This window comes from Meles meles, chromosome 3, assembly GCF_922984935.1.
Source record: "Meles meles chromosome 3, mMelMel3.1 paternal haplotype, whole genome shotgun sequence".
NCBI classification, from domain to species: Eukaryota; Metazoa; Chordata; class Mammalia; order Carnivora; family Mustelidae; genus Meles; species Meles meles.
Genome location: NC_060068.1, coordinates 85,891,325 through 85,963,413, shown reverse-complemented (window position 1 = coordinate 85,963,413; position 72,089 = coordinate 85,891,325). Strand labels below are relative to the sequence as shown.

General features: G+C 41.2%; 1 long non-coding RNA gene across 1 annotated transcript; it reads right to left on the bottom strand.

The window, feature by feature from the left end:
* Positions 1-38,149: 38,149 nt before the first annotated feature.
* On the bottom strand, positions 38,150-44,493 carry LOC123938846. Its single transcript, XR_006817783.1, has 3 exons — positions 44,395-44,493; positions 40,114-40,209; positions 38,150-38,600 (listed from the first exon to the last, which is right to left on the bottom strand). It is a non-coding gene; the product is annotated as an uncharacterized LOC123938846 (long non-coding RNA).
* Between the last annotated feature and the right edge of the window lie 27,596 nt (positions 44,494-72,089).

Below are 72,089 nucleotides of genomic sequence, written 5' to 3'. Positions count from 1 at the left end.
TTCCTTTCAAAATATGACTACTCATTGACAATACACCTTGTCACCCAAGAGCTCTATTGGAGATGTACAATGAGATATATGTTGTTTTTATGCCTGCTAATGCACTATCTATTCTGCAGCCCATGGATCAAGAAGTCACTTTTACTTTCAAGTCTTATTATTTAAGAAATACATTTTGTAAGGTTATAGCTGCTATGGACAGTGATTCCTGAGATGGATCTGGGAAGTCGGCTGAAAACCTTCTGGAAAGGATTCATCATTCTAAATGCCATCATGAACATTCATGATTCGTGGGAAGAGGTCAAAATATCAACATTAACAAGAGTTTGAAAGAAGTTGATTCCAGCCCTCACAGATGACTTGGAGGAATTCAAGACTTCAGTGGAGTAACTGCTGATGTGGTAGAAACAGCAAGAGAACTAGAATTAGAAGTGAGCTTGAAGATGGGACTGAATTGCTGCAATCTCATGGTAAAATTTGAATAGATGAGGAATTGTTTCATATAGACGAGCAAAGAAAGTAGTTTCATGAGATGGAAACTACTCCAGATAAAGATGCTGTGAAGACTGTTGAAACGACAACAAAGATTTAGAATATCATATAAATTTAATTGATCAAGCCTCAAGTTTAAGAGGATTGACTCCAATTTTTTTTTTTTAAAGACCTCACCCATTCACTTGACAGGCAGAGATCACAAGCAGGCAGAGAGGCAGACAGAGAGAGAGGAGGAAGCAGGCTCCCTGCTGAGCAGAGAGCCCAATGCGGGGCTCAATCCCAGGACCATGGGATCATGATCTGAGTCGAAGGCAGAGGCTTTAACCCAGGCTTTAATCTACTGAGCCACCCAGGCACCCCGGACTGACTCCAATTTTGACAGAAGTTCTACTGTGGGTAAAGTGTTACCAAACAGCATCTCACGCTACAGATTAATTGTTCGTGAAAGGAAGAGACCATCCAAGCACAAACTTCATTGTTGTCTCATTTTATGAAATTGCCATAGCCTTCAGTGTCCACAGCCCTGATCAGTCAGAAGCTAGCAACTTCGAGGCAAGACCTTCTACCAGCAAAAAGATTATGACTTACGGGGTACCTGAGTGGCTCAGTCAGTGAAGTGTCGCCTTCAGCTCAGGTCATGATCTCGGGGTTCTGGAATGGAGCCCCACATCTGGCTCTCTGCTCAGCAGGGAGCCTGCTTCTCCCTCTCCCTCTGTTGCTCCCCCTGTTTATGCTCTCTCTCTCAAATAAATAAATAAAATCTTTTTTTAAAAAAAGATTATGACTCACTGAAAGCTCAGTGAACTTTTTTATTTAAAATCAAGGTAGTGGTTGCCGGGGGAGGGGTGTAGGGAGAGGGTGGTGGGGTTATGGACATTGGGGAGAGTATGTGCTATGGTGAGTTCTGTGAAGTGTGTAAGCCTGATGATTCACAGACCTGTACCCCTGGGGCTAATAATACATTATATGTTAATTTAAAAAATGTTAAAGGGCATCTGCGTGGCTCAGTAGGTTAAAGCCTCTGCCTTCAGCTCAGGTCATGATCCCAGGGTCCTGGGATCGAGCCCCACATCAGACACTCTGCTCAGCAGGGAGCCTGCTTCCCCCTCTCTCTGTCTCTGCCTGCCTCTCTGCCTACTTGTGATCTCTGTCTGTCAAATAAATAAATAAAATCTTTTTAAAAAAATGTTTAAAAAATAATTCAAAAAATGTAAAAACAATCAAGATAGTTAACATATAGTATATTATGAGTTTCAGGGTAGAACTTAGTGATTCATCGGTTGCATGTAACACCAAGTATTCATTAAATCAAAGGCCTTCCTTAGTGCCCATAACCTAGTTTTTCCATACCCCCACCCACCTCACCTCCAGCAATCCCCAGTTTGTTCCCTATAGTTAAAAATCTCTTATGGTTTTCCTCTCTCTCTGTTTTTATCCTATTCTATTTCCCTTATGTTCATCTGTTTTATTTCTTAAATTCCACATATGAATGAAATCATATGGTATTTGTCTTTCTCTGACTGACTTATTTCACTTAGGATAATACGCTCTAGTTCCATCCACATCATTGCAAATGGCAAGATTCCATTCTTTTTGATGGCTGAGTAATATTCCAGCATATTCCAAATATGCTGTTCCATTATACATATATGTATATATACATATATGTGTATATATAGACACATAAATATGTGTGTCTATATATGTATATATATAAAGTATAAATATACCACATCAGAGGGTGGGTTTTTATTTTTTTAAGATTCTATTTATTTATACGAGACAGAGAGCATGAGCTGGGGAAGGGGCAGGAGACGGAGAAGCAGAATCCATTGCAGGGCTCAAACCCAGGACCCTGAGATTATAACTTGAGCCAAAGTCAGATGTACTTAACCAACTGAGCAATCCCAGCACCCCAAAGGATGGTTTTTAAATTAAGGTATGTACATTGTGTTTTTAGACATAATGCTCTTGCACAGTTTATAGACTATAATATAGTATAAACACAACTTTCACATGTACTTGGAAACAAAAATTCCTTTGACTCAGTTTATTGCCACATTTGCTTTATGGCAGTGGTCTGGAACACAACCTACAATATATCCGCGGTATGCTCGTATGTTCTCTAGTCAACTCCAACACACAACTAAAAGAAAAGAATGCAACCAAAAATAGTAATAATAATAATAATGACAACAGACAAGAAATTAAGGTAAACATAGTCTTTCTTACTCTTAACTCAAGAAAGCTAATGTTATTGACTCTACCCACCAGAAGAACATTAAGCACTTTATCCGTCCCACAAAACTCTCATTTTTTTCTGCTTTCTTTTCAAAACTAACTTTTAAATTCCAATTTTCTTGAAAGTATATCGAGACGTGACATTCTAAGCAATCACTGAGAAGTGTAAAGGAGAGTATAATAGCTGCAATTAACTCTGTTTATATACTAGACAGACTTACATTTCACTATAAATATTTCACATGAAAATCTTTGAAAGAGGGCCAATTATGCTGAGAGGTTTATCTGTATGGCATTTGTCAAAAGAAAAAAATATGCTGCAATTCCTCTTTGAAAAATTATTTCCTGGCATAATGCAAGATGGTACACTTTACCAAAGGGAAAAACGAGGAGGAGTCTCGAGCTAGCATGATAACGTGCATCTACTTTTAGCTGGAGGCCTCTGCCCCTCCCCAACCCCATCCTGTCATAAAAACACAGAGCACATGCAAAACGGTGCTAGTATGTATCATCTTAATTCCAACCCTAGCACTGGTCACTGAGGAAACAGAGAAAACTTCCCTATCATAAGTGCTCTGCCACTGAAGAAATCCATTGTTTCTAACCTTACAGCTCAAAATGAAATGACCGTTTGAAACCAAAGACTTTTTGTCCTCATAATTCTTTTTTTTTTTAAAGATTTTATTTATTTATTTGACAGAGAGAGAGATCACAAGTAGGCAGAGAGGCAGGCAGAGAGAGAGGAGGAAGCAGGCTCCCTGCGGAGCAGAGAGCCCAATGCGGGGCTCGATCCCAGGACCCTGAGATCATGACCTGAGCCAAAGGCAGTGGCTTAATCCACTGAGCCACCCAGGCGCCCTGTCCTCATAATTCTTACTTAGAATGTGTTAACATTTGTTTCGTGCTTCCTCCCCAACTGGTCACATACTGTTTATCTTAGTTTTTAGGGTGAGGAAAACAGGACTTTTTTTTTTTTTTTTTTTTTTTTTGACAGAGAGAAATCACAACTAGGCAGAGAGGCAGGCAGAGAGAGAGGAGGAAGCAGGTTCCCCGCTGAGCAGAGAGCCCGATGTGGGGCTCGATCCCAGAACCCTGAGATCATGACCTGAGCCAAAGGCAGTGGCTTAATCCACTGAGCCACCCAGGCGCCCTGTCCTCATAATTCTTACTTAGAATGTGTTAACATTTGTTTCGTGCTTCCTCCCCAACTGGTCACATACTGTTTATCTTAGTTTTTAGGGTGAGGAAAACAGGACTTTTTTTTTTTTTTTTTTTTTTTTTTTTGACAGAGAGAAATCACAACTAGGCAGAGAGGCAGGCAGAGAGAGAGGAGGAAGCAGGTTCCCCGCTGAGCAGAGAGCCCGATGTGGGGCTCGATCCCAGAACCCTGAGATCATGACCTGAGCCGAAGGCAGAGGCTTTAACCCACTGAGCCACCCAGGCGCCCCGGAAAACAGGACTTTTTGATGATCCTGTTTGCTTTCCTGTCCTTTTTGCCCCCCAAGACTCTTGATTACAAATGTGACCTTCAAACAGAAGAGTTCACATACATTTTGCAATATTAGCTACAACTTTTTTAGGGCCCTACCATCCCTCTAATCTGCTCTGGAAAATCGGTCCCTCGGATCAAAGTATTTCTGAGAAAGACATCCATACATATAGCCAGACAGTCCTTGGCAATAGGATTATGCATTGGCGGGGCCCCACCAGCTGTTCTGAGAGGTTATAGCTTCTTTCTGGTGGGTCAGGGACCGAGCCACCTCAGCTGGTAAGTAATAACACCTTGAATAGGAGTCAAAGAAAATCTTGATCAAATTCGGCTTTGAAATCCTTCAAGAATAAAACATACCTACTAGGGGCACCTGGGTGGCTCAGTGGGTTAAAGCCTCTGCCTTCGGCTCGGGTCGTGGTCCCAGGGTCCTGGGGTCGAGCCCCGCATCGGGCTCTCTGCTCAGCGGGGAACCTGCTTCCTCCTCTCTCTCTCTGCCTGCCTCTCTGCCCACTTGTGGTCTCTGTCTGTCGAATAAATAAATAAAATCTTTAAAAAAAAAATACCTACCAAATAACTGAATTCATTTTCTCCAGGGTTAACTTGAGTAGAGTTTCCTTAATAGCTGACCAACCCAATTCCTCTACTTAAGAAACGAGTGGCAGTTTTCCCATCAAACCTTCACAGCAAAACTTTGGGCAAGACTTGAAATCTCAGTCGATTTCCCTGCAGTATTCCCCTGTTAACTCCTTCCCCCTTTCTGAAACTCTCTCCTCCCATGTCTGCTACAAAATTTTCTCTTGATCTTCCTCATATCTGTTTCTCAGCCTTATAACCTTCCCCTTTCTCCACAAACCCCTAAAACACTGACATTCGCCAGATCTTTCCTCTGTCTATACCCTCACTTAGGTGATCACGTTCATTTCTGCCTCTGTATCAATGCTCATTATTGTAAATGTACAAGACTGAACTCAACTTCTCCTTTAAATCTGGTACTCGGCCTACATCTCCTAGTTCAGCAAGGACTCCCCCAACCATCCAGTCACCCTAACCAAAAACCTGGCCATTATTCCTGACTTCTAGTTTCCCTCTAATCCCCATATTCAATAACTCAGCCAATAATTCCAGCCTATTTTCCCTTTTAATACATCCTGAATCTTGCGCACTCATTCTCTCTCCACTAACACAACTTCAGTTCAACCCCTCATACTTCTCCCATTTCTCCACCATGAAAACATAGATTGGCTGCTAACCTGTCTCTTTGTTTCCTCTTTAGTCTCCAAAATGATGCCAGAACCTCTTTTGGAAATGACTACACACACATACACACAAACACTTGCTTTCATTTATAAGCTTTCATAGCTCTCTGTGCACAGGATTATGGTAACACTATCATACTATAATGTGTTGAGAGTTCTTTTCCCAACTATCAGCCAGTTGAAGGCAGCTTCTAAGTCTTAGTGAGCTTTGCTGATATCATGACTAATATAGTAGGTGCTCAATTAATGGTTGTTGAAAGAATGAACTGGAAAACCCTACTGATACTACATAAAGAGAATTTGAGAAATGAAAGGGTTAAGTTTGGAAGGGACATGGAAACAAGGTTGCCTCTCTGGGAATTCCTGATGGAAAGAAAAACAGAGAATATAACTGACACAAGGCTTCTTAACCTTTGCAGGACTATGCATCCTTTTGAAAATCTGATGAAAATTGAGGCGCCTGGGTGGCTCAGTGGGTTAAAGCCTCTGTCTTCGGCTCAGGTCATCATCCCAGGGTCGTGGGATCGAGCCCCGCATCGGGCTCTCTGCTCAGTGGGGAGCCTGCTTTCTCCTCTCTCTCCGCCTGCCTCTCTGCCTACTTGTGATCTCTGTCTGTCAAATAAACAAATAAAATCTTAAAAAAAAAATCTGATGAAAATTAAGGGCTCACTATACAGAAAAAACAGTATGCCTGTACATATACACAAAATTCTGTACGTAACTTCAGAGATTCTCCCTACAGATGTCCTATGGATCCAGAAATCCAAGGTGTCATAGGAGAACATGTGGGATAGTTCAGATGGGGACAAACAGAATGAGAATTTGTTGCAAGAAGTAAGAAAATTTTCCCTACCCCCACATTGCATAAAACTATATATCAGATTCATTAAAGGGCCAAGTAATTCTTTAACTATAAGGTATTAGGGAAAATATTTTTATAATCTCAAATCAGGTACAAAACTATTAAGCCACAAAGGAAAGGAGTGACAGATTTGACTACATAAACTTCTAAACAAATAAGGCTCCATGGTGGAGAAAAAAGACAAATGTCAAATTATATAAAGTATATGAAATATACAAAACAAGTATATATAAGTACATCCAGAAAATACATAAGGAGTGATTCCATGGCAATAAAATAACAAATACCACAATAGAAAAAATGAACAATGGACAAAAATAGATATTCTGCAGAAGAACAAATGCAAATCACCAACCAGTTCAGGAAAAAATGCTCAAATTTTATCAGTCAACAGAATACAAATTAAAACAACTAAATCGTTCTTCTTCATCCACCATTTTGGCAAAAATTTAACAAGACCGATAATATCCAGAGCTGTAGAGGATATGGGAAAAAATGGGTACTCTCATGTGCAAAGATGGTGGTAATGAAAACCGGTATTCTTTTGGGAAGACAGTTTGGCAACAACATCTGTCAATATTAGTAAATACCCATACAGTTTCAACCAGAAATTCCACCAGTAAAAACTCTATTCTATGTTTGCACTTGTGCACCAAGAAGCATAAATAAGGATTTTTCCTGCAGTGTTGTTTATAGTAGAGAGAGCTAAATGTCCACCTAGAGGAGAGCAAACTACAATTTAAAAGAACGCAGCTCTAATAAAACATTATGTGTTTATAAAAAAATTTTTAAATTAAATTCCCAGGAATGCAGCTGACCTATTTATGCTCTCTAAGACGTTGATAAATGACAAGAAAATGTGTATGTGCACAATGCTTTCCCATCTGCATTTTTAAAAACCTGCACACTTGAATCTACATATAGTTGGGTGTGAAAGGTCAGTTATTACGTCTGGGGAAGGGAGTGAAATTCATGAGAGAGGAGAAAACAGTACGCTTACTCTGTATTCTGTATTGTCAGATTGTTTGACCATCTTGCAACCAGGACAAATGGGAACGGGGCAAATCTTTTTTTTTTTTTTAAAGATTTTATTTATTTATTTGACAGACAGAGATCACAAGTAGACAGAGAGGCAGGCAGAGAGAGAGAGAGAGAGGGAAGCAGGCTCGCTGCTGAGCAGAGTGTCTGATGCGGGACTCGATCCCAGGACCCTGAGATCATGACCTGAGCCGAAGGCAGCGGCTTAACCCACTGAGCCACCCAGGCGCCCGGGGGCAAATCTTTTAGAGAAACATTCTGTCACACTGCCCAAGTCCTTCATTCTTTCTGGCCTCTGGAACATATCACAATTGTACCTCCTTTCTGACATTTCATTCAATCCACAAATTGTAGGCTCTCTCCTAGTACATAGCAGAACCTGGTTCCTGTGGGTGGCTGTCACCAGCCTTCCCTCATGAGGGCGGGAGGCCACATTACTCACCAACTGCAGAGTCATGACAACATCATATAGAAACTGGAGATGTTGGCCTTGTGTTCTGTTTATGCCATTTATTCTGTTCTCTTTGAGAATTTTGCAGACGAAACCATGATTCTGTATAAATGGGTAGTGTTCAATGACAGCTCTATATTTGGTTGTAAGTTAAATGACATTGCTTTCAGAATTTAGCATGTGGGCTGTGAAATATGTAAGTTTATGAAAATGTTCTCATAACTGACTGGGAAATAGAAAAGATAAACCAATTGCTTCTGGTAGAGATCACTGCAGTAATCCGCTATTAATCCCTCTTCATCCCAGGAATTAAGTATTCATTTCCTCTCTGGATTTCCTCAAAATAATCATGTTCTAATCCATAAGAGTTCTTTCCCTCTCACCTCCAATTGCCAGGTTGAGTTTGTGACTCGTGAGATAGGTTTTACTTGCACCCCCACACTGGTCCACCCCACCCACTAGTCTGTTAAAATGGTGGTTTCTTAATGAATTTAATGAATATATACGGGTAAGTATTCCAAAGCTACTTTTCTTTTCTTTTTCTTTTTTTAAAGATTTATTTATTTGACAGATAGAGATCACAAGTAGGCAGAGAGAGAGAGAGGAGGAAGCAGGCTCCCAGCCAAGCAGAGAGCCCAATGCTGGGCTCGATCCCAGGACCCTGGGATCATGACCTGAGCCGAAGGCAGAGGCTTTAACCCGCTGAGCCACCCAGGCACCCCTCTTTTCTTTTTCTTTTTTTTTAAGATTTTTATTTATTTATCTGTCAGAGAGAGAGAGGGAGAGAGAGCGAGTGAGCACAGGCAGACAGAGCGGCAGGCAGAGACAGAGAGAAAAGCAAGCTCCCCGCCAATCAAGGAGCCCAATGTGGGACTCAATCCCAGGCTGCTGGGATCATGACCTGAGCCCAAGGCAGCCGCTTAACCAACTGAGCCACCCAGGCATCCCCAAAGCTACTTTTCAATCAGATTTCCTCAAATACTGTATTTTTCCAGTAAGGAAATCTGATTTAAATCTTTCTCATTTTCGAAAACTAGATATATTTCACGTAAACAATAAGTATTATGATTATATATGTGGGCGTTATGTCTCAGCATTAAAGGGGAATGTCAGTATTAGCATTTCCATTTAGGAGGAGAGGACAAAGACATGGAAAGGCTTAAGTTCCTGGAATTCACAGCAAAATCTAATCTTATGTACAAAATTAATACCCACCAATGTTTCTAGCATATTCCCATAGCCATCACCCCTGACAGTCCACAGTCTCAAGGCAGTCCCTGCGCTCATGCTCAACTGCTCATTGAAATAGCCTCCACGTTCTGGTAAAATACAGCTGACAGGCCTGGGAAGGCCTTTTGCCTTTGATTCCTCTCCTGGACCTGAGCCTTTTCAGGGTGGGATGCTGGAGGCAGTGCATTAACATAAAGGCAAACAGAAAACATTCCTTTCTCCATATTTAATGCCAACTGGATGATTCGCTTTCCTACTCTACCCCACAAACATAGCTAAAATGTGCCCTGCCAAGAGGCACCTGTGAGGAAGATACACTCTCTGCATCATCTCATTCTCATGTTCGTCCATGGTGCTCAGAATACAGAGCGATTTCTGTGAACTGGGATCCATTCTGCCAAAGGCAGCTTCATGCGTGCCTCATTTAAATGGGCCGCTCTGTGCCGTATATGTTATTATAAGTAATGTTCCCACACCCCACAGATTTTAATGCATCCTAGAAAGCAAATTACTGTCAATGGTAAGTTATATGACATTCCTGACCAAATTAGTTGGTTATTCATCTGAAGACCAAAAACTCAGCCTCCGTTGTACTGTGAAGGAAGGAGAAAAGCATCAAATGATTATATAGACGTTCTGTAATTAGGGGTTGGGACATGACTCCACTGGAATCTTTGCCTGAGCATGGTTAAACTTCAACAGGTCTGGAGAGGTCAATTAGTGCAGCTCCTGCCTCAGCCTGCTGCGGACTCCAGGGATCCGTAGCATAGTCCAACAGAAAGGAAAAGATATAGACCAAGAAAATGAGTGTCTTGTGGCATTATTTGACAGCTACATTTTTCCTAGGGCTACTCCACTGGAAGTAGAACAAGATGTCAAGAATAACTTAGGAGAAGTTAAAAAAAAGAAGAAGAAAAAGAAAAAAAAAAGTCCTAGGGATATGTAAGAAAGTTGGCTATGACGCAAATATATGAAGCAGGAAAAAGACAGAAGGGCAGCATTTAATGAGCTCAGATCATCCCTCACCCGGCACACACAGGCTACTCACCAGCTGATTCCAATGCAGTTGCTGGCAGATGAAGGAGAAAACAGGGTTTGGGAGCTATATTTTTTTTTTGTATCTCCTTGCTTCTAATTGTTCTTAATCCACACTCCCTAGATGGCTTAAGCATTAATAGGCTGAAGCTATGTTCTTTTTTTAAAAGATTTTATTTATTTATTTGACAGAGATCACAAGTAGGCAGAGAGGCAGGTAGAGAGAGAAGGGAAGCAGGCTCCCTGCTGATCAGAGAGCCTGATGGGGGGCTCGATCCCAGGACCCTGAGACCATGACCTGAGCCGAAGGCAGAGGTTCTAAACGACTGAGCCACCCAGGCACCCTGAAGCTATGTTCTAATAAGCACTGGGTTAGTTATCCTCTTGGGTTTGCAAAGGACAGAAATAATTTCACTTAGGCTACCTCAGGTAACGATGGTTCACCGTGAAGTTATAGGTGGCAATTAATGTATGCGGCTTCTCCTTTCTCTCCCTGTCCACACCTGCTCTCACCACTTCCTAAGCCCCCCCGACCCCAATCCACTGGCTGATCCTCTCCATATTTCTCACTTAAATTCAAATTCAAACAGAGTTTGTCTGTTTATCAACGTAATTACTCTCCCTGGTCAGACTTTTTCCAGTTAGTCCATGCTACAAGCTACCTACCAGCCTATAAGCTGGCTCCCCCTGGGGTCAGGCATCTACTCCTGGTGCAATCAGATGTCCACTGAACAAGGTACAGTTTAGGGCAACTTCTTTAGCAAGAGGTCAGGAACAAAAGTAGCTTTCCATAGAAAAAAATGGTGAGCATCTCAGGCACATGTCTATGTCAAACTGCCATCAATTACTTAAGTAGAAATAAACCGGTTCATTTGGAGGCAAGAATCTTTATAGGAGTGGAATGGTCTTCGTGAGCTTCTGTCCTGTACAATTGCACAGGATCCCTGGGCTTAGAGGGGCCCTCATTCAGCTTAATGCTCTGCTGTGGCCATCTCTACATGCTTAACAAATTCTTTTTTAAAGATTTTATTTATTTATTTGACAGACAGAGATCACAAGTAGGCAGAGAGGCAGGCAGAGAGAGAGGAGGAAGCAGGCTCCCCGATGAGCAGAAAGCCTGATGTGGGGCTCGATCCCAGGACCCTGAAATCATGACCTGAGCTAAAGGCAGAGGATTTAACCCACTGAGCCACCCATGCGCCCCATACATTCTTAATAATTTTTTAACAAGGGCCCCACGTTTTCATTTTGCCCGGGGTCTTGCAAATTATCTAGCTCTTCCTATATAGGAGTTTTTTATCACAAAAAGTGAAGGAAGTTTCAAAGAATCAAATACTTTTGGATCCATGGGGTTCTTCTGAGATCATTTACTCCAAATACTCATTCGACAGATAAGAAAACCGAGGTCAGAGAAAGGATAATTGGCCTAATCAAGATCCCACAGTGAGTACTGGCAATGTCAAACTGGAAACAGATTCTTATCACTCTCTGTCCAATCTTCTCATTTCTCCACGTGGCAGAATTCCCAGAAGAGAGGACTGCCTGACACTTAGTCTATTTTGCCAAAATATTTGGTAAACTACTTAGAATTCTCATAAAATGAGGCTGATATAAGAAACATGAAAGTTGATCTTTCCTTGTTCAGTCTTATAGTTTATTTCTTCACCTATGACCTCCTCAGAACAAATTCCACTGACAATCCCTAAGATCCAAAATGAAACCTGGGTGGACTAACAGAAGCTCTATGGAGGATCATTTGGTAATAGATCTCAAAATTACACTGTTCAAAGCCTTCAACCCAACAATTCCATTTCTACTCATAGTCTCACATATGTACAAGGGCTATTGCATGCCAACACTATGCATCACAGTGTTGTGAAAGATTAGAAACAACCTAAATATCCATCAACAGGAGAATGGTTGAAAAAAAAAAGATGATACTACATTCATGCAACAGAATGTTATGTAGCTCTTAGGAAAGAAGAACCTAATCTGTATCTACTAATATAGAACAAAATCAAAATATTGTTTCATGAAAAAGCAAGGTACAAAACAGTTTACAACATGTTTCAGTTCGTGGGGAAATTTATTGCATTATATATCCTATAATTACACATAGACACGTGTTGGAGGGATTTGTATATGCAAGGAGTTTGTCTGGAATATATACAAAAAAAGAGGGATTGCCTCTGAGCAAGGGACATAGGGGACTCGGGGATAGGAATGTAGGGGAGATTTTTATTCTATGCCCTTTGTTCCCTTAAAATTTGTACTACGTGCAAATACGATGTTTTCTAAAACTAATTAGTGAAATTAAATGTGTGTCTGAAGAGGGACCCCATGACACTGCCGGTATTGTATCACACCCACAACAATGAAAATCATACTACTGCTATCATTTTTACAATGCTTTTTCTGGGATACTGAACTTGCAGACAAAGGAAATTATACATAGTTAAATTAGTCTGAAAAACAATTCTCTCTCCTTCGCCTCCTCTGCTCTGCATAAAAAGGAAAATCTGAAACGTTTTCAAAACCTGTATAATCCATTGCTTGTTTAGTCATTGGCATGACGGCAACACAGTGGAGAAAATGAGGAATGCTCTCAAACTTTCTTTGGAAACTGGCCAATTTCATCTCGAAAGGGTCCTTCAGACATTATCTGCTTACATTTTCTCAGTGCACCCACCATCAGCGTCTGACACACTTTACCAAGAGTTTTATTTTGAACCAAAAGCACAAAGGGGGACCGAAACCTCAGTACCCCCATGGTTTAGCAAAATTACATTTTCCTCAGATTAGAGCAGAAGAGATGAGATTAGTCCTCTCGATAAACCCACTCTCCTCAGGAAAACTGGGGTCCTTAGGAAGCAAACACAACGGCATATCTTTCCCCGTCATATCCTCTTTGCTGGTCCACTTCCATACAGCCTACATTTAGACAGCCCACATGTTATGGATCAAAGATGGCCACAACGGGGGCACCTGGGTGGCTCAGTGGGTTAAAGCCTCTGCCTTCCGCTCAGGTCATGATCCCAGGGTCCTGGGTGAGCCCCACATCTCAGGAACCCCGCTCCTCAGTGAGGAGCCTGCTTCCTCCTCTCTCTCTTTCTGCCTGCCTCTCTGCCTACTTGTGATCTCTGTTTGTCAAATAAATAAATAAAATCTTTAAAAAAAGAAAGAAAGAAAGATGGCCACAAATTCTTTGACACTCCTCTCCTTGGAAAGTGATGTCTGTATCCATTCCCCTTGGTTCTGGGCTGCCTTGTGACTGCTTTGATCAATGGAGTGGCAGAATTGGTGCAATGCCATTCCAAGGGCAGTCTCTAAGAGAACTGACAGTTCTCTCTGTGTCAAACTCCAATTGCTCTCATAGAAAGAGCATGTGGAGATGCCCTAGGGCAACATGGAGATGGAAAGGGGCCTAAAGTCACTCCTATCAGGACATCCGATTGTAGGTGGAACCATCTTGGACACTTCGGCCCATGCCAACCACCAGCTAAAGAGCATCAAGTGACCCAGTCAAGGCCACATGAGCAGAAGAATCACCCAGCCAAACACAGCCAAAATTCCTGACCCACAAAATTACGGGATATAATTAAATGTTGATTTAAGAAACTAAGTTTGGAGGTAGTATCTTATGCAGAAATAGATACCCAGCCTGGGTGGCTCAGTTGTTTAAGCCTCTGCCTTCAGCTCAGGTCATGATCCCAGAGTCCTGGGATCAAGCCCCACAGGGAGCCTGCTTCTCCCTCTCCCTCTGCTGCTCTTCCTGCTCCTGTTCTCTCTCTCTCTCTCTCTCTCTCTCTCTCTCTCTCGTAAATAAATAAATAAATAATCTTTTTTTTTAAAGGAGAAGAAATAGATATCCAGGATGCCACACCATCACTATGAAACACTGACATCTCCAAAACTTTCATACTCAGAATTCAGTCTATCCTAATTTGCATTAGAATCATGATAGAAGGATCTCATGCCAGGTGGCCATAGCTCCTGGGAGAAGGGGCCAGCTCCAAGCTGAAACAACAAAAGAACCTCCTCCCCCACAACACTTTCTCCCCACAGTGCTGGAGCTGAGTCTACTGGGATGAGTTGAAGTACCATCCCCTGCCACTAAGGACTCCAGAGATCATGGGTCACAGAACTTGGGGTTTGCCAGTTCATATAGCAATCCTGTCCCTGAGCCCATCCTTTGACCAGCCCAACCACTCCAATGCTCCTCCAAACCCATGTCCACCAACCCCCGTCTACCACCTCATGGAGGACCCATGTGTTTATTCCTGGGTATGAGGAAAGAACCAGACCCTCTTACTCCAGCTCTCGACCTTTCAGGCTGGGCTGAGAGAAGGAAAGCTGAGACTTGGAAGGAGAGATTTCTGGGTCAACTTCCCTGGCCCATGATGACCAGCAGTTGCCACCCACTCCAGCCCATGTGCCTTTTCTCACCCACCCACAGGGTTACCAAGGCCTCAGAGAGGTGGCACTGTCAGAAACCATAATTAGGGATTTCATCATATACTTTAGCTCCCTGAGAACACATTCTTCCTTATAGCATGCAAATCTACTGTTCAATTTTCAAGCATCCCACTAATTTTCGAATACATTGTTGGGAACTCACTAAGTACAAAAGTAAGACATTGCCTCTTCCGAAGTGTAGACATGGCCTTGAAATTCAGAAAAGGGCATCTCCAGGGTTGGGACAAAAATGGAAGATTTAGAAATCACAAGATGAAGGAGGACAATGAGATTGGCAAACAGGGCATAGCAAGGTCCAGGTTATACAGAGGTGCACATGAGCAAAGGAGCTGTGTGAGAACAAAGGGGAGGAGCAAAGCCGGTCTCTCCCCTTCCAAGGAGTGAGGTCCCATCAGTGTTACTGAAGGCCTTTCACCATGACTAGAGAGGTTGGTTGACCATCCGATCTATTTTGATAGATTGGAGAGTCTGCATATTATCAGGGAAGAAAGGTGTTGGTTTGAGAGAATGCTTTTTCTCACACCTCAAAGGAAAAAATTTTAGGATTTTCCCAAATTATCTCAACAATTTTCCCAATCTCTCACTTCAGACAAAATATTTAAGGCAAACCTATTTCCAGAGCATTCTTGGGTCACGTCTTATAGAAGCAGAGAAGAGAAGAGGGAAGGGTAGAGCCACCCAGATTACCTGTCTGGTTGCTTAGACTGGTCCAATTTCACTAAGAATCACACAAACCTCTTCATTCCTTCTGCCGTGTTCACCTGACCCTTTTCAATTTCTTTTTCTTTTTTCCGTTACCTTAAGGGAGTAATCTAGACACCCTGGCTTTCTTTGTATGCAAAATGTAACAGTTCTTTCTTTCTTCTTTCAGATAAAGGCAGTCGTGGGGAAAGGAAAAGAAAAGCGCCTGGCTTCTTCAAATTAGCTCTGAAATAAAAGTCACCGCCAGATGTTATATAAAAGGTGACGTAATCCTAAAGTACTTCATTACATATGCAGCTCTGCTCTTCAGCCCAGGAGGAGTTTATTACATTTTGTCGATCCCATTTTCTATACCCACATCATTTTTACATAATTTTTCCTGCCTGACAGACATCTTCACATTTTCACAGCAACCCATCAAGAGAGCATTACAGCAGCACGGGGAACCAGGTTAGCAGTTTACAAATAACGGTGCTAATAAGCCAGATTTGTCCCTGAGATACAAATCAGGGGTAAGCAGTCTATCCATGCATGTGAGAAGCCCATCTATTTTAGAGTAATAGGGAAGAAAGCAGAGCTCCATTCCAGCTGACACCATGCTCTTTCAGAACCTGTACCGAATCTATTCCACAAGTAGGAAAATCTGGGAAATGCCAATCTAAACTTATTCCCACAATTCTCTTTGTTTTCCTAATAAATTCCTGGCTGGTAGTGAATCAATAGCGTGGCAAATGCATTAAGATCAAACTTCCTGCTTTTGGGGACTGGCACAAGATTTAGAAGAAAACGGGCCATTTATACCAATGCAATGTCTAAGCTCCTGAAATCCTTTCAGCACAAACACCGCGAGACACTGCCTCCCACTCCCCAGGTGTGAAGCCGCCTTCCCCCCCCCACCCCCCACCCCCCCCACCCCACCCCCACCCCCCTGCCCAGTCCCAGGCACTTACGGCCCCACTGCCCTCCGATGGTGAAAAGCAGCAGTGCAGGCTGGAAGTTTATTTCCTCCAGAAGGATTGAAACTGGCTGGAGGGAATGGCGGGGAGAGCATCTACGTTACGTTCAGTGTGAGAGAGGGCAGGTACACTCAGTAATTAGCTGCTTATCAGAAATGAACCTATCCAGGGTGCCTGCGTGGCTCAGTTGGTTGGGCGACTGCCTTCAGTTCAAGTCATGATCCTGGAGTCCTGGGATTGAGTCCCACATAAGGCTTCCCCTTCTCTGCAGGAATCCTGCTTCTCCCTCCGTTTACTGCTCTTCCTGCTTGTGTACTCTCTCTCTCTGTCACATAAATAAATAAAATCTTAAAAAAAAAAAGAAAAGAAAGAAAGAAAGAAAAAGAAATGAACCTATATGACTTAGAATTCCAGTGGGAAAAGAAAGTACCCTGTAACTACCACCCCAAGGAAACATATGTGTCATTCATCTTGAGAACATCCTTAAGTTTTAAGGAAAGACCCATGTCAAAATGAACTTTATGGTTTTCAAGTATAATAACAAACTTAGGGTAACAGAGCTGCTCCTTCTGTAAGAGCAGGATTTGAACGTGGGACAAAGGGAGATGTGAAGGCTTTATAGAACTCTGACCTTCCCCTGTACCCTTCTCCCAGACTACCAAGGAAATAAATACAGATCTGTGGATAACTAGCCCCCAAAATGAATTTATTATATTTTCTCTTTGTGTCCAAGGGCAGCACATTCCTTAGTTCTACAAGTAATTTCCTTCCTAGGTTCAAAAATGCTTTTCCTTTTTTAAGTAGTTTTTCTTTATATGAAGGTTATTCGTGCACATAGGGTAAAGAATCAAATAATTCTACAAACCTCATTATAAAAACGAGGCAGACCCAGCCATCTTCACCTTGTTTTTAGCTCTTTTTAACTGAATCACTTGCTTTGTACATCCCTGTTTCTTTTTTTTTTTTTTTTTAAGATTTTATTTATTTATTTGACACAGAGAGCGAGAGCACAAGCAGGGGAAGCAGCAGGCAGATGGAGAGGGAGAAGCAGGCTCCCTACTGAGTGTGAGCCGATGTGGGGCTCGATCCCAGGATCCTGGGATCATGACCTGAGCCAAAGGCAGATGCTTAACCCACTGAGCCACCCAGGTGCCATGATATTTCTAAATAAACTGTTTGTGTTGCTGCTTCTAGATATTTGAGTTTAGGTAGTACTGACTTTGCACTATGAAGGAAGATTTTGTGCACACAAAATCATACATATACACTTCTTACTGTATATAATTTGGGTAAGGTTAATAATCAATATTTATAATACTATGTGAGTAGTAAAGTCTTGACTTTACTACCACTACTAAGTCATGCAGTATACCACATTTACCCTTTCTTGCCTGAAAAAGCTTTTAAGTTTCCTTGGAGTTAAAAAATAAAGTCCTTTGGGGCACCTGGGTGACTCAGTTGATCAAGCATTGAACTCTTGATCTCAGCTCAGGTCTTGATCTCAGCTCAGTCTCTTGATCTATATCTCAGGTCATGAGTTCAAGCCCCACGTTGGGCTCCATGCTGGGCATGTAGCCTACTTAAAAATAAATAAATTTGTTTTTCTCATATATGAAGTTTTTTAGTTACTCATTGTATGAGTCTTGTGGGGCCACCGTAACAATGTGGTATGGCTTAAAATAACAGAATATTATTATCTCACAGTTCTGGAAGCTAGAAGTCTGAAATCAAGGTGTCCTCAAGATCATGCTCTCTCTGAAGTCTATAGGGGAGGATCTTCTTTACACCTTTCCAACTCCTGGAGAGATCTCTGCTCTGATGGCCATATAGCCCTTTTCCCTTCTGTATATCTGTGTGTTCATTTGGCATTCTCACTTGGTATGTCTCTCTCTGTATCATCTCTCCTCTCGTTATCGGGACAAAATTCTGAAATTAAGGGCCTACCCTACTCCTGGATAGCCTCCTCTGAACTTACATCTTAATTACATCTGCAAAGATCTTATTTCTTTTTTTTTTTTTTTAAGATTTTATTTATCCACGTGACAGAGATCACAAGTAGGCAGAGAGACAGGCAGAGAGAGAGGGGGATCCCCACCGAGCAGAGAGCCTGTGCGGGGCTCGATCCCAGGACCCTGAGGTTATGACCCAAGCCAAAGGCAGAGGCTTAACCCACTGAGCCACCCAGGCACCCTGCAAAGATCTTATTTCTGAATAAGGTCACATTCTTAGGTACTAAGAGTTAGGACTTGAACATATCTTTTGGTGCTCACTCTTCTACCCAGAGCATTTTATCTTCACTAATTTATCTCAAATTCTGTCCAGTTATCTAAATCTCCTCTGAGTATACTGAAACATTTTCTGTTTCCTGTCAGGTTCCAGCTGTGTTAGTTTACATTCAGATGGGCTTTTCCTTTACGATCGGCTGCAGCTATAGCCCATGTACCTTCAGGTTCAAGTGCAGACACAGTGAATGTTTGTCTCTCAATAGTCCCATTGGCTGGACAGGGTCACAGGCCAATCTCAAGCCAACAGTTCCAGGCAAGAGAATACTGTGAGCTCATCAGCTTAGACCTAGGGCATACACTCCATCCCTGGAGCTGGGAGTGGGGCAGCTTCATTTAACTACCTGATGGGCTCGTGGGGAATAGGAGAATACACAAGGGGTGAATAGATGTTGAGCCCCAAAAATAACTCAATGTCCACTATAGCTTGTTAACAACCACTTCAAGAGAGGTCATTTTCCCCCAAGGCCAGAACACAGATTTTGGCCAGCTAGAGAATTTTATGATAATCTACTCCGGGAAGGTTAAGAAAACAGAAAAGAAATTGAAGAAAAATGCATTTAGATCTACACTTTATCCTTTTTCTGGTATTATAGGGATTCACTTGGTAATATCTAAGGGAAAAATACTTGTCACTTTAATACATTTTTACGTCCTAAAATGTTTGGGGAGAACGTATTATCCCACATACAAAATGTCCCACAAATGGAAGGAAATATCCTGTGGTCAAATCCCTATGATTTCAAATAGAATGATACAGAAAATAAAAAATTCCACCCAGGCAGGCAATAACCATCCTGTTGATAAAAATGTTCTCCTGCTGAGATGCCACAGAAGTTTTCTTCAAATGAGTTTTCACACCGCACTCCAGTTGTCCAACATCATCTCTTCCCATCTACGAGGAAGAGAACAACAGCTTCATTTTTCTCCCCCCTCACAGCATCTGCCTCTGTGAAGCAGCAGAAAATATTTAACTAGGTTCCCTTTTCATTGGTTCCCCTATTAATTTTTTCTACTTTTGACTGACTTTTCTATAGTTCTGAACTACAGATCACAAACTTTAACAGTCACTTTATTCAATGAAACTGAATGTTGGAGCCTAAGAATTAACAATCTTCCAACATGAGCAGCTTGGTCAAGGCAAACAAAATCTTAAAGACATAAGACCTAAGACAACAAAATCAAAAAGAAAAATGAAGGATATAGGAGAAGATGACATGATCACTAACTTGATGTGTCAACATGACGGGGCCATGGGAAGCCCGGATATCTGCTTAAACATTTCCTGGGAATGTCTGTGAGGGTGCTTCAAAAAGAGATTAGCATTTTAATTGGTGGACTGAATAAAGCAGACTGCCCTCCCCAATATAAGTGCACCTCATCCAATTCTTTGAGGGTATAAATAGAACAAAATCGCAGGAAAGTTGACTTCTCTCTGCCTCACTGCTTGAAGTGGGACATGAATTTTCTCCTCCCTGGGCATTCCTGGTTCTCAGGCCTTCACATCCAGACTGAAATCTCCAGCTCTCAGAGCTTCAAACTACATCCTTGGCTCTCCTGTGCCCCTGGCTTGCAGATGGTGGGATCATGGGATTTAGCCTCCATGTCATGTGACCCAATACCGTACAGTAAACCTCTGTATATATGTACATATAGTATATATATATTCTATTCCCTGCAGAACCTTAATACAGATGAAGTCAGAAGGGAGTTAAAAAGAAAAAAAAAGGGGAGAGAGAGAGAAATCCAGGAAAACAGTGAGAAGACAGAGAGACTAATATAAGATGGGAAAAGCCCTAACCTTGGTATGAAGGGACATGTACCACAGACCCAGCTGCTTCCTAACTCACTGCCTACCCTGTCACCCCTCTAGGTTTACCCCTCTGGGCCTAAACCTTCCCCACTGAGAGGAGTGAACCAACACACCTCTTGAGTCTCTCCAGTTCTAGAACACTGTCATCATGATTCCTCCACTGGTACCACCCACACAGGCAACACTCACGTGATGGGTGCCTACCTGGCAGGGTCTTCACCTATGAGGGAATGCCAGTCAAGGAGTTCACTGTGGGAACTAGATTTAAATGCTGCCTTTGCCAGTATAGGCATCCTCAGAATTCTGAGATCAGAGGGAGAATCCCAGTGGGATGGGCAGCTAAGTGCTGGATATAAAGCTGCCAAACCATCAGGCCTAAGGGAGGTGCTCTTAGAAGAGCATTTCCTAAAAACTCGGCATTTTAAATGACACTTCTTGACGTGCCATTCCCAGAACTATCATCTCACCTCCTATGGGGTTTTAGTGGTTGAAAAAACAATGAGCTCTCTATTTCAGGTGATATCAGCAAAAGACATATTTCCCAAATCAATGCCCTCAACCAAATCCACCAAAGCAAATATGGATTCTTTTATGTTTTACTCACCCTTCTACTTGCTGCTGCCCTACATGAAGGCTTGAGATTTTATAGTGTGATTAATATTGAGAAATTTGGGCCAACAATGACCTTCAACCCTGGGACATTAAATCACCTAGAGAACTTTTTTTTTTTTAATATGGATGTATGGGCCTCTTTCCTAAAAATTTTCATTTAATTGGTGTGGTGAAGAGACCTAAGCTTTGGTTTCTTTTTAACCACCCCCAGGCAATTCTACTGTGAGGGCAGGATGAGAACCACTGGGCTAAGGGACCACAGTGTTTCCAGAGGGCTCAGAGCAGCCATGAACACCCCGACACACGTGCTTTACATTCCCAGTGTTTTTGGCCAAGAATTCTTTTTTTTAAATATTTTATTTATTTATTTGACAGAGAGATAGCATAAGTAGGCAGAGCTGGCAGGCAGAGGGAGAAGAAGCAGGCTCTCCAGTGAGCAGAGAGCCCAATGTGGGGCTTGATCCCAGGACCTAGGATCATGACCTGAATTGAAGGCAGAGGCTTAACCCACTGAGCCATGCAGGCGCCCCTTGGCCAAGAATTCTTAACAGAAGAGAAGTTCTGCTCACAACAGCATGAGATGCTGTGATTTTGGCCTAGCTTTTCTCTTTCCCCTATAGAGCTTGCAGCTGGTATAGACATTCCCCAAGCAAGCAAAGGTCCTACCAAGGGTAAGAAAACCACCAAATTTTCTGCCAAGCTTTTAAACGTGGGACTTACACTGCCAATTCAGAATTCACACTAATAATCTAGCATCTCCATGTAAGGGAATGGGTTTCAAGGCCAAGTCTTTGTAGTTCTGTGATATACTCATTAACAAAGCCATATCTTGGGTGGTGGAAAAGGTAGAGTCAATGTCCATATGTTCCTGAATATTTAACTTTCTCCAGCACTCTGAAAAGTCTGTCTTTCCATGGAGTTTAAAAGAGCTATATCCACCTCCCCTGGGCACTACCACAGTTTTTTGTGGACTTTTAAAGAGAATTATCTGGTTTCCAGGGACTTTTTTCACACTTGGAAATTTGGTGATAATAACACTCCCTATAACCTGCCATATAGTCAGTCCTTTAAATATCAGTCACCATATCAGGCACTAAAATACAGCATCTCTAATCCACAGAACAGCCATGCAAAACCAGGACTATTTTTCCAAGTTTACAGATGAGAGTCTTCATAGCTAGTGACTGTTCGAGCTGGGTTTCAGATTCAGGGCTGTCTGGCTCCAAAAATAACAATCTTTTCACAATGCTCTACTGCCCACAGAAAATCTGTTGGAGGGTCAGTAACTGTAACAAAACAATAAAAGTAGATATTTGTATAGCAAATGTTTTCTCCTAACTCCCTGAGCCATAGAAAGGCATTCCTAGGTCATAGCTTCCACATCCTGGACTACAGTAAAGAAAAGTCTCTAGAACTTCCAGTTCTTTGAGAATGGAAATACTTTCTGATTAACTTGTGTGATGTGTTATAAAGTCACTTGTAAACGATACATAATCAGGTGCCGTAGATGATTAATCAGGATGGCTAGCAGAGTAGGAACCAGAAGGTCCAAGAGACAGACGGACAGCTTTTTTTTTAAAAGATTTTTATTTATTTGACAGATAGAGATCATGAGTTGGCAGAGAGGCAGGCAGAAAGAGAGAGAGGAGGAGGAAGCAGGCTCCCTGCTGAGCAGAGAGGCAGATGCAGGGTTGGATCCCAGGACCCTGGGATCATGACCTGAGCCGAAGGCAGAGGCTTTAACCCACTGAGCCACCCAGGCGCCCCAGACGGACAGCTTTTTGAGACAACAAGGAGAAACACTTTCCTAACAAGGTGTCCGAGTTCTTACACGAGTGCAGCTTCTTTGTGTAGACGCCAGGAACATCGATTCAACCACATTCAAAGCCCAATGGTGAAGACAAAGCACATATGCACTCGATCTCTACCTTCACAAAGAATTCATTGTTCCCAAGTTAGCTGATGGCATGTTCTGTTTTAGGTAATGACGGTACCTAGGTATGATCTACCTCCAACCTCCATTTCAAAGCCACCAATCAAGACCATGGGATGATGGATATTGGCACCTGCCAGTTTTCTTGGTCCCCTGCTCTTCCAGGGCTTGAATTTCTAGGTTTTAGGTTTGCCAGCATGGACCCGATTGCCTCCCTTTTCCTGACCCTTCTGTTCATCTCTTCCCCCACTCCTTACTTCCAACTAACAATTGTATATCCATGGGATGATGGTAATCCCTTACTTTCAAAGGCAAGGAAATTAGGATTCTTGCCAGGCTTTTTAGAACCAAGAAAGATCCCCCCCCCCCCAGCACCCTATAAGCCAACTGAATTAATTGAGAGCTTATAATACTTGGTCAGCTACATTCACCCAGGGCTGTCCTAAGGAAGCCAGGAAGAGCAGAGCCCTAATAGACAAGCCCCTACCTCTTTCAGTAGGTCATGCAAAAGCTGGAAGAATGTTATAGTTTGAATATTTAGATCCCCCCAGAGTTGGCCCTTCTCACAGATACAATCTAGTCTTAAAGAAAGACTGTCCCCACTTCTCTATTAGTAGGCAGGGGCCACTTCACCATCCCCTCCAGAGTCAGGAAAGGCTATTATCTATCTCTTGGATTTAGCGAACCAAACAGAAGTTTGATTTCTTTTCAGATAAAAGACACGATGCAAATGAGAATTTTATCTTGCATGGAGGAGTGACAAAGTAGGAGAATGAATCCTACTTGATTACAATCTTCCATCATTCTGATTTTATAATTACTGAATGGAATCAATCAGCTTTCAATTGTTACCTTGGTGAAAGATTAAAACATCATTACTTATCCTACATATTTCACACTTTAGCAAATTTTAATAAACTGAATGCATGAGAAATGGTTATATTATCTTTCATGATATAGGGATGCTAATGACATTTCTATTGATTTTAATTCACATTTGTTGGTCAAAAAGAGTCAGATTCCAACGAGGCATGGCATCCTATAATCAACACTAACAAATGAAGACCACCAAACACTGAAATGGTCCAAATGAAACCATTAATCAGAAATATCATAAAATAATTACCAAAAAACTAGGGAGGCCGTATCTTCCTAATGAACATCTTTTATAGTATATTGATTCATTTATAACTCTTACACATTGGTGATTTCTCTATTAAAATATTTTTCAGTAAGTACAGAAAAAGCACTCTGAAAAGGCAAAATCAGCGAAACACCAATTTATCAGTAAAAGAGATCAGAGACACCTCCCTCTAAAAAAGTGAAAAAGACTCCTGAAGATCATATAATGTATACAACTCCTCCCTTACACCATTTGCATCTGAAAAATTCTTAGCCCAGGAGCAGGAAAGATTGTACAGAGTTACCAATAACATAGAGCAGAATAATAGTTAAAGGTACAGTCAAACATCATGGCTTCAGATAACTTTGTTTACTTAACTTCTTTGTGCTCAACCCACATTATGGGGGCATAATAATAGTACTTATTTCATTGTCCTGGTCACAGAATGAAATGAGATACTGTGTATAAAACATATTTCAACACACTGCAGTCAGACTCCATTTCCATGAAAAGCAGCATTAAACTTCATATATGTAAGGATGCTGTTTTGATTCTCTCCAACACTTACTCATTTTAAATTTTTTCCATTAGTTATTCTCTTTAACTGGTCAATTGGACTATGCCTCCTACGGGTCTAATCAAGTCTGGGTCTAGTGTTTGAAATTCAGTTTTGCAAGAGGTAAAGAGTGGAGGATGAAGAGGAGGCAAGAGAGAATAAGTTCTTAAATGCTCTACCATGTGAACCTTCTCCCCCATAGCCTCAGTCTTTAATAGACCTATAAAAATCATGATAAATGTGCTCTGTGGGATTCAATTTCTCATAAAAGCTGGAACAGGCAATGCTTTTCTCCAAAGAATGTAGAAGGTAAAACATAGATGGCCCTGGAAGACATGCAAGTAAAGACTAGGGAGTCCAGCCCTGAAACAACAAGGACAAGCAAAGAGTTACAGGAAGGATTCTGGATGGGCCTGAGCCTAGCTAACTTGAATCTCCAAGATGTGGGAGATGGAGGAATGGCAATGGGGGGTCCCAGGTGACATCACTGGGGATTTCAGTATAAAATCAACTCTTCAAAGGCCACATTTTCTCAATTTAAGATTCAATGGACTCCTTTCCATTCAGGATTTCCATTCAGAACTTCAGGACACTAATTCAACAGATTGTTATTCAAGTTCCAGTTAAATGCATTCTACCTTTTTTAATCACATTTTTACTATCCCACATTTTCCTCTAAGGTTCAAAATTTTACAACATGCGAAGTCAAGATTTTTTTTTAAATCAAAGCACCAGGCCAAAACACCACTTGTATATGCTGTAGAAAAAAATTATATAGGAGGAGCAGCAAGATGGTGGAGTAGTAGGAGACCTGAAATACTCAAGTCCCAGGAGTTTAGCTAGATAGTTATCAAACCATTCTGAACACCTACAAATGCAACAAGAGATAGAAGAGAAGAAGAGCAACAATTTTAAGAACAGAAAAGCGACCACTTTCTGGAAGGTAAGACGTGGAGAGAAGTGAATCCAAGCAATGGGAAGACAGACCACGGGGGTGGGGGCTGGGTCCTGGCAAGTGAGAGAGCAACGGAGCATAAAATCAGAACTTCGAGAAGTCTGCTCCACTGAGGAACGTTGCTTCAGAGGCTAAGTGGGGGGATGGAGCCCTCGCAAGGACAGTGTTGTCTCAGGACCCACGGGGTCACAAAAAGACCAGGGGTGTCTGAGTGTGGCAGAGCTCCCAGGTATTGGAGATGGGAAGCCGGCTGTAGAGATGGGGCCTAGGAGTGGGTTCTCAGCTCAGGGTTACCTTAAACCATGATCGGGGTGTAGTTGGACCTCTGCTTTTCAAGCAGGGACCCCGCAAGTGACAAATCCGAGTAGACTCATCTTCCTCCTCAGGGGAAATGGCGCGTGAGTGCGCTGCAGGAATTGGCTGGGTTTGGAGACTCCAAACAGAGCCCTGCACCAGAGACTGAAATGCTTGTCACAGGCCGGGTGAGCGTGGAGTGCAGGGTGACGGGAGGGACTAACTTCTTTTCTCCGAGGGTGCACTGAGGAGTGGGGCCCAGAATTCTCAGCTCCTTCGGCCTGGAGATTGGGAGGCCACCATCTTCATTTTTGTCCTCCAGAGCTCTACGGAAAGCATTCAGGGAACAAAAGCTCTGGAGAGCGAACTCAACCAGATTACTTAGCCTGGTCCCTGGCAAGGGCAGTGCAATTTCGCCTCTGGCAAAGACATTTAAGAATCACTGTAACAGGTCCCTCCCCCAAATGATGAGCAAGAACATCCAGCCAAAACCAAGTTCCCTGATCAATGAGAACGGTGGAACTCCAAGATAGGGGAATATAGCACAGAGAATTCATAGCGTTTTTCCCATGATTCTTTAGTCTTTCAAAGTTAAATTTCTTAAGTTCTATTTTTTTTCTTATTCTATTTTTTAAATTTTTCCTCTTTCCTATTTTAACGTTTTTAAAAACATTTTAATGTTTTAAAGACTTTTTAAAAAGATTTTATTTATTTATTTATTTGTCAGAGAGATCACAAGTAGGCAGAGAGGCAGGGAGAGGGAGAGGGGATGAAGCAGGCTCCCCTCTGAGCAGAGAGCCCGATGTGGGGCTGGACCCTGAGATTATGACCTGAGTTGAAGGCAGAGACTTAACCCACTGAGCCACCCAGGTGCCCAAAAATATTTTAATTTTTTTAAACTATTTTATCAATATCTTTTTTTGTTTTTTAATTTTCATTGTTATAATCATATTCTATCCCTTCATTGTATTTGACCTTATTTTTTGTATACATACAGGTTTTTCTTTAAAATTTTGGGATACACTTTCTTCTAATAGATCAAAACATACCCTAAATCTAGTGCATGGCTTTGTTCTAGTCTCCAGCCTTATCACATTCTTTTCTTTGTTTTTTTTTCTTTCTTCAACCAACTTCTTGTCAATTCCTTTTTCAGAATCCTTTTTTAGTTATCATTTTTACAGTCATATTCCATCCCTTCATCATGTTTACCCTTATTTTTTTATATATATAAGTTTTCTTTCTTTAAAACCTTGGAAGGCAGTCTCTTCTAACAGACCAAAATACACCCAAAATTAATTGTGTGGCTCTCTTCTATTCACCAGTCATATATATATATATATATATGTATATATAATTTTTTTCTCCTTTCTTCTCCCAGTTTCAGGTCTCTTCCAATTTGGTTACAGTATATTCTCTGGGGTTGTTGCTACACTTTTAGTATTTTGTTCTCTCATTCATCTATTCTTATCTGGATAAAATGACAAGGCAGAAAAACTCACCTCAAAAAAAAGAACAAGAGTCAATACCAATGTCTAGGGACCTAATAATATAGACTAGTAAAATGTCAGAACTAGAGTACAGAATGATAATTATCAAGGTGCTAGCTGGGCTCAAAAAAAGCATGGAAGATACTAGAAAATCCCTTTTTAGAGAAACAAAATCCCTTTCTGGAGAAATAAATAAACTAAAATCTAATGAAGTTGAAATCAAAAAAGCTATTAATGAGGTGCAATCAAAAATAGAGCCTCTGGGGCGCCTGGGTGGCTCAGTGGGTTAAAGCCTCTGCCTTCGGCTCAGGTCATGATCCCAGGGTCCTGGGATCCAGCCCTGCATCGGGCTCTCTGCTCCGTGGGGAGCCTGCTTCCTCCTCTCTCTCTGCCTGCCTCTCTGTCTAGTTGTGATTTCTCTCGGTCAAATAAATAAAATATTTAAAAAATAAAAAAATAAAAAAAATAGAGCCTCTTACTGTTAGGATAAATGAGACAGAAGAGAGAATTAGTGATATAGAAGACCAAATGATGAAGAATAAAGAAGCTGAGAAAAAGAGAGATAAACAACTACAGGACCACGAGGGGAGAATTCCAGAAATAAATGATACCATAAGACAAAACAATATTAGAATAATTGGGATCTCAGAAGAAGAAGAAAGATAGAGAAGGGCAGAAAGTACAGTGGAGCAAATTATAATAGAAAAATTCCCTAATATGGCAAAGGGAACAAGCATCAAAATACAGGAGGTGCAGAGAACCCCCCCTCAAAATCAATAAAAATAGATCCACACCCCATCATCTAATGGTAAAACTTACTAGTCTAAGTGACAAAGAGAAAAGTCGGTAACACAATGGTAGAAATGTGAGACTGGCAGCAGACTTATCCACAGAGACCTGGCAGGCCAGAAAGAACTGGCATGATATATTCAGAGCACTAAATGAGAAAAATATGCAGCCAAGAATACTATATCCAGCTAGACTATCACTGAAGATAGAAAGAGAGATTAAAAGCTTCCAGGACAGCTGGGGGGAGGGGGGGTTGGGAGAGGGGGAGGGGGGTTATGGACGTTGGGGAGGGTATGTGCTATGGAGAGTGCTGTGAAGTGTGTAAACCTAGCAATTCACAGTCCTGTACCCCTGGGGATAAAAATACATTATATGTTTATAAAAAAATAAGAAATAAATTTTTTTAAAAAGGGAAAAAAATATCATCAAAGCCATCTCTGAAAACCCCACAGCGAATATTATTCTCAATGTGGAAAAGCTGAGAGCTTTTCCCTTAAGGTCAGGAACACAGCAGTGTTGTCCACTATCATCACTGCTATTCAACATAGTACTAGAAGTCCTAGTCTCAGTCATCAGACAACAAAAAGAAATAAGAGGCATACAAATCAGCAAAGAAGTCAAACTCTCACTCTTTACAGATGATATGATACATTAGGTGGAAACCTAAAAAACTCCACCCCAAAACTGCTAGAACTCATACAGGAATTCAGTAAAATGTCAGGATATAAAATCAATGCTCAGAAATCAGTTGCATTTCTATACACCAATAGCAAGACAGAGGAAAGAGAAATTAAGGAGTTGATCCTACTTACAATTGCACCCCAAACCATAAGATACCTAGGAATAAATCTAATCAAAGAGGCAAAGAATCTGTACTCAGAAAACTATAAAATACTCGTGAAAAAAAATTGAGGAAGACACAAAGAAATGGAAAAGCATCCCATGCTCATGGATTGAAAGAACAAATATTGTGAAACTGTCTATGCTACCTAAAGCAATCTACACATTTAATGCAATCCCTATCAAAATACTATCAACTTTTGTCAAAAAAATGGAACAAATAATCCTAAAATTTATATGGAACCAGAAAAGACCCCGAATAGCCAGAAGAATGTTGAAAAAGAAAACCAAAGTTGGCAGCATCACAATTCCAGACTTCAAGCTCTATTACAAAGCTATCATCATCAAGACAGTATGGTACTGGCACAAAAACAGACACAGATCAATGGAACAGAAGAGACAGCCCAGAAATGGACCCTCAACTCTATGGTCAACTAATCTTCGACAAAGCAGGAAAGAATATCCAAAGGGAAAAAGACAGTCTCTTCAACAAATGGTATTGGGAAAATTGGACAGCCACATGCACAAAAATGAAACTGGACCATTTCCTTACACCACACATGAAAATAGACTCAAAATGGATGAAGCACCTCAATGTGAGAAAGGAATCCATCAAGATCCTTGAGGAGAACACAGGCAGCAAACTCTTTGACCTCAGCCACAACTTCTTCCTAGAAACATCACCAAAGGTAAGGGAAACAAGGGCAAAAATGAGCTATTGGGACTTCATCAAGATCAAAAGCTTTTGCACAGCAAAGGAAACCGTCAACAAAATCAAAAGACAACTGACAGAATGGGAGAAGGTATTTGTAAATGACATGTCAGATAAAAGGCTAGTACCCAAAATCTATAAAGAACTTAGCAAACTCAACACCCAAAGAACAAATAATCCAATCAAGAAATGGGCAGAAGACACGAACAGACATTTTGGCAAAGGCGACATCCAAATGGCCCACAGACACATGAAAAAGTGCTCATCACTTGGCATCAGGGAAATACAAATCAAAACCACAGTGATATACCACCTCACACCAGTCAGAATGGCTAAAATGAACAATTCAGGAAATGACAGACATTGGCGAGGATGCAGAGAAAGGGGAACCCTCCAACACTGTTGGTGGGAATGCAAGCTGGTGCAGTCACTCTGGAAAACAGTATGGAGGGTCCTCAAAAAGTTGAAAATAGAGCTACCCTAGGACCCAGCAATCGCACTATTGGGTATTTACCCTAAAGATACAAATGTAGTGAACCAAAGGGGCATGTGCACCCAAATGTTTATAGTAGCAATGTCCACAATAGCCAAACTATGGAAAGAGCCTAGACGTCTATCTACAGAGGAATGGATAAAGAAGATGTGGTATATATAGACAATGGAGTACTATGCAGCCATCAAAAGAAATGAAATCTTGCATTTGCAATGACATGGACAGAACTAGAGGGTATTATGCTAAGCAAAATAAGTCAATCATAGAAAGACAATTATCATATGATTTCTCTGTTATGAGCAATCTGAGAGGTAGGGTGGGATGTTGCAGGGGGGCGGGGGTAGGGAGGGGAATAAATGAAACAAGATGGGACCAGGGAGGGAGACAAACCAAGAGAGACTCTTAATCCCAGGAAACAAACTGAGGGTTTCTGGGGGGTAGGAGGGGAGGTATAGAGTCGCTGGGTTATGGACAGTGGGGAGGGTATGATGGTGAGTGCTGTGAAATGTGTAAGCCTGATGATTCACAGACCTGTACCCCTGAAGCAAGTAATATATTATATGTTAATAAAAACATTATAAAAGCCACCCATACTTGGACCACAATAATAACAACAATAACCATTATTGTTTGTTTATGGAGTGCTGACTATAAGCCAAACCAGGTATCGTACTAATTGCTTTACTGGCATTAATGTATTTAACCCTTACAACAGCCCAGTGAGGTAGGTTCAATTATTACAGATGAAGGACTTGAAGTCAAGAGAGGCCACTTGTCAGAGGGGAGATGGGTGAGGATGATGGGTGATATAGATGAAGGGGATTAAGTGTAGACTTAACTTGATGAGCACTAAGTAATATATAGAAGTGCTGAATCACTATGTTGAACACCTGAAACTAATATAATACTGTATGTTAACTACACTGGAGTTTTAAAACAGAGGGAAAGAAAAAGGTCACTTGTCCAAGGTCATAAATGTTGGTAGGGAAACCAGGATTAGTTCATTCTTTCAGCAACTATCCAGTAGGGGTAAAAATATATCAAATAAGACACATTTTGCCAATCTAGATTAAAGAGAGGCACTGTTGTTTTTTAAGTATGTTTATTCACAAGAGCTAAAAAAGCAAACACAAATCACAAATGGTTTTACTTCAACAACTTTGTTGCATGTTTCATTTGTCAAAACCAGCCACAACAATAACTCCCATCACACATGTTTTTGATGTGATTTTAACTTTCCTCACATCAAGATAAGGGAATCTGTGTTCCCTCCTTGAACATCGGAGGGTTTATGACTAAATGGTGGAAGCGATGCTATGTACTTCTAAAACTAGTTCATAGGAAGTTCATAGCTTCTGCCTGGTTCTGTTGGAATATTTGCTTTTGGAACCAAAGTGCCACGCTAGGGGAAGGTCCAAGCACAAAAAAGAAAGCTCTAGATGTTTCCAGCCAAGGTCCCAGTCAATAGTGAACATCACCCTTTAGACATGTGAGTGAAAAAGCCTTTGGATGATTTCAGACCATCATCAAACTGGCCCCTATTCCCCCAAGCGTTCCCAGCTGAGGCCCCAGACATCATGGAACAGAATAAACTGTGTGCATTGTGCTGATCATATGCTTTCTGAATTCTGGACCCACAGTTTCCCTCAACATAATAAAATGTCTGCTGTTTTACACTATGGGGTGATCAATTATACAGCAATAGCTCTCAACAACATCAGTAGTGTTTGCTCATTAAGCACCAAAGCACAGAAACATAAAATTGTGGGTAAACTGTTCAAATTGCATGTTGACCTTTTCCTCAACTTTAGCTGGGTTATTCTTCAATTCTTCCACAAAGAAGAGCCTTTATAGCTTTATGGAGGATTTCTGAAGTATTCATTAAAATAATCATAGCAGTGGGATGCCTGGGTGGCTCAGTTGTTTAAACATCTGCCTTCGGCTCAGGTCATGATCTTGGGGTCCTGGGATGAAGCCCTGTATCAGGCTCTGCGCTCCGTAGGGAGCCTGCTTCTCTCCCTCTGTTCCCCTCCCTACTTGTGCTCACACTCGCACTCTCTCTCTCAAATAAATAAATAAAATCTTTAAAATTAAAAAAAAAAAAAAAGGATCACAGCAGGAGCACCTGACTGGCTTAGCTAGAAGAGCACCTGACTCTTAATGTCGGGGTGGTGAGTTCGAACCCATGCTGAGGATGAAGATTAGTAAATAAATAAAAACTTAAAAAATAAAATTAAAATGATCACAGCAGATATGCACTGCATTAGAACAAGTAAAATGCTATTAGTATGATATTGAATGGAAAGAAAGCATAATACCAATTTTTATACATGTTATGAGTACCCTATGTAAAGATTCTTCATGCGAATGGAAAAAAGTTTAGAAGGCACTCTGGAAATATTAAAATAATGGACCTGGTATTTTGTAAAGTCTCTTGATTTTTTTAAATAATTGGTACATAATGTGTATATGATATGTGATATATGCTTGAGATATAATATATAGATAAAAATATGTTAAAATAAAATCATCAGAGAAAGAAATTAGGCAAAGTTTCACTCCCTTCCTAGGAGCTCATTCACATGAATGAAAACATTTCCTTCATTACATAATCTCTCCGTGTCTCAGTTTTCTTTCTTATGCAATGGGAATAATAACACTTATTTCACAGGTTGTTATGAGAAGTAAATGAGAGTTAATTTGGTAAGGCCTAAGACAGTGCCTGACACATAGTAACATACATGCTATTATCTCATCCAACTCCTAATATTGTAGATTAAGATCATCTCTGTTAATCCTGTCTTTGATTCCCAAACTCTGCCACTAACAAGCATCAGAGGACTGAACTAGGAATGAGGCCATCTGTGTCCCAGCGTCAGCCAAGGAAATGAGCTGTGAGATCTTGGCCAAGCCGCTCAGCCTTCATTTCCTTGTGGGAACAATGAAATGGATGCCTACCTTTCTGGGTTTTCTGTTGAAAACCAACTGACATAATGCACTGAAAGGAATTGTTCAAGCTCCAAAACAAATGTCATTTGTCTATCTTCTTATTTTACCAATGTTATTAGTTTGCTAGAGATGTTATAACCAAGTACCACATACTGAGTGATTTAAACCACAGAAGTTTATCATCACACAGTTCTGGAGGCTTCAAGTCCAAGGTCTGGGTGTCAGCAAGGTTGGTTCCAGCTGGAAGGAAGAATATGTTCCAGTCCTCTCCCCTGGCTGCTGGTGGTTTGCAAGCAATCTTTCGCGTTCCTTGGCTTCTAGACACATCCACCTGATCTCTGCCTTGATAGTCACATATGTTCTCCCCATGTGCTTATCTCTGTATCCAAATTCCCCCCTTTTCATAAGGACACCAGTCATATTGGGTTAGGACCCACCCTAAGAAACTCATTTTAACTTGAATACCTGTATAAAACCCTGTCTCCAAATGAGGTCACATTCTGACGCTGTGGGGGTCAGGACTTCAACATATAAGTGGAAGGGGGTGGTGGCACAATTCAATGCATAACAATGATAAAGAAATGAAGATCCAAAATGGGTATTCCAGTATTTAGGAAGAGCAGGACATAAACCCAGCAGATGCTGACAACTTGATATGTATTGAAGGAAATGTGCAAAACACTTCTTTTGAAATTCCAGACTAAAGCAACTCTGGCTGAGTCCTTTTATGAACCTCAACTTCAGCCCAGATTCATAAATCCTTGAAGAAAACCCAAGCCAATTTTGGAGTTTCCGACAAGATTCAGAGGCTGAATGGATCAGACAGAATTTCATTTGGTATTTAGGATTATTGAATCTAACCTGAAACTTAATGCAAATTCATGGAACACAAACTCCTTACAAATTGAATAGAAGCAAATACTAAGGGCTCATGAGCCATCTGGAATGCACATGCTGAATGTTGAGGCTTTTCCCATCTCAATAACATAATGGGGAGGGGAAGGCCCGGCTGGCAGGTTCTCACCATCACCAATTCTGTAACCTGGTGTATTTGCATCTCCTGTGAATTTGAAGGATTTCAAATAGTGCGACACACAGATAATAATGAAGTCTCACTTTGTGAGCAAAATTTTAAACAATATGAACTCTCCTTAAATGTAAAAATTTGTCAACGTTTACAAAATTTCCAAGATGGACAAGCTGAGTGACTTGCAAACTATGTATTGGTTAATGTCATAGGAAGGTGTCACTTCAACTGTTTAACAGAAACACCTGCAATCTTTGATCAACAGAAACTATCACTCGTGTACATCCAAACATCCACTATTGGCTTCAGTAACCATTATGCTCTCACTTTAAATGTGACAGTTGTTAAGAATTAAAATGTTCTGGGGCACCTGGGGGGCTTGATTAATTGTCTGACTCTTGATTTCGGCTCAGGTCTTGATCTCAGGTTCTGAAATGGAGCCCCAGGTTGGGCTTCCGCACTCAGTGGGCAGTCTGCTTAAGATTTCTCTTTCTCGGGGCGCCTGGGTGGCTCAGTGGTTTAAGCCGCTGCCTTCAGCTCAGGTCATGATCTCAGGGTCCTAGCAGAGTTGCGCAGCGGAAGCGTGCTGGGCCCATGATCTCAGGGTCCTGGGATCGAGTCCCGCATCGGGCTCTCTGCTCAGCAGGGAGCCTGCTTCCCTCTCACTCTCTCTGCCTGCCTCTCTGCCTACTTGTGATCTCTCTCTGTCAAATAAATAAATAAAATCTAAAAAAAAAAAGATTTCTCTTTCTCCCTCTCCCTCTGCCCATTCTCCTGCTTGTGTGCTTTATCTCTTTCTCTTTCTTACAAAATAAATAAATCTTTTTTAAAAGATTCAAAATCTTTTGAGGAGGCTTTAACAATGTCATGCAGGTGTTTACTTAAGTGATGGTCCTTGGACTGAAAAACTCACTGGAAAATTAGTCACTTTGGACTAAGAGTTTGTCCAGCACAAAAAGCTAGGGAAGAAGTCCAGATACCAACCTCGATATACCCTACTGTTAAATTAAGAGAGAGTATTATGTGAACAATCGAAGGCTAAGAAAACAAAAAGCACTTGAAGCAAAAATAGCCAAAATAGGTGTGGGGTTTTACACTTTGTGAATACATGTCCTCCACTTTAAACTTATTCTGGTGGGGAAACTACCCTTCAACTCTGAAGATTTTATTTTTTTAATATTTTATTTATTTATTTGACAGAGAGAGACACAGCAAGAGAGGGAACACAAGCAGGGGAGCAGCAGTGGGAGAGGGAGAAGTAGGCTTCCTGCCGAGCAGGGAACCCAATTCAGGGCTCAATCCCAGGAACCTGGGATCATGACCTGAGCCAAAGGCAGACCCTTAATGACTGAGCCACCCAGGAACACCATCTCTGAAGATTTTAATGATGCAAAGCCTCCAGGAACATGTCTCTTGAATTAAAGACCACTCTTCTGCATTTTCTTAACAACTTCATTGGCTTATAATTTATATATTATGAGATTCACTCCTCCTGAGTGTACAATTCAGTGATTTTCAATAAATTTCCTGAATTATGTAGCCATCACCATAATCTAGTTTCAGAGCATTTTTATTACCCCAGTAAGACTTCTCATGCCCATTTACAATTAATCCTCATTCTTACCTCCAGGAACCCACTAATATACTTTTCTTTCTCCTTAGAGGTCCATTTTCTGGACATTTTAGGCAAATGGAATCATATAATACATGGTCTTTTGTGTCTGGCTTCTTCTACTTGACATGATGTTATTGAGCAGATCTGTGGTGTAGCATGTATCAATATTTCATTCCTCTTTATTTCTGGATGGCACGCCATTGCATGGATCCTGTAGTTGTTTTTAGGCTTAAGTTTAGAAGGTCCGAAGACATTGCCACTTCTTACTATGTGTGCCAGATGTAACTATAAATATAGTAGAAAGTACCCAAATATGGCCACCAGCAATTCTTCCCCTTCCTCAGCACATGTCTGATACTGAGAGGTGGGGTCTACTTTCCTTCCTTCACTTTAGAATCTGGAATGGCCCTATCCCTCGGCTTGTCCAATAGAGGTGGCCATAGTGATGTCCTGACACATCTGAGCCCACGTAAGAGAACTGGCTTCTGCTTCTCCTCTTGGAAGACAGCCATCATCCTGCAAAGGAGTGAGGGCCAGACTACTAGACAATGAGACATCACAAGGAGAGAAACTTTCAACTGGAAGAGCCCTTCTCAGGTGTTGTGGTCCTGGCCAAGCTCCCAGGTGAACGCAGCTCCATGAGTGACTGCAGTTATACCAAATGGAGCTGAGAAACCAGCCAGTTTTGCCCAGGCAACTCACAGAATGAGAAATAATAAATGACTGTTGTTTTAAGCCCCTCTGTTTTGGAGCAATTTGTTATGTAGCAATAGGCAACCCAAACATCACAATTTAACCAAAGTCTTTCTCTCCCATTTTAATTCTGGATTTCATTCTTTTTGAGTTTTTACAGTTGTAGGTCTTCTCTTGCAAGAGATTTCTTTTTTTTTAAGATTTTATTTATTTATTTGACAGAGAGAGACAAAGAGAGAGAGGGAACACAAGCAAGGGGGAGTGGGAGTGGGAGAAGCAGGCTTCCCACTGAGCAAGGAGCCAGACGTGAGCCCCGATCCCACGACCTTGGGATCACAATCCGAGCCCAAGGCAAATGTTTAACGACTGAGCCATCCAGGCACCCTTGCAAGAGATTTCTAAAGGGTATTGACTTCAACATCACTTCCTTGGCTATTTGTGATATGTTGAAGAGTTCTATGTCGGTCAACCGGCTTTCTGATATTTATATGTTGAAATCTTGAAGCAAATTTTTTAAATGCCCTGAAGAGAATCACCTGGACATCTGTATAAAAATGGATTCTCTATCCTCCCCTCCCCTCTTTCAGCATGATGGATAAGGAATCAGTATACAGCTGTTCCCATAGCAGTGTACAAGTTAATTTAATAATCTCACTAGGAAAACTATTTCAGTAACTCAATTAAGTATCTCCTGAATTTGGACTAAAGGAAAATGAGCATGCTAAACACTGTGCACAAAGACACAGAAACTATCAAAATACAACCCTTACCCTCAAAAGTTTAGAACCAGTTGCCCCAAAAAAAAGTTATATCATGTCAATATCGGATTAACATTCGATCAGCCTATACTGGAGATACGAAATTAGGTAATTTTAACTTACACAATGTTATCTATCAATTATATCTCAATAAAACTAGGTGAATGCCTCTCTTCACCTGTGGAAAGCCGTCTGGCCCCCCTCCAGGCGTTCAGGCAGGGAGTTATCATCTACAGCCTGGTGAATCAGAGGACAGACAGCATCCTTCTGGCCGCCACAGTGATAGGTTCAGGGATGAACATGTGACCCAATCACAGCCAATGAGACACAATCACTAGACTATTTTGGGACTGTGAGACAGAGGCACTCTTTTTTTTTTTTTTTTTAACTTGATTCAGAGATATCTGGCAACCTCAGGAGGAAAGCCTGTCTTAGAAGAAAACTGTATTTTAGGAAAACAGAACTGGGAGCCATCTAGAGAAATTGGCCCCTGATGGTATCAAAGTTGGTTCCTTCTCTGGACTTTTCAATTCTGCAAGCCAAAAACACACACACAGACACACACAGACACACACACACACACACACAGAGAGAGAAAGACACATACCTTTTATTGCTTAGGCCACTTTGAGTTGAATTTTCTGTCTACTGTAAAAGAACTTTCTTAGAAGTATGCTTCTCATCAGTAAAATGAGAATAATACTTGCTACCAGGTTTTAATGGGGTCTGAATATTTTGGAAAGTATCAAGCCTATTCAAACACAAAGTGTTGTCCTACTTACTTCCTCTTTACAGCTTCTGCCTATTCCTAGCATAATAACGCTTTTAAAGCATAAACATTATGCTAGACCAAAAGAACATTTTCATTACCAGATATGCTTGTTCTGTGTTCAGGGACTTCTGAACCCCTATGTTCCACAGAATTCTTCAAATCATAGAATTCTTGGAAACCAAATCAGCAAAGTTCTGTTTCAATGAGCCGTTTCTTCCTCAGGCCACAAAATTTGCTTTTGCAAAAAAAAATCCTATCTTAAAAATGGTGTTTGTGGGAAACATTTTACCTGTGATATATACGAATGTGCTTTGGAAATGAAATTGCTTAGGAAATTCGTTGTTGATGTCTCATACATTTTCATTATGACTAATTAGTTCAAGTCTAAGTTCCTTCTACTTTCTTGATCTTGCAACTGGCTGCCCAAAAAAGATACAGCTATGTGGGGAGCCAACAATGAAAGCTCTTTGCTCTTTATTCAAACAGCAGAAGATTTTCTTTTCAATAACCAACTGCTCATTCCTGTCCTTCATTTCTGTTTCTCCCTCCTTTTCAGGACTCCTTTATCCAAACTTGAGATCTGATGTTTTGATTTGATCCTTCTGCAGGATTTATTCCTCATAACCACCATCAATGCCTTTGCAGAAATTCATCATCCAATGCCTGTGGGTATTAGAGGACAGGAATATAAAAAAATTAACAAACAGGAGCAATATTTTAGTATGCAAATTCTATCTCAATAAAGCTGTTACTTAAGAAGAAAAAAAAAAGGCAATGAGTAAATACTAATCCAGCACACCAAGAACCAATAGAGACTCATATACTGCTCCTTGCCAGAAACAAACCGTGACCGGGGCTCATCAGCATGAAGGATGGTGATATTCTCTCGATATCCAAATAAAACCCAACAAACCCTCCTTCAAGTGTTACCGGAGAGGCATGTGGAATCACAGTGAGTGGACTGAACTGATAAAGGCATTTTATCTTCCAGCATTTAAATGTGCCCTTTAAAGACTAAAATCAATTCCAACATCCCGATTTATACTCTGGCGATGCCTGTGTATATATAGCAAAACATCCATTAGGAAAGAAGACTTGCATCTTTCCACATAATCCAGAATGATGGCAGATTATGATGTGTAATTAAATCAGAGCCATACATAAGAAAAAATATACTGTGGACTGATTATATCCCAAGCTACCTTCTTTTTAAATTTAATTTTCTACTCCATTTTTTATGTTTCATCTCACCTTGCCCATCTACTCTCCCTGTAATTCATTCTCTAGCTCAGCTGGACTTCTTGCTACTTAGACTGGCAGATACAACAGTGAAAAGATGATGTCACCCCTTAGCCAAATTGCACTATTATTATAGAACCGCATGTACTCTCATTCATTTATCTCTGCTGACATCGCTCCACAGGAAGATTTTCCAGGGCAGATGTGAGCTCCCTTGGCAACAAAAGTGGTGGAAAGTGCACATTCATTTTAAAATCCTGAGAGGTAGAATTTAGTAAATCTTGACTCTTTGGAAGTATTTTGTGAATAAAGGAGACGTCTGATGTCCTCAAATGCGTGCTGATTCAAAACCTCCATCTTGAGCATGAAATACCCTCATAAATTTATTCTCATCACAGAAATACATTCTCCATCTAAAGGCATGCTTTTGACCCACAAAAATCATGCAGACTAAAGTGGTCTATTTGGCAAATAGAGGTATATATGCTAAGAAATGACGTTACACTTTAGTTATCGTTCGATTATGACTTGGGCAAAAATTAATAAAAGATAATTATGCAGGTTCCATCCAAGTGTGCCAAAATAGCTTCAAAATCGCATACAAGCATTAGAGAGACAGGACATTTTGAAGAGGAAAGCAAGCAGTCAGAGAAGTGGTTTAAAACAGAAAAGTCACCCCAGGAAATGAGAGTAAAAAGAAAACCCAGGAAAAATCAAGTTCATTTGGGGGTACTTCCCCCATATCTGCTCTTCCTCCTTTTTACCTCCTAGTTCTTTGGAGAAGTAGGTAACTTTCTAAAATACATTTTCTGTCATCTTTCTCCTATCTTTTTAAAATATAATTAATGCACAGAGCAAAAACTCCAAAAGTACAAAAGGGTATGCAAAGAATGTGAAGTCTCTCTGCCACTCCTGAGCCCCGCCCCTAGGTATCCACCTCTCGCCTCGCCCAGCAAAGCAAGCGCTGTACTGCCTTCTCGCATTTCTTTATTCTTGGGCGCGCACCACGCGTTCATTCGAGGTCTGATGGAGCCTATGGATAATGTCAGAAAATATGTAAAATAAAATACAGAGGATAAAAAAGAAGCCAATTCTATTGAAATATGGTTCTGTCTCTGAAGCGGTTGGGGTTCCACGGGCTCCAGGTAAGAGCCTCCACTCTTAGTCCCCATACATACAAGCCCATTCATAGGCATCTCTACCCTGTCGCACAAATGATGGCGACTTGTCCACAGCAGGTACCGCTGGAGCTCTGCCCAGATGCCCCGGAAAGCCGGAGAACCCATCGCCTGGCTGCTGTAAGCGAGGTCACGAATGCTTCACACTTGCCGACTTCTGCTGAGGATCCCCCCCCCCCAAACCCCCACTCCAGCCTGGAATGCACTGCAGCCAAGACGGGGTAAGAGAGTGGACAACCGTGCGGTACAACTCACACCCCTATGCTCCCTCCCGGATCAGGCTAAAGCTGATTGTCACAGAGGCCTTGCTCAGCTTTTTCCCTTGCTCTGCTCCCACTGCCCCCCCCCCCAACACTCCCCTTCTCCTGTGAGCACCCCTCCTCAAAGCACAAGAATCCCTGTCTCACTCTTTGCTTCTAGAAGTCCCAATGCCCAACGCTTCATGACCGCCCCTCCCCTTAAGGTTTCCATTTACTGATTTCTTGGAAAAGATTCCCTATCTGTACACATGGATCCACCACACTCTTTTAACAGCCACATACTATTCCATTAAATGGATTTACCATCATTAATTTGGCCCATTTCCAGCACAGTCATTTCCAAAAGTTCCTCTCTGGGAACTTAAAAATCTCATTTTTCCATACTGAAATGTGATTGCGGCCCTGCCATAGTTTAAGGATCTAGTTCGTTGCTGAGGAGCCCTTTCTTTATCTTCACCACCTATAAAACAGTAGTGCTTTGCTATCTTTTTGGATTAAAGCTATATTCTCAAAGCAACTTATCTCCAAATCTGACAAGCTGTAAAGACTCAGCAGGCCCCCCGCCCTTGCATCCATCAGTCCCCTCAGCCAGAGCACCTTAGCACCCAACCAAGGACCCTTCTCCATGCTAAACAGCAACAAAAGTAGAGGAGCTACAAATGCTCACCCAGTGAACAGGTGTCCAAATGAACTTGGACCCTCAAACACTGGGCCTCACTGCTTTCCTCCCTGCCAGTGAGAGGAACAGATGCCTCTTGAATCTGGTAGGAATGCCCGGCCCCTTGCTGTGTCTCATACATGGCTCCTGGCAGCCAACATCCATTCCCAACAGCACAGTCTAAACCCACAAGGGGGCAAGAAGTACTTCCCTCTCTGCATCCCCAACAGAAAGGTGGATCTGGGCACCCGGCTGGCTCAGTCAGTAGAGTACATGACTCATAATCTCAGGATCATGAGTTCAAGCTCCACGTTGGGCATGGAGAAAGAAAGAAAGAAAGAAAGAAAGAAAGAAAGAAAGAAAGAGAGAAAGAGAAAGGAAGAGAGAGAGGAAGGAAGGAAGGAAGGAGGGGAGGGAGGGGGAGGGAGGGAGGGAGGGAGGGAAAGAGGAAGGTGCATTTACTTCCCCACTCCCACCCTGGGTAGTGCTTGTTGTGGCACTTCTTTGAGGTTGACCTGCACCTTCTGAAGAGCCTCCTGGGTGCAGGAATTTCCCACAGTCTCAGTTCCACTTTCCCAAGATTGAAACCAGAACTCACTTTTCCCATCTAACAGCTGCTCACAGCATGCATGGTGAGTAAACCCAGGGAAGAGCAGCGTGAGGAAGCAGGTGCTGCTCAGAATCCATTTTCTGGGCAGGAGAGAAGAGATGGGCTGTGGGGTCTGGGGATAGTGGCAGTAGGATCTCTGCTGGGTTTGTTCAGTGATATGGGTTCCGTTCCATCAAAGAATTGAGTCCCATAATTTACTTCGCATTTGTTTCTCTTTCCCTCAGCGTCACCCTTCTCCAACCAGAAAAAGATGCTTGGTTTCACTCAAAATCAGACAAATGCAAAACAAATCCAGAGAAATATTTTTTTTCTACCTATCAGACTGGCAAAGGTGAAAATGTCCAGTGAACTACATTAGTGTGAACATGGAAAAACACGCTGTTGGTGGGAGAATAAACAAGTCCAACCTCTGTGAAGAGAATGGGGCCACTAACTGTCAAGTGTGAAATGTGAAACACTTAACCCAGCAATTTCACTAATAGGAATTTGTCCTATAGATGGGAGTCCACCAAAACTTTTTTTTAAAAGGGCCAGGTAGGGGCGCCTGGGTGGCTCAATCAGTTAAGTGTCTGCCTTCGGCTCAGATCATGATCTCAGGGTCCTTGGATGGAGGGCTGCAGCTCGTGCTCCTGTGCGTGCTCTCTCTCTCTCTCAAGTAAATAAAATCTTTTTTTTTCTTTTAAGTGCCAGGTAGTAAATATTTTGGGATTCCAGGCCATGTACTTTTTTTTTTAAAGATTTTATTTGTCAAAGAGAGAGGGAGCTACAGGCAGAGGGAGAAACAGGCTCCCCACTGAGCAGGGACCCTGATGTAGGATTCAATCCCAGGACCCTGGGACCATTCCCTAACCTGAAGACAGACACTTAACCGGCTGAGTCAGCCGGGCATTCCATTTTCTTTTCAGGCCACATATTTCTGTTGCAAATACTCAGGTCTGCTGTTACAGCATGAAAGCAGCCACAGACAATATGTAAACAAACAGGCATGGCTACCACCCAAGAAAACTTTATTTACAAGAATAAATGGCAGTTTGAAATCGGCCCACAGGTGTAGATTGCCAATCTCTTCTGAGTATTCTAGGAAACGTACACAAAGACACAGATAGTATATTCTTCATACCAACAGCCTAAAAATGGAAACCACCTGATGTCCCTCAAGAGTAGACTGGATAAGTAAATTAGGGTATCTCCTTTCAGTGGAATACTTGCAGCCAGTAAAAAGGAGGCAGCTCTATCTGCACTGATAAGGGTGATACCCAAAATATATAAAATTTTTTAAAATGCAAGGTGGAGAACTGAGTACAGTATGCTTCCATTTTTTATCAAAAATGTATAAATGTGGGGGCGCCTGGGTGGCTCAGTGGGTTAAAGCCTCTACCTTCAGCTCAGGTCATGATCCTAGGGTCCTGGGATCAAGCCCCATGTCAGTCTCTCTGCTCTGCGGGGAGCCTGCTTCCTCCTCTCTCTCTCTGCCTGCCTCTCTGCCTACTTGTGATCTCTGTCTGTCAAATAAATAAATAAAATCTTTTTAAAAAAATGTATAAATGTGGGCTCCTGGGTGGCTCAGTGGGATTGGACCTCTGCCTTCGGCTCAAGTCATGATCTCGGGGTCCTGGGATTGAGTCCCGCCTCAGGGTCTCTGTTCAGCAGGGAGCCTGCTTCCTCCCACCTCTCTCTGCCTGCTTCTCAGCCTGCTTGTGATTTGTCTGTCAAATAAATAAATAACATTCTTTAAAATGTATAAATGTAAAAAGTAAGTAAAAAAATAAAAATAAAATGTATAAATGTGTATGTATCTAAGCATAAACATATCTGAAAGGACACACAAGAAGTTGGGGAGGGAAACCAGATGGGGGACAGGAACATGAGGGAGAATTTTTTCACTGTCTGCCCCTTTGTGTCCTCTGAATTGGATACCATGTGCTTCACCGATGTAGAGCAAATAAATACAGTTGAATTTGTTAATTGCATGTGCACTTCTAATACTGTTCTGGATCACCAAGTATAGACAAAAAAGTAAAGTGGGACTCTGGGCAGCAGACTTCACTATTTCCAAAGTCCACTCCCACGCCCAGAGGCTGTCCTGTCTGTCAAAGAGCATCATAGTGGGAATCAGGAGACCCCACCTCAAGTCCAGCCTCCATTACTGATTCTGTGCTGTCCTGGGCCAGGCAACCTCATCGCTCTGATTGTCCATTTCCTCTTCTGTACAGTGCAGGCCATAGCACTTTCGAGCTATGTAATTTATATAATATTACTGTTATTGGGGATATCTTTTAATGTCTCTGGGCCTCTTTCCTCATCTGCAAGTCAGAAAGTTGGGAAAAATGAGGCTTTTCACTCTCAGATGCATGATTCCATTAATAAACAAAGTTGTCATTTACAAGAATTCAGGCAGAATCACCAAGTTGGCAAGCTAGGAAGGATCTCTTCTTGCTTATCTCAAGAGATGACTTCCAAATCCCAAACAGAAAATAAGATATCTGTTTGCACTTAAAAGACCCAGTCCAACCTGGGAGTGGGAGAGGTCTGCCTTCTTCCAAGGACATCACCTCCCTTTCCTTGGTCTGGTTGACCCAGCAGTTGTCACAGCCCGGCACCATTTTTTTTTCCTCCAGCAGTCACTGGATAAAGAGCACAGCCTGTTGAAAAAAGTTTAGGAAATGTCAGCCACAAAGAGAAATACACTAATAGTGTCAAAAAATAGACTCATGAGTGCTGGCAGGACAAAGAAATGGAGGGATGCCATTCGACAGGGCCACGTAGGAAAAGCCAGGCCTTGTCCCCACTTCTGGCCTCTGTTAAGAGCTCACCATTTGTATTGTTTCGGGAACTTTAGGGAGGTAACATGTTGGTGATGAGGAAGAGCAGGGTTGCACTATTCTCCTGTTTCTGAGAATTTCTGGCTATTGTTAAGCAAAAGTTTGGAGAAGTTAAACTGACAGGAAATAACACACTGGTTGAGTTATAAGGTGGCAAATGTTGTGAAATGCTTTTTCAGAAAAGTCCAGCTAAGGGAGAGTGTGCTGATGTGATAAGGAGCAGAACTCTTAAGACCATCTCAGCTGGTGGAAGTCTCTCTCTTTTCCTTCCTCATTCCCATGAGCTCAGGAGTATACACCCAGATGCTTTGAAAAGCATGTTGCAAAGATTCTTCATGTCCCTAACTTCAAAGAAACTTTTATTCTTGAATAAACCCTTTTGGCCTCCCAACCTTAGAACCAAAGTGACCAGTCAAATCTAAGAGATTTTAACAAATCACAAACTCTCTCTGGAAATGCAGAGAGTACAGTGGAGACATATCCCCAAAAATGACAGGCTGGAAGAGGGTGAAGGGAATGGGTGGCCTTAAGGCAGCAGAAGAAAAGGAAGGTGAGATTTCAAAAGCAAATTATAGATTTGAGCTTTCTCTTTGAGAGATAAGACGAAATTGTCATTAAATATAAGTCACAGGACATCAGGGTTTTGTATAAATTTTGGTGGATTATGGGACAACTAAAAAGAGGATAGAAAAGAAGGAAAAGAAAGAAAAAGAAAGCAAATTCAAGACAAAAATTTGTTATGAGAAAGACAAAAACCATATGATTGCATTTATTTGTGGAATCTAAAAACAAAACAATCCAGAAAGACTCACAAACACAGGGAATAAGCTGTTGGCAGGACTGGTGAAGAGGATTAAAATGTACAAACTTCCAGGTATGGGGGCGCCTGTGTGGCTCAGGCGGTTAAGTGTCTGATTTCAGCTCAGGTCATGATCTCAGGATCCTGAGATCAAGTCCTGTGTCAGGCTCTGTGCTCTGTGCTCTGTGCTCAGCAGGGAGTATGCTCTCACTCTGTCCCTTCCCCACCCCGCTTCTGGACCCACACTCTCTCTCTCAAATAAATAAATAGAACCTTTTAAAAAATAATAAATTTAAATAATAATAAAAATAAAGCAAAAATAAACCAAAACATTCCAGGTATGAAAAAGTCACAGAGATGAAAATAACTGTGTGGTGAGTGATGGGGACTACGCTTACTGTGGTGAACATTACACAACATAGAGAGCTGTTGAATCCCTATGTTGTACACCTGGAACTAACATAACATTGTATGTCAACTATATTTCAAAAATGAAATTTTTTTAAAAAGAATTTGCTGTGTATGCTCTTTGGGGGTTGCCTCATAAGGATAAAGCTCATGATGGGGCACTTTGTGCTAGAGAAGAACAGGCAAACCCTGATGGGGGAGGGGGCTGAGAAAGAACATTTGGAACAACCAGAACCCAAGGGTGTCCTACAATTTAACTGAGTTATGACCTACCTACCTGAAAACTGCTTCAGATCCCACAGATGAAGGACTCAGTCCCACAAGACTGTCCCCTACTTCAGATCCCAACAGCGAATAGTAGGTTCCCAGTAGGGAATAGTAGGTCCTGTCTCAGGACAGGATGTTGCTATATCCTTCTCCCCCTCGGATTGATTACTTGTAGAACAGCTCACAGAACTCAGATAGAGGGTTCACCACTTTGTTCAAGAGTATGATGAAGGATACAGATGAACAACCAGATGAGGTACATAGAGGAAGGTCTATAGGAGGGTTCCAAGGACAAGAGCTTCTGTTCCCGTGGAATTGGGGTGTGTCACCCTCCCGTTGTGGATGTGTTCTCCCATGTGGAAGCTCCCCAAACCATTTACTAGTGGGATTTTATGGACGCTTCCACACATAGGTATGATCAATTATTAACTCCATTTCTAGTCCCTTTCCCACCTCAGGGGTAAGGGGTAGGGCTGAAAATTCCAAGGTTCTAATTATGGGTTGGTCTTTCTGGTGACCAGCTCCTACCCAGGATCCATCCAGGAGCCTCATTAGAACAAAAGACAGTCCTCTCACCCAGGAAATTCCAAGGGATTTAGTACCCTGTTTCAGGAACTGGGGTCAAAGACAAATACTAGAATAAGAGATGCTCCCAACACTCTTATCATTTAGGAAATTATGAGGGTTTTAGGAGCTGTGGTCCAGCAACCAGGGGCAGAGACCAATATATGTTTTCTATTACCTCACTGTACCTTATTTCCATGTTTACTATTTTGCAAAAATCCTGCAATATACATCCTTATACATGTGTCTTGGTGTAAATATGCAAAAATTTATTCAACTAATGTGTATGTACAGATAGAACTGTTGATCTCATAGTATGTTTCCTTTAAACTTTACAAAATAGTGCTAAATTATTTCTAAAGTGGTTATAAATATTTAAAACTTACACTCACACCCACTTCCCAGAGAACATTATATTTTTTTCACTTTTGACATTCTAATGCATGTGAAGTGCTTTCTTGTTTTATGTTGAGTTTTCCAGATTAGTAGTGAGATTGAGCGTCTTTTCATATGCATTTCCAATCTGTAACTTAGATCATTTTTCTATAATTCTGTCTGTTTTATGTGGATCTGTAGAAGTTTCTTATACATTCTGAAAACCACTAATTTCTTTGATATATCTGAGCTAATTTTTTTATTTTTTTTAAAGATTTTATTTATTTGACAGACAGAGATCACAAGTAGGCAGAGAGGCAGGCGGAGAGAGAGGAAGAAGCACGTTCCCTGCTGAGCAGAGAGCCCGATGCAGGGCTCCATCCCAGGACCCTGGGATCATGACCTGAGCCAAAGGCAGAGGCTTTAACCCACTGAGTCACCCAGGCGCCCCATTTTTTAATTTTTTAATCTAGCAGATTGGAAACCAAAATATCAGTAGTCCATTCTGTAGTTTAAAATTCAAGTTATACAGGTATTCTTATAAGAAGAAAAAAAAAAGTCTTACTTGATTTTCTGATCTAAAAAATTCCTGGGGCACCTGGGTGGCTCAGTCAGTTAAGTGTTCAACTCTAGATTTCAGCTCAGGTCATGGTCTCAGGGTCTTGAAATCAAGCCCGGTATCAGGCTCCATGCTGGGTGTGGAGTCGGCTTAAGATTCTCTCTCACTATGGACTCCAGGAAACAAACTGAGGGTTTCAGAGGGGAGGGGTGGGGGGATGGGTGAGCCCAGTGATGGGTATTAAGGAGGGCACGTATTACATGGAGCACTGGATGTTACATGCAAACAATGAATCATGGAACACTACATCAAAAACTAATGACATGAGGCACCCGGGTGGCTCAGTGAGTTAAGCCTCTGCCTTCAGCTCAGGTCACGATCTAAGGGTCCTGGGATAGAGCTCCATATTGGGCTTTCTGCTAAGCAGGAAGCCTGCTTCCCCTTCTCTCTCTGTCTGTCTCTCTGCCTACTTGTGATCTCTCTCTGTCAAATAAATAAATAAATAGATCTTTAAAAAAAAAAACTAATGATGTACTGTATGTTGACTAACATAACATAATAAATACATACATACATACTTACATAAATAAATAAATATAAAATCTATTTTGTCTGATATTTTTTTAAAAAGATTCTCTCTTTCCCTCTTCCCTTGCCTCCCCTCTCCCTCCATCTCTAAAAATAAATAAATAGGGACCCCTGGGTGCCTCAGTCAGTTAAGCCGCTGCCTTCGGCCCAGGTCAAGATCCCAGGGTCCTGGGATGAAGTCCTGCATTGAGCTCCTTGCTCAGTGGGAGGCCTGCTTCTCTCTGCCTCTGCCTGCCACTCTCCCTGCTTGTGCACGCACTCTCTCTCTCTCTCTGACGAATAAATAAATAAATAAAATATTTTTAAATAAACAAACAAATAAATAAGTCTGAAAATATTTCTATCTTTGACTCTGATGTACTAAAACTTCAACAAATGACCAATTCCTAGAGTGCCCAAGAATATTACAATATATGGTCCAAAAAATAGACACAAAGGAAGCACCCTCCCTCAGACTTGTTTTAAACTTTCAGTATCAGTCAAGGTCCCCCATTTCCCAAAATGGAAACAGATGATATACCCAAATTAGGAAAATCTGAAGAGGTTTTAGCAACAGAGGAATTAATTCCAAAAGGGTGAGTGGGTGTAGGGGAACCATGAGAGATCGTGGTAGTCTAGACAAGAGCAGCGACCTTCTGCTGAGGGACGACACAGCTGCCTGTGGCCACCTCACAGGAAGGAGCCAGGGAAATAAATGCCCTGACCTCATATTCCTCTCTCCCTCCCTTTCATCTCCTCCAGAAAGCTGGAGAACATGAGTACCTTTAATGTAATCTGTGCAAGACAGCCATGCAGGTTGGAGAATAGTATGGGGAAAGGCAGAGAATGAATCTAGGGAGGCATACTGAAGAAATTCAACACCCTTGTGTGGCCAAATCATTTCAGGTTCTATCCCATGTGTAGGAAAAGCAGATAACTTAATTAAGTTATAAAGAATTTTGAAACATTTTTCTCTCTTTCTGAATCTGAGTTAAATCATGAGTTGCTAAAGCAAGAGTTTCACTCCAAATTATACAAAGCATATACTTTGTATACTACAAAGTATATGCTTTGTATACTTTATATACTTTGTAGTATACAAAGCATACACCACCGCTGTATAAAGAAATCTACTAAGATCATAAATGTTAAAGAACTCACAATTCCTTGTAAACCCAAAGGGTCTACTATACTTTTAAATGTTAAGGATGTTTTAGATGTTAAGGATGACTTATTGAAACTATATAGGAGTAATTAGAACAAGGCAAGTGACAGATCAACTGTAGGACAAGATACCTAGTTTGTGGAATGCTTTGTCTCCTGTTTTCCACCTTTCATCTCCAACAAGGAGAAGGAGTATCAGACAGGATAGTGGAACAAGCATTCAGAAAGAGACCTAAAAATCCAAACTGGTGAAGGGATTATAAGAGAGCACCTGGGTTCACAACTTCAATAAAACCTCCTGACCCCAACGAACTACATCCCAGCCTACTACTGGAAGAATGTAGTGATGAAAGGAGCTGCTATTCATTCTCTCTGAAGAATCTTGGGAAATGTGGCAGGGATGGACAGTGCAATTCTCAGACAGACTATCAAACATCACTTTGAACACAGAGAGAAGGACGGGAAGCACCTAAACATGCCTAGTAGTCAGGAAGGACAAGTCGTAATTTAATTAATTAATAGCATTTCCCTTCCTTTTTTTTTTTTTTAACTCTGCCAGACTGGTAAATTAGAGAAAGCGATCAACACTGTGCTTCGGCATTTTAGCTCAGTGTTTGATAGAGATGAGCAACTTGTTAGTAAGATGGAGGAGTTGGCCCAAATAATCACAAAGATAGATGCTAGTTATGAATCGAGGCCAACCCAGAGTCTCTAGTGCCATGGGATCTGTCTTCAGCTTGTCCTGTTCTTCGAGTAGATAACTAAGAGTACAGCCAACTTGCTTTTCCTCTTCCTTGAGGACTGGGAGAGGTAGCCAATATATTGAATGGCAGAGTGAAGATTCAAAGTCCAAAATAATGAGCAGATTTCACAAAAAAAAATTTTAATTGAGATAAACATAAAACACTACACTTATATTCTCTAATGCATAAGAACAGAATCAGAAAAACGTGACTATCCTTCAAACTAAACAAGAAGGGTTTTACCTCTTGCTTTTATTTCTTCCCTCTTCCAAAATTAACCAACACTACAGTAGATGAATCTTTCCTAATAAAAGCATAAATCCACGGGGACAAAAAGAAGGCGAGAGGAGGAAAAGAGGACAGGAGGTGTAGGCAATAATTTGATAGATGGAAAGCAGTAGTAACTGGGTTGGCAGAACCTACCACTGAAGTATCTGCAAACAGGGATACCACTGAGAATGAAGCAAATTCACCTTGAAGAACCCTGGAAAGGCCTAGAACTAGGAGGCCCAGCTACTGCAGGAGGGAGTGGTGAAGCACAGAGTCAAAAGAAGTATGTGAAAATATGAATAGAATGAGCTGCTTAGGGGTGCCTGGGTGGCTCAGTCCATGAAGCATCTGCCTTTGGCTCAGGTCATGAACCCAGGATCCTGGGACTGAGCTCCGCATCAGGTTCCTTGTTCAGCAGGGAGCCTGCTTCTGCCTCTGCCTGCCTCTCCCTCTCCCTCTACCTGCCACTCCCCCTTGCTTGTACTCACAAGCTGTCTCTCACTCTTTTTCTCTCTCATGACAAATAAATAAAAACTTTAACAACAACAAAAAAAAGAAGGAGCTGCTTAGTGAGAGCATGTTTCCGTTCACTGAGGAAGTTTAAGCAGATGTTGGGCAACCACTAATCAAATATGTTATAAAAGTGATTTAAGCTCTTGGTAGAAATTTGGCTCCAATGACCTTTCAAGTCCCATCACCTCTGAAATCCTTAATCAATGTGTAGACAGGCCTCCAATTAACTTCTGCATGTAGTTCACACGAGTTTACTATAGGTGGCACTGTGGCATAAGATAAAACCGCAAACAGCAACTACTACAGGATTCTCCCAGGCTATGGTATACAGGGTAATACATAACACACAGAATGTTTCTCAATTTTGAAAAATCAGAAGCCTGAACCTATAGATTCAGAACACTAAGCACAAAAGTTCTAGTGACTCATTAGCCTTTGTGTGCCTTAGTTTGTCATCCTTCTCAGCTCTGGCTATCTGCCTTCTTTTATATCTCAGCTGTGACATTTTTCTTCAATCTACTTGTCACTCTTGGACAGCCAAATAAGTGATAATGCAAAGTAACTATTCCTTCACATCCCAAGTGTCCTACTTCATTAAGTGCACCTTTTACCTCAGAACTCCTAGGAGTGTGGGGCCCTACAAGCTTTATCCCGTTGATTAAAATAATGATGATGTAGGAAAGATGCTGGGTCTGAGCCTATGGCCAAGAAAGAATTCTTGAGATGTCTTTGGTGCAAAAAGGTAGTTTTATTAAGTCACTAGGACAGGACCCATCGGCAGAAAGAGCTGCAATGGGGTCATGACGAGTGGCTCATTATATACTTTCAAGTTGGGAGGGGGTTAGGGATAGCGTAAGCCCCTTAAGGAATTTCGGAAGCAAGGTTTCCAGGACCTTGAAAGGGCTAGGTATTGTTGGGAAAAGGTCATTTATTATCATCTAATAAAACCTTAGTCATGAGACCCTTCATATATATATCGGTGAGCCATATGCTTGGGGGATGATTGCCAACACGTATCTTGGGGGTTTTGAGACAAAGGAAGTTTCCAAAAGAATTTTTATATGTTCAAGTAGTCTTACAGGATCCTGGGAGTTGGGTTAAGATTGTCTTTTGCCCTTAGCAGAGAACTAACATCGAAGCAGCTGAGTTCCTAGAGGAATATCACTCTGCCTGTTTGAAGGACTTGGCAGCGGGCTGTAGGCAGTAAGGAAATTTAATTTTTCTTTTGTCTTTGTTTCCTACATCAGTAATAATAAATAACAACAAAACAAAAAACTATTTTTCTAGCACAAGTTCAGACCAGTGCCCCAGATACGATTGTCTCTGGCTCTCCTCCCTTTCCACAGCTAAAGGAGATTTATGCTTTGCTTCTTACAAACTAATCATTTAATATCTAGCTCTTCCTGACAAATTTTGCTATTCATCAAAGCTGTAAATTTGGTTTCTTTATTTCTCTTATCTGTTTCAGATTTACAAGATCCGTGGGGGACATCTGCTTCTCCTCAAGGAATGTCTTCATCAATTCCATAGGTTCAGATTACTCTGCTCCTATGTTCAGTTCTCAATTCCAAGAAAACTTCCAAAAGTTAGGAACCTTTTTTTGAAAGAAAGAGTGTGCCAGCGTGCAAGAGTGGGGGGAGGGGCAGAGAGAGAATCCCAAGCCAACTCCACACTATGCGTGGAGCCAGACTTGGGGTCCTAGCCAAAACCAAGAGTCAGCAGCTTAACCGACTAAGCCATCCAGACAACTCACATTAAGAATCTATAGAACTGTCAAATACAATCATTTTTGGCATTACTTATCTCTGGGCTTTTCAAACCATGGATTTTTTCCCCTTAAATGCCGTTAGTAAACTCCAAAACATAGACTGCTTTTTTTAAGTTGGGTCTAATGTACCTGACAAAAAATTAGGAGTTGGGGAGTAAAAAAAAAAATTCCACATTGATTCTTTCAGTGATTAGATCTTCAGTAGAAATGGTACCTTTGGGGCACCTAGCTAGCTCAGTTAGAGCAAGGTTGTAAACTCGAGCCCCATGTTGGGTATAGAGATCACATAAAAAAGAAAGAAAGAGAAGAAATGGCAACCTTGTACCTTATTTCAGGTAAGTGTCCTAACTACCTTGATCAGCTATAGGTACAGGCCTACCAATATCTGATTGAGTCTGGTTGTTTTATTTTTGTTTGTTTGTTTGTTTGTTTAGCATCATCCCCTTTACTAACTTTACCTGAAGAATATGCTGTCATAGCTCACAATGTCTGCCATCTGTTCTAATTCATATACCAACTTTCTAGACTTGGTCTTTCTGTCCTTCTCTGGAGAAAACAGAAATAATTTATTTTATATTTAGAGCCATTAACAGGTATTTTCAGAAACACCCTTGAATTGTCTTCCAGAAAGAAGGGTGGCACCTGGTTAGATAGTCCTCCAACTTAATTATTTCTGTGGTTTCAAAAATGTTCTCAGCATTTCCAACATTACCTGTGTAAGTGAACACTCATTCCACCTTTGTATCACAAAATGGAAAACTCTCGAAGGAATACTATGCATTTGGACATACAGATTATGATAGGTTTACTTTGTTTTTTATCATATTCATAACACATGCTTAAGTTCTTAAGCAGCTTATAAAACAGGAGAGTGTTCTAATAATCTTTGTGATCTACTGCTATCAAGCAAATTGCCAAGCTTGTCAAAAATGGAAGAATTTAAACTTTGTGGATTCAGATTAACATTCAATATTCAAGCCCCCATACAAGCCAAATTCACTGGTGCTGTGATGGAACTATGTGCTGGGGGACCCTAAGATGAAACAAACCAGGGTCTCTACCTGCATTTCATGCATTTTGAATATAGGTCTGGCTGGTGTAGGGACCAAGGCAGAATGCCCCAAGATCGGTCACTCTGGCAGGAAGATTATTCTGAGCTGAAAGCAACTGAGACTCTACAGGACCAAGACAAGCTTTTGCCTGCCTCTCCCTTAACTACAGTTAGAAGAATCTAACTGATTTCCAGAATAAGGGTTATTAACAGAGAGAAATTTCATCTGAGTGACCCATCTTCTGGCAGGACAAGACTCTAATTACCAAATATCTGCTCTTCTTCTTGTCCTGTGAATTGCATTCCTTCCCTCTGAGGTCCCAGACCCTTAGCCCATTCTCCTTAGTGCAGGATGACCTATAGACCTCATTTGCCTGACTGTCTTGGGAATTCCCATGTCTACGTGGACTCCCCCGTACATATACCATTAAATTCAATTTGTTCCTGTCTTGTGTCAATTTGATTCTTAGCCCAACTAGAAGAACCTTGAAGAGAACAGGGATTCTTGCTCCCAGACATCTTGCTCCCAGATGGCATCAGACCAGGATGAGGGAAAGCTTCAACAGCTGATGGGAGAGCTTCTCAAGAAAGAATGAAAGTGTTTGTTTCTGAGGTCACCTCCCCACCCAAAAAAATCAACATGAGTCTAGACTTACTTCAAGAAAATTTGCAATGAGATTTAAAACAAACATTAAGCAAAAGCAACTTAACAGTTTCTCCAGAATTAGTTTCTCATTAGGGCACATAGAGGGGTGCTAGGTCTCTGCAAATGTCTACTCAAAAGGCCTCTAAAGATTTCCCCAAGTTATGACCATAATGATGTTCACCTTCTGGTGTTGCCAGTAAAACTAAGACCAGAATTACAGAGATAACGTGAGGAGGAAAAAAATTCTCTTCTCCCCTTCTAGGTTCTTTGGCTGGCCTAATAATTAAATAGACATAAAAGAGATTCACAGGATAAAAACAAATTTAATTGCTTCCATACTGGAGCCCCACAATGACGCAAGACTAAAGGGCAGTCAGACAGTTGAGGCTTCTGAACCATGAGTTGGGGGCAGAAGGGGGAAGCAGGGTATGGGCCTGGGACTTCAAAGGGAAGAAGACAAGTAACAGCAATACAAAAGAGCAAATGTTTGGTCAACAAATGTTGGCCAGGCCATTCAGATAAGTCTCCATGATGTAAAAAGTTATCTCTGGTTATAGCTCTCTTCCTGGTACAATCTCCATGCCCAAATCCCTTTAGGCAGGTAAGGGAGACATAAAAAGCTTTTCCTGAGTCTCTTAGGTCTTGATCACCTTCAGCTCAAAATAATCCACATGCCAATGTGGCACATTTTGGGATGGCATACTCAGCTCCCCTTCAGTAATGACTTTGACTAGGCTTCTATACAATTATAGCATATGAAGTGTAATTTTATATAGTATTTTATTGTGGCCTGCTTGGCCAATGTAAACAATTTGGAAAGTTTAGGCTGTACAAATATAGTTTTGGAGGGGTGACTTCTTTTTTTTTTTAAGATTTTATTTATTTATTTGATAGACAGAGATCACAAGTAGTCAGAGAGGCAGGCAGGGAGAGAGGAGGAAGCAGGCTCCCCAATGAGCAGAGAGCCCAATGCGGGGCTCGTTCCCAGGACCCTGAGACCATGACCTGAGCCTAAGGCAGAGGCTTTAACCCACTGAGCCACTCAGGTGCCCCAGGGGGTGACGTCTTTAAAATGAAATCAAGCCCCTAATAAACACGCGGTGTTCTATGCAACTGATGGACCACTAAGCTCTACCCTGAAACTAATAATACACTATGTGTTAACTAACTTGAATTTAAAATTTAAAAAAAAAAGAAATCAAGCCCCAGACAATGAGAGCACTTTCTTTTATTACTTTTGTTTCCATGAGAACCAACATTCAGCTTGGCGTACATCAACTTAAAGACATTTTTCCTCATGAGTGCACACTCATCGCGACAAGGATTTAACTTCATATTGTACACAGCATAAAGGGTTCAAGGATCCTGCATGTGTTAGGTGGTTTGGTGTTGAGGCAAATTCAAGTTACCTCAGGTACTAGGGGATTTATTGTACATCTCATGGAATTAAGGAAAATAGGGCCATGCCTGGCTGGCTCAGTCAGTGGAGTATGGGACTCTTGATCTCATGAGTCATGAGTTCAATCCCCATATTGGGTGTGGAGCCTACTTTTTTCTTTTTTTTTTTCTTTTTTTTTTTTTTACTGGGTAAGAAAAATTCACTTTAATCGTGTCCCTTTCTCTTATAGAAGCATTATAATTTTTTTCCCATTTTATTTATTTTTTTCAGCATAACAGTATTCATTGTTTTTGCACAACACCCAGTGCTCCATGCAAAATGTGCCCTCCCTATTACCCACCACCTGTTCCCCCAACCTCCCACCCCTGACCCTTCAAAACCCAACACCCAAAGAACAAACAATCCAATCAAGAAATGGGCAGAGGACATGAACAGACATTTCTGCAAAGAAGACATCCAGATGGCCAACAGACACATGAAAAAGTGCTCCGCGTCACTCGGCATCAGGGAAATACAAATCAAAACCACAATGAGATATCACCTCACACCAGTCAGAATGGCTAAAATTAACAAGTCAGGAAATGACAGATGCTGGCGAGGATGCGGAGAAAGGGGAACCCTCCTCCACTGTTGGTGGGAATGCAAGCTGGTGCAACCACTCTGGAAAACAGCATGGAGGTTCCTCAAAGTGTTGAAAATAGAACTACCCTATGACCCAGCAATTGCACTACTGGGTATTTACCCTAAAGATACAGACGTAGTGATCCGAAGGGGCACGTGTACCCGAATGTTTATAGCAGCAATGTCTACAATAGCCAAACTATGGAAAGAGCCTAGATGTCCATCAACAGATGAATGGATAAAGAAGATGTGGTATATATACACAATGGAATACTATGCAGCCATCAAAAGAAATGAAATCTTGCCATTTGCGACGACGTGGATGGAACTAGAGCGTATCATGCTTAGTGAAATAAGTCAATCGGAGAAAGACAACTATCATATGATCTCCCTGATATGAGGACATGGAGAAGCAACATGGGGGGTTAGGGGGATAGGAGAAGAATAAATGGAGCCTACTTTTAAAAAAAAGTCTCTCAGCTATATAGCCAGGCACCAAGGAGCCCAGACAGATGGTAGGCACTGCAGAACATGGGGTGCTGTTCCCCCAACTGGAAGGCGCCGATGCAGCAGCAGACACAAGGGACCCCAAATTGCCTCAGTAGCTGTGTTCACTGACTCTCCATTATTATGGTAACTCAGCAGCTCTCTTTGTTCCTCAACTCCTATCCACCAATCACCTCACTCTGAATATCTTTTATCTATATCACGGTATACTTTACTCATAGCTTCTGCTCTGAGTTTAAGGGCTCTACGTTCTCTTGGCACCCCTGCCCTGCCCTCAATCTGGGAAACCCAGATCTGCCTCCATTACCAACTGCCTGTCTCTTTCCTTCCATCACCAGTAAAAATTCTTTTTTTTTTCATTTAAATTCCTTTTAGTTAACAAATAGTATAATACTATCTTTTTTTTTTTTTTTTTAAGTAAGCTCTATACCCAGTGTGGGGTTTTTTTCTCAACACTCTGAGATCAAGAGTCACGTGCTGACTGAGCCAGTCCCAGTACAAATTCTTGAGAAAGAAAACTCGGTCCATTTAGCTAGTCACTTAGGGTGCCTCACAGGCCCCAGCCTGACACTGTCTTCGTGCACTCTTAAGTGAGGCCCAGAGACATTCGCTGAGAACTGCCCCATGCCAAACCTTCAGTATGCTAAGTTAGTGGAAGTACACCACCAGGTAACTTGAACTTGCAATTACCAAGGATGCTAAATCCTGTCAATAAGCCCTCAAAAGTCAAGATCAATGTTTTGGTTCCCTTCTGAGTATAAAGACACATCAAAAGAAAACTGCAGAAATTCTCTAATCATATTGTAACATAAAGAGGCATGTGAGTGGTGCATAAGCAGGAAAAGCAGATAAAAATATTTTTTATGTAATGAATTTTTTAATATAATGAATAATGAAGATAAATTCATTAGTTATGCAGTACTCAGACGTACTCACTCTGCATAAACCGAAGTATATTGTAAGGAGAATGAAGCAGGCTCTGAGCTCTTAAAATCCAGATGCATGCAAAGGAGTAATGTAAGCACCTCTGAAAAGGAGGAGGTGTTCAGCAGATGTGCTAGAGGCAGGAAAAAGCCGAATATACACTGGTTTTAGGAAAGGTCCTATATAACCAGCCTGTGAAATGCGTTCCAGGTGGAAGAGTATGCATGATTTTTTTCTGGACAGTGTACAATCTTGACAGATCAGGCTACAAACCTGCTTCCTTCCCTAGTCAATCTAGATTGCTGCGCTCCTCTTTCCCTCTTCTGGTTTTCTGCAGCAAGTACTCCCTAAATTCACGGAGGATTCTGTTGTATTACACTGTCCCCTAGTGGCTGCAAACAGTTCTCGACTCCTTTTTTTTTTTTTTTTTTTTGGGGAGAGAGAAGAAGGGAGGGAAAGTGAGAAAGAGAATCTCAAGTAAAATTCACACCCAGCACAGAACCCACCATGGGGCTCGATCTCACAACCCTGAGATCATGACCTGAGCCAAAATCAAGAGTTAGAGGCTTAACCACTTCAGCCACCCAGGCATCCCTCGTCTCCCTTTTTGAAGGGCAGCATTTATCACAGGGTCACCCAGACATACGGTGTTTAACAAATGTCTGTTAAATGAACTGGAATGAATGGCAGAGACCCTACAACGACCATGACTAGAAAACCTATTTCAGAGGCCATGAGAGAATGGGTTCTCGGGTATTTTAGGCTCAGATGACTTACGCTATCTTCGACTTCCCTTGAAAGAGGATAATGCAATGTAGTTTGCCTTTTGCCTCTTTCACAAGTTCCAGGATGTCCAATGTCATCTTTTTGGGTAGGATAGCCCAGGAAAGCAAAAATTCCAAAAATGATAGCTGCCAAGTTCTCTGTTGATAAGAACAAATACGGAGAGTTGAAGTGTTGACCTTGGTCTCTGTTCCAGAACATTGGGATGGCAAGGCATTTCAAGCAAGCCTTCACATCTCAGTCATGTCCAAAATGTGAGCAGCTCACTTACTAAATAAGGAAACTAGGTACCTTTATGGCTCATCAAACTTTCTTTTGTCTCGGCTTGGTATATTGTGTGTTTGGGTTCTGGGTTTTTTGTTTTTCTTTTATGCAGCCATTGAATAGGTGTGTATTGCTTCTGCTATGTGTAAGGCACCCTGATGATCATTCTGGGGGCTGCAGTAAGGGGCAGAAGTGCCAATGGGACATACCTTTGCCTTCAAAGCGCTTACAGTGTGGAGAGAAGCCAGAATTCAAGCAGTGTTTCAAAGTGCCCCAAGAGAGCGGCGCCTGGCTGGTTCAGTTGGTGGACCATGCAACTCTTGGTCTTGGGTTTGTGAGCTTGGATCCCACGTTAGGTGTAAAGACTACCTAAAAATAAATAAAATCTTAAAAAAAAAAGTTTCCCAGAAAGTGAAAGGTAGTTATAAGGAGTTCAAAGAAGGAAAAGGTCCCCTCTGAAATAATCTTCTTTGAATGTATTGCACCTGTCATTCCTGACTGAAGACCATTCAACAGCCAAGGAACCATAGAGAATTAACAATGAGTGAGAGAGCTGATGTCATTTGTCTATAATGAAACTATACCTAAGGACAAATGCCCCACTCTTGTTCTTCATATGATAAAAATACTACTGGGTTTCAACTCAGAAAAAAATATTCACTCAGTAAATATTGGCTTTAAGACACTTTACCAGGTATAGGAAAGAAAAAAAAGTAAGATATTGCCCTGACTAGAAAGAATCTATCATATAGCAGGGGAAAGTTGCTTAAAATTAGCAATCATGCAGTGTACCAGAACTGAGATCTTGTAAACAACCCTCCAATTTAAGTTGAACTATTTTTTGAAGGTTTTTTTTAAGATTTTATTTATTTATTTGACAGAGAGAGATCACAAGTAGACAGAGAGGCAGGCAGAGAGAGAGAGAGAGGGAAGCAGGCTCGCCGCTGAGCAGAGAGCCCAATGCGGGACTCGATCCCAGGACCCTGAGATCATGACCTGAGCCGAAGGCAGCGGCTTAACCCACTGAGCCACCCAGGCGCCCCTATCTTTTGAAGTTTTATTAAAATAATTTATAAATACCTGGAAGTTAGTACTGGGTTTATGGGATTTTTTAAAGGTTTTTTGAGTTTTGTTTGTTTGTTTGTTTTTTGCTGGAAGAAAATATTGCAAAACATTTGTTGACAAAGGAATGGTGTTTGCAGGGTTAAAGAACTCCTACAATCCTGTTTAAAAATACAAATCATCCAGGGGCGCCTGGGTGGCTCAGTCATTAAGTGTCTGCCTTCAGCTCAGGTCATGATCCCATGGCCTGCATCAGGCTCCTGGTCCAGTGGGAAGCCGGCTTCTCCCTCTCCCACTCCCCCTGCTTGTGTTCCCTCTCTCGCTATATCTGTCAAACAAATAAATAATAATCTTTAAAAAATACAAATCATCCAATCAAAAATTGAGTGAAATACTCAGACACTTCTCAAAAGAAGAGAATAGCTGATGAGCATGTGGGGGGGAAAGTGCTCAATTTATTAGTCATCAAAGAAATGCAAATTAAATAAAAAATCACCAAATACCTATCAGAGCGGCCCAGCACTAAAGATGGTATAAAGGGAGCAATCAAAATTCTCATACAAGGTTGGTAAGCTTACAAAGTAAAATAACTACTTTGAAACAAAGTTTGGCATGTTTTTATAAACTTAAAACAGATACCTACTTCTATATATTTACCTGAAAAAAAAAAAAACCTGTCTACACAAAGACTTGCACAAAAATATTTATAGCAGCTTAATTCATAATACGCCAAAACTGGAACAACCCAGGTATCCATCATTAAAAATAAATGAATAAAGTGTGTTATTTCTTACACTACACATGCCATAACAAAACATGTAGCCCCCCAAAATAATAAACTATTGATATATACAGGAACACGGATGTATCTCAAAAATATTCCATTGAGCATAAGAAGTCTTACTCAAAGAAGAACTCATTGTAGGATTCCATTTATATGAAGTTCTAGGACAGGCAGATCAGGAAGAAAAATAAAAATAGATGTTTCCTCTGTTGGGTGGAGGTGGAGATAGATGGAGAAGGATATGAAGGAATTCTGTAGGGCAATGGTAATGTTCCACATTTTGACAGGGGTTTGGGTTATGAAATTAGATGTATTTGTCAAAGCACAGGTAATCTATACTTAAAATGTATGTTTTTCATCGTATATAAATTTTAAATCAAAAGAAAAAATCTGCAAACAAATGTTGAACTATAAGAATAATATACAAGCTGAAGTATATTTAGGGGAAGTGTATTAAGTTCTGCAGTTGACTTGGAAATGCATCAAAAAATATAAAGGAATGGAGCACCTGGGCGGCTCAGTCAGGTGAGAGTTGGACTCTGATTTTGGCTCAGGTCTTGATCTCAGGGTTGTGAGACTGAGCCTGGTGTGGGGCTCCATGCTGGTGTGGAGCCTGCTTAAGGTTCTCTCTCTCCCTTTCCCTCTGTACCTCCCCCCACTAAAGCACCCTTTAAAAACAAATATATGTACCAGTAATATTGCCAGGTGAACTAGGGACACCCTGGGCCCTGGGCCCTCGACCCAGCCAGACCCAAAGCAGTCTCCGAAGGTTTTTGTTTTGCCACAAGAATGAATTGAAGGATAGACATGCAACAGAGCAGATAAGTGACACATACATGTAAGTTTATTAAAGTGAAAATTACACTCTGGAGACAGGAAAGCAAACAAGGTCCAGAGAGACAGCTGAGTGCCCTGCGGGTCGGATTTCTTTTACTGAGAGTTGTTAACAAGGGGATGGAATATTCATTACTTGAGGTGGGAAGCATGATTTAGGGCTTTTCCTTCCTAACTTGATCAGGGGGTTCCAGTCATGGCAACAGCTATCCAGGGCCTGACTGGTTTGACCTGGCTTCAGGCTCTGACCTTCCAGAGAGCTAGCCAGGACATCCTCATTGCTGACCTCCAGGTCTCCGAACCAAACTGCCTATCTGAACAGTAAGAGAAAAGATAATTCCCTTAAAAGAAAAACTAGAAGATTAGAAAACAATTCCCATATTCTTGAAAATGAGAAACACCAAGAAAGATGTCAGCAGATGTTAAAACTTCATGTTAAAAAAAAAGTTTTAATTAAAATGGCAAAGAAGAGGGGCGCCTGGGTGGCTCAGTGGGTTAAGCCTCTGCCTTCGGCTCAGGTCATGATCTCAGGGTCCTGGGAGCGAGCCCCACATTGGGCTCTCTGCTGAGCAGGGAGCCTGCTTCCCCACCTCCCATCTTTGCCTGCCTATCTGCCTACTTGTGATCTCTGTCTGTCAAATAAATAAATAAAATCTTTTAAAAAAATAAAATGGCAACGATATACAATTTTTTGTATATGTATTTTTGGGCCATAAAATTGCCCAAATGTTTGCCCTTTTCTCTCTCTCTCTCTCTTTTTACCTTGAGGGTATCCAAATATATATTCCTAATTTTTATTTATTTTTAAAAATATTTTTATTTTATTTGTTTGACAGACAGAGATCACAAGTAGGCAGAGAGGCAGGCAGAGAGAGAGGGGGAAGCAGGCTCCCCGCTGAGCAGAGAGCCCGATGCGGGGCTCAATCCAAAGACCCTGGGATCATGACCTAAGCCAAAGGCAGAGGCTTTAACCCACTGAGCCACCCAGGTGCCCCAATATTCCTAATTTTTAAATAAAACCTTTATAGAGATGTCATTCACATACCATCCAATTCTCCTATTGAGAGCATACAATTAAATGGTTTTCAGTATATTCGCAGAATTGTACAGCCATCACCACAACCAATTTAGAACATTTTTATTGCACCCAAAAGAAACACTACTCATCAGCCATCACGCCCCAGCCTTAGGCAATCATTAACCTACCTTATATATAGGTTTGCCTATTATGGGCAATACATATAAATGGAATCACACCATATGTGATCTTCTTCAAGTGAAAGTGAAGAAGAAGAAGTGATTTCTTTCACTTAATACATTTTCTAGGTTCATCCATGTTGTGGCATCTACACAAGACTCTTACCAGATATATGGTTTCAAATATTTTCTCCTCCTATTCTGTGAATTATCTTTTCACATTCTTTTTTTTTAATTTTTTAATTTTTATTTTGTTATAAACATATAATGTATTTTTATCTCCGGGGTAATCTTTTCACATTCTTGATGATGTTCTTTGAAGCACAGAGTTCTTCATTCCAGTGAAATCTAATTTGTATTTTCTTTTGTGGGATGTGCTTTTGATGTAAGGACTAAGAAATCATTACCTAATCCAAGGTCACAAAGATTTGCACCTATATTTTAGTCTGACTTTATAGTGTTAGCTCTCAAATTTAGATCTTTAAATATGTGGAGTTAGTTTTTACCTGTGGGGTGAGGTAGGGATTCAAATTTATTTTTTTGTATATGAATATCTAGTTGTCCCAACACCCTTTGTTATATAGATTATTCATTCTCCACTGAATTATCTTGGCACAAATCAATTGAGTGTAAGTATGAGGGTTTCCTCCTAGACTCTCAATTCTACTTCATTGATTTATATATCTATTCTTATGCTAGTGCCAAATAATTCTGATTACTGTACTTTTGTAATAAGTTTAGAAATTGGGAATTGTGAGTTCTCCAACACTGTTCTTTTTCCATATTATTTTGGCTATTTGAGGTCCCTTGAATTTCTATGTAAATTGTAAGGTTGGCTTGTCAATTTCTGCAAAAATCCAGCTAGGGTTTTTATAGGGATTTCATTGAACCTGTAAATCAATTTGGGGAATATGGCCACTTCAATAATATTAAATATGAACATGGACACCGTCCCATTTATTTAGGTTTTCTGTAATTGCTTTTAACATGTTTTACAGTTGCCAAAACATATCTTTTATACCTCCTTTGGTCAAATTTATTCCTAACTATTTTATTCATTTGATGCTATTGAAAATGGAATTATTTTCCTAATTTCTTTTTGGATTGTTCATTACAAATGTATAGAACTGAAATTTATTTTGTATATTGATCTAGTATCTGGTAGCCTTGCTCAACTTGTTTATTTCCACCAATTTTTTCAGTAGATTCCTCATATTTTCTGTATGTGAGATCATGTCATCTGAAAGTAGAGGTAGTTTTACTTCTTTCTTTCCAATCTGAATACCTATTTTCCCATACCCTTGATGACAGTGTGCTATGAATTTTTCTAATTAAGTAATAAATAATATTATTTTTTTCTATAAGGAATTTTTCTTTTTTTAAGATTTTCTTTATTTATTTGTCAGAGAGAGCGAGAGAGCACAAGCACAGGCAGGGGGCATGCCAGGCAGAGGGAGAAGCAGGCTCCTCATTGAGCAGGGACCCCCAAAGTGGGACTCGGTCCCAGGACCCTGTGTTCATGACCTGAGCTAAAGACAGACACTTAACCCACTGAGCCACCCAGGCTTCCCAATAATATTATTTTCATGGAAAGATATAGCAAGAACTATGAAGGGATTAAAATTTTACCCTGCTTGGGGTGTCTGGGTGGCTCAGTGAGTTAAAGTCTCTGCCTTGAGCTCAGGTCATGATCCCAGGGTCCTGGGATCAAGCCCCACATCAGGCTCTCTGCTTAGCAGGGAGCATGCTTCCCCTTATCTCTCTCTCTGCCTCCCTCTCTGCCTACTTGTGCTCTCTGTCAAATAAATAAATAAATAAAATCTTTAAAAAACAAAAACAAAAAAAAGATTTTACCCTGCTTTCAAACTTAAATTAGCCTGCCACAATTTTCTGGAAGCTGGCAGATATCTAACCAAGACTCCTGGATCAGAGACAGAGGACTTTGTTAACCACACAGGCAGCATGAACCTCATGTCTGCATCACTTCATCTTGCCCCCTCCACCTCCAAATCTCATGGGGTTGATGCAGGAAAGCCTAGGTAGATGCTAACCATGCAACTGAGAGTGTAGGGAACTCCACTCTTTTTTAAAGAGTCTGCTAGCAAACCTCCCCAACCTTTGTCTTAGAGTGGGACATTATCTTTTTCATCCTGATCAGCAAACAAATCTTCCCTCCACCCCAAAAGGAGAGTGTTAACTCTAATTTCCAAGGCTGTTTGCTATACACACACCCTTGAAAATACTGTCTGTAACAAAGGCTGTCAAAACCTCTGCTGGGAAGACATGCAGAAACAGAAAAGACCTACAAAAATCTGTCTCTAAACAAGATTCTTTTCAGTTTGTTTTCCCCAAAGGGTGTTCCTACCAGTTCAGTTTGTAATCAGTTTGAGAAGGATAATACTGTATTTTCCTCTACTCTGGAATATAATTGGTATCTGGCCCATAATAAGCCTTCAGTAAATACTTCCTTCTTGACTACTGAGTGGATGAATAGATATATGGAAGGATCGATTCCTGAAACACTTGGGGCATGATTACAATGAAACTTCAAGATCCACGATAAAATTCTGATCTGCTAGTTGAAAATGTATAAACGTGAAGTATATTTCTTCATCTCCTCATCTGCATCCTTTTCCTTGTTCCTGTACATACTGTTTTTAATTTTTAACTGCTCATGTTTATAATGTCTGCTAAAGACATTACACAGAGTCCCTAACTGCAAAGAACTCAAATCCTAAAACTACCCACTGCTTCCCTGTAGAGCTTTGCGTTGTCATATGAACCCCAAGATCTCTGAGAATTCCAGAGCACTCAAACCCCCAATCTTCTTCCTGCTGGTCAGGACAGATATGGAATTATTGAACATTGTCTCATGTTCCTTTTCTGATTTCAAATAGAAATAGATCCTTGCTCTGAAATAAAATGCATTTACAAAATATATGTACAGCCTATTGTTAGTCAAGGTTTGGTACCCTATCACCTGCACCATTTAGTGTTCTTAATTACAAGCAAGCATCTCTACTCTGACTAGTTCATGCAGGAATTTATTAAGGAATACTGGATAATTCACAGAACTTCTTGAAGGACCAGAGAGCCAGGCTCTGCCACGAAGGCAATCAGAAGCAAGGGCCAACCACACCACAAAGGCCACTCTGCCAACAACACCACTGCCACTGTCACTAGGCATCAATGACCTTTAGGAACGGACACCAGAAGCTTTGCCATTGCTGCTTTCAAAGTACTGGGTGCCTCCTCTAGATAGGAAAATGAGCTTTCCCGCTTGCTGCTTTCTCAGCTGATGTCAAGCCACACCTGGAGATGTCTGACTGGTGAAACCCAGGTCTTATGCCAGAACTCTATCTAGGAATGTGAGTTTTCTGGTTTCAACCTTGGGAAGGCAGAACACAGCATGTGGAAAATGACCAAAATATCTATAACCTTGTAGTGGATACTGTCAGTAAGGCCTTTGCTCATAGGTTCTTGCATCCCTTTGCCATTTTTACACATGCCAGCAGCACTCCTCATAACCAGCACCTTCCTCTCTTTGGCCAGAGAACTGCTCCCAAAATACCCGAATTCCTTTGTGTTATGGCCCAAATGTTTGTGTTTCCCAGTTGAAATGCTAAACCCCAAGATGCTGATACTAAGAGGTGGGTATTAGGTAGGTTATTAGGTTACTAGGCTCTGCCCTCATGACACAGATTAGTGCCTCTACAAAAAGAGACCACAGAGAGCTAGCTCACCTCTTCCCCCCACTTAAGGACACAGCAAAAAAGGTGACACCAGAAAGTGGGTTTTCACTAGATACTAACTCTACCAGCACCTTGATCTTGGACTTCTCTGCCTCCAGAACTGGGAGAAACAAATGTGTGTTGTTTATAAGCCACCCGTTTTATGCTATTGTTGTTATAGCAGCCCAGATGCACTAAGACAGTTCACCTCCAATCAGAACCTCTGAGCTGGAATTCTCACACTATCCAAGCTCCCCAGTGGGACATTGCCAAATATCACACCCTTGCTTGTCTTTCTTTCCTATTCTACGTTCCACCCTCTTGTTTGTTTGTTTGTTTTTAATATTTTATTTATTTGACAGAGAGAAATCACAACTAGGCAGAGGCAGGCAGAGAGAGAGGAGGAAGCAGGCTCCCAGCGGAGCAGAGAGCCTGAGCAGGGCTCCGATCCCAGGACCCTGGGATCATGACCCAAGCCGAAGGCAGAGGCTTTAACCCACTGAGCCACCCAGGCGCCCCCACCCTCCTGTTTTTCCTGGGAACATTTACAACACTGGTTACAATCCTGGTTCTCTTACAACGCTGGAATCAGTTGTCACTCATCCAATCAGGAAGAAAATGGCAAAACAGCTGACAATGATGTGCACTTTGCCCATTATTATATAATGGACAATTAACTTTACCTTTTTTGGGTTAAACTCTGTCACATAAAATAATGCCAGCACTGCAAGATCTTCTAAGAATTAAATGGAAAAAGAAATGTCCTGGGGGGGGGGGGGCGGGGGGAGGAGCAAGATGGTGGAAGAGTAGGAGACCTAATATCATCAGGTCCCAGTTAGTTATCAAACCATCCAGAACACCTACAAACTCAACAGGAGATAGAAGAGAAGAAGAGCAGCAATTCTAGGAACAGAAAATTGGCCACTTTCTGGAAGGTAAGACATGCAGAGAAGTAACTCTGAAGCAGTGGGAAAATAGACTGCCAGGGCGGGAGCGGCTCCCAGCAAGTGAGAGAGCAGCGGAGCACAAAATCAGAACTTTTAGAAGTTTGCTAAACTGAGGGGCATCACTCCAGAGACTAAGCGGGGGGGGGGGGGGGGGCGCAGGGAGGGTGGAGGCCCCGCAGGGACAGTAAAGTCTCAGGACCCACGGGTTCACAGAAAACAGGGGGTGTCTGAGTGTGGCAGAGCTGCCAGGTATGGGAGTGGGGAAGCCAGCTACAGAGACAGGCCGAGGAGTGAACTCTCACCTCGGGGTTACCTTAAACCATGATCCAAGGCACAGTCATACCACTGCTCTTTGAGCGGGGACCCCACAAGTGGCAGATCCAGGGAGACTCACCTTCCTCCTCCAGGAGGAGTGGTGCAGGAGTGCACAGCAGTAATCTGCTGGGTTTGGAGACTCCAAACGGGCTGTGAGCCAGAGATAGAAATGCTCGGTCACATGCTGGGTGAGCATGGTATATGGCTGGAGACCAGGGAGACAAGAGGGATTGACTGCTTTTCTCTGAGGGCACACTAAGGAGTGGGGCCCTGAGCTCTCGGTTCCTCTGTGCCGGAGACTGGGAGGCCACCATTTTCATTCCCATCTTCCAGAGCTCTACAGAGCATTCAGGGGGAAAAAAACCTCCCGAGAGAGAACTCAAGCACATTACTTACCCTGGCCCCTGGCAAGTGCAGTGCAATTCTACCCCCAGCAAAGACATTTGAGAATTCCGGCAACAGGTCCCTCGCCCAGAAGATCAGCAAGAACATCCAGCCGAGACCAAGCTCACCATCAATGAGAATTGCAGAACTCTACAGCTAGGGAATACAGCACATAGAATTCATCGTGTTTTTCCCATGATTCTTTAGTCTTTCAAAAGTCATATTTTTAAAAAGATTTTTCTTATTCTATTTTTTAAATTTTTCCTTTTTCCTATTTTAACTTTTTTTAACTATTTTATCTTATCAATACTTTTTAAAAAAATCTTTTTAAAATTTTCATTGTTATAATCATATTCTTTCCTTTTATTGTATTTGAACTTATTTTTTGTATACATATAAATTTTTCATTCTTTAAAATTTTGGGGTTTTCAAAAATTTCAGTGGGTTAAAGCCTCTGCTTTTGGTTCAGGTCATGAACCCAGGGTCCTGGGATCAAACCCCGCATCGGGCTCTGTGCTCAGCAGGGAGCCTGCTTAGTCTTCTCTCTCTCTGCCTGCCTCTCTGCCTATTTGTGATCTGTCTGTCAAATAAATAAAATCTTTTAAAAAAAAATTGGTGGATACAGTTTCTTCTAATAGATCAAATTATACCCTAAATTTGGCACATGGCTTTGTTCTAGTCTCCAGCCTGATCACATTCTTCCCATTTGGGTTTTTGTTTGTTTGTTTTTTTTTAAGATTTTCTTTACTTAGGGGCACCTGGGTGGCTCAGTGGGTTAAAGCCTCTGCCTTTGGCTCAGGTCATGATCCTAGGGTCCTGGGATCAAGCCCCACATTGGACTCTCTGCTCGGTGGGGGGCCTGCTTCCTTCTCCTGCTCTGCCTACTTGTGATCTCTGTCTGTCAAATAAATAAATAAAATCTTTAAAAAAAAAAAGGGGGGGGGCGCCTGGGTGGCTCAGCGGGTTAAAGCCTCTGCCTTCGGCTCAGGTCATGATCCCAGGGTCCTGGGATCGAGCCCCGCATCGGGCTCTCTGCTTGGCTGGGAGCCTGCTTCCTCCTCTCTCTCTCTCTGCCTGCCTCTCTGCCTACTTGTAATCTCTATCTGTCGAATAAATAAATCTTAAAAAAAAAAAAAAAAGGATTTTCTTTACTTATTAAACAGAGAGAGATACAGGTAGAAAGGGAATATAAGTGGGGAGCGGGAGAGAGAGAAGCTGGCCTTCTCCAAGCAGGGAGCCTGATGTGGGGCTCGATCCCAGGACCCCAGGATCATGACCCGAGCTGAAGGCAGACGCCTAATGACTGAGCCACCCAGGTGCCTCCTTTTTTTTTTTTTATTCTTTTTTCAGCCAACTTCTTAATAATTGCTTTTTTAGAATCCTTTTAAATTTTCATCTATACAGTCATATTCCTCCCTTCATCATGTTTACCCTTATTTTTGTGTATATATATATATATATATATATATAAGTTTTTCCCTCCTTAAAATATTGGGTGACAGTCTCTTCTAAGACAAAAATACACCCAAAATTAATTGCATGGCTCTGTTCTATTCCCCAGTCTATATATCTATATCTATATCTATAACTATAACTATATCTATATCTATATCTTTATATAATTTTTTTCCTCCTTTCTTCTCCCAGTTTCGGGTCTCTTCTGATTTGGTTAGTGTATGTTTTTCTGGGATCATTGTTACCCTTTTAGTATTTTGTCCTCTCATTTATCTATTCTCATCTGGATAAAATGACAAGGCTGAAAAACTCATCTCAAAAAAAAGAACAAGAGGCAATACGAAAGGCTAGGGACCTAATCATTATGGACATTAGTAAGATGTCAGCTCTAGAGTTCAGAATGACGATTATCAAGATTCTAGCTGGGCTAAAAAAAAAAAAAAAAAAGGAAGATACTAGAGAAACCCTTTCTAGAGAAATAAAATCCCTTTATGGAGAAATAAAAGAATGATAATCTAACCAAGTTGGAATCAAAAAAGCTATTAATGAGGTGCAATTAAAAAAATGGAGCCTCTTACTGCTAGAATAAATGAGGCAGAAGACAGAATTAGTGATATAGAAGACCAAATGACAGAGAATAAAGAAGCTGAGCAAAAGAGAAACAAACAACTACTGGACCACAAGGGGAAAATTCCAGAGATAAGTGATACCATAAGACAAAACAATATTAGAATATTTGGAATCCCATAAGAAGAAAGAGAGAGGGGAGCAAAAGGTATATTGGAGCAAATTATAACAGAGAATTTTCCTAATTCGGTGAAAGGAACAAGCATCAAAACCCAGGAGACAGAATCCCCCTCAAAAATCAATAAAAATAGGTCCACACCCCCATCATCTAATAGTAAAACTTACAAGTCTCAGTAATGAGGAGAAAATCCTGAAAGCAGCTTGGGACAAGAGGTCTGTAACACGCAATGGCAGAAATATTAGATTGGCAGGAGACCTATCCACAGAGACCTGGCAAGCCAGAAAGGACTCACATGATATAATCAGAGCACTAAACAAGGAAAGTATGCAGCCAAGAATACTATATCCAGGGGGCGCCTGGGTGGCTCAGTGGGTTAAAGCCTCTGCTTTCAGCTCAGGTCATGGTCCCGGGATGCTGGGATCAAGCCCCGCATCGGGCTCTCTCTGCTCTGCAGGGAGCCTGTTTCCTCCTCTCTCTCTGCCTGCCTCTCTGACTACTTGTGGTCTCTCTCTGTCAAATAAATAAATAAAATCTTTTTAACAAAAAAAAGAATCCTATATCAGCCAGGCTGTCACTGAAAATAGAAGGAAAGATAAGAAGCTTCCAAGGCAAACAAGAATTAAAAGAATTTGCAAACACCAAACCAGGCCTACAAGAAATATTGAAAGGGATCCTCTAAGCAAAGAGAGAGCCTAAAAGTAACAGACCAGAAAGGAACAGAGACAATATACAGTAACAGTCACCTTACAGCCAATACAATGGCACTAAATTCATACCGTTCAATAGTTACTCTGAATGTAAATGGGCTAAATGTCCCAATAAAAAGACACAAGGTATCAGAATGGATTTAAAAAAAAAAAAAAACAAGATTCTTCAATATGCTGTCTGCAAGAAACTCATTTTAGACATAAAGACACCTCCAGATTTAAAGTGAAGGGGTGGAAAACAATCTACCATGTTAATGGACATCAAAATAAAGCTAGAGTGGCAATCATTATAGCAGATAAATTAGATTTTAAGCCAAAGACTATCATAAAAGATGAGGAAGGACACTATATCATACTTAAAGGGTCTGTCCAACAAGAAGATCTAACAATTGTAAATATCTATGCCCCTAACATGGGAGCAGCCAATGATATAAACCAATTAATAACAAAATCAAAGAAACACATCAACAATAATACAATAATAGTAAGAGACTTTAATACCCCCCCTCAATGAAATGGATAGATCATCTAAGCAAAAGATCAAGAAGGAAATAAAGGCTTTAAATGAGACATTGGACCAAATGGACATCACAGATATATTCAGAACATTCCATCCCAAAGCAACAGAATACACATTCTTCTCTAGTGCACATGGAACATTCTCCAGAATAGATCACAACCTGGGTCACAAACCAGGTCTCAAATGGTACCAAAAGACTGGGATCATTCCATGCATATTTTCAGACCATAGTGCTTAGAAGCTAGAACTCAATCACAAGAGGAAAGTTGGGAAGAACTGAAATACATGAAGTCTAAAGAGCATCCTACTAAAGAATGAATGGGTCAACCAGGAAATTAAAGAAGAATTTTAAAAATTCATGGAAACAAATGAAAATGAAAATACAACTGTTCAAAATCTTTAGGATGTAGCAAAGGTGATCATAAGAGTAAAGTTTATAGCAATACAAGCCTTTCTCAAGAAACAAGAAAAGTCTCAAGTACGCAACCTAACTCTACACCTAAAGGAGT